The sequence below is a fragment of the Miniopterus schreibersii genome (genome assembly GCF_964146895.1).
Source record: "Miniopterus schreibersii genome assembly, chromosome: 12".
NCBI lineage: Eukaryota > Metazoa > Chordata > Mammalia > Chiroptera > Miniopteridae > Miniopterus > Miniopterus schreibersii.
Genome location: NC_138112.1, coordinates 35,218,858 through 35,270,109, shown reverse-complemented (window position 1 = coordinate 35,270,109; position 51,252 = coordinate 35,218,858). Strand labels below are relative to the sequence as shown.

At 43.3% G+C, this 51,252-nt stretch overlaps 2 protein-coding genes across 9 annotated transcripts; both read right to left on the bottom strand.

The window, feature by feature from the left end:
• Nucleotides 1-25,637: 25,637 nt before the first annotated feature.
• On the bottom strand, nucleotides 25,638-37,424 carry KCNE3 (potassium voltage-gated channel subfamily E regulatory subunit 3). 8 transcript variants are annotated; one of them, XR_013999996.1, is made up of 6 exons: nucleotides 36,947-37,424; nucleotides 35,012-35,131; nucleotides 33,024-33,104; nucleotides 31,183-31,244; nucleotides 30,564-30,712; nucleotides 25,638-27,582 (listed from the first exon to the last, which is right to left on the bottom strand). XR_013999996.1 is itself a non-coding variant. In XM_081153616.1 (6 exons), the coding sequence occupies exon 6, from the start codon at nucleotides 27,541-27,543 to the stop codon at nucleotides 27,244-27,246; it is 300 nt and encodes a 99-aa protein (XP_081009742.1). In that variant the 5' UTR covers nucleotides 27,544-27,582; nucleotides 30,564-30,712; nucleotides 31,183-31,244; nucleotides 33,019-33,104; nucleotides 35,012-35,131; nucleotides 36,583-36,712; the 3' UTR covers nucleotides 25,638-27,243. The 8 variants fall into 8 exon arrangements, 6 of the variants coding, with proteins under 6 accessions (XP_081009742.1, XP_081009741.1, XP_081009740.1 ...); XM_081153616.1 differs by lacking the exon at nucleotides 36,947-37,424 and adding an exon at nucleotides 36,583-36,712 and having other exon boundaries at nucleotides 33,019-33,104; XM_081153615.1 differs by lacking the exon at nucleotides 36,947-37,424 and adding an exon at nucleotides 36,583-36,712.
• Nucleotides 37,425-48,434: 11,010 nt separating this feature from the next.
• On the bottom strand, nucleotides 48,435-49,922 carry LIPT2 (lipoyl(octanoyl) transferase 2). Its single transcript, XM_081154324.1, has 2 exons — nucleotides 49,364-49,922; nucleotides 48,435-48,922 (listed from the first exon to the last, which is right to left on the bottom strand). Exons 1-2 carry the CDS (start codon nucleotides 49,827-49,829, stop codon nucleotides 48,693-48,695), a joined length of 696 nt encoding a protein of 231 aa, XP_081010450.1. The 5' UTR covers nucleotides 49,830-49,922; the 3' UTR covers nucleotides 48,435-48,692.
• Between the last annotated feature and the right edge of the window lie 1,330 nt (nucleotides 49,923-51,252).

Genomic DNA, 51,252 nt, shown 5'->3' with positions numbered 1-51,252 from the left:
CGCGGGGCTGTCCCCGCACAGCCTTACGGGACTTGTAGTTCTTTTCTTTCCCCGAGGTGTGCGGGGACCGCCGCAAGGACTACGATTCCCGGCAGATCCTCACCCTCCCTTTCCTCAAAGGAAAAAGCTACCTTGAGGCTGTTCTGTACGGGCATTCCCCGTACCTGTGACGCTAGGGCGTGTGGCCCTGGACTTAAATTAAATTAAAAAAGAACTGATTAAGTAAGGGGACAGCTGATATCCACTTAGTGCTTTACAGTTAATGAGTTGCGTTCTTTCGCTTCAACTCTCCTATGAGGTAGGTGGGCGTGATCATCCCCCTTTCACACAAAGAGGAAACCGCCTTTCTGAGAGTGAACCGACTTTCTCAGAAGCGATGTCCGTAAGTGATGGAATCGGGGTTCTAACCTGGTTTCAGTTCTCCTCAGCTGGCGGTTCATTTTGCTCTGCTGCTACAGAGGACTAGAAGGTAGGGAGAACAAGTGACTGAAAAATCAAGAAGTGAAGGAGGGAAGATGGGTCAGCATTTAGCCGTAAGGAACAATGCATAAGCGTCATGAGAGAGATACCAAGAGCAATGGGAATTGGAATACAGAGGAAGAAGAAAGATTATTGAGATAATTTTAAGTGTCCTATTTTGGCCTCTTCCCTTCTATGGAATGTTCATCTTTCAAGTCAACAGCCTGAGGCCTGGGAGATGCTGAGAAGTGCTTACCTGCTACTCATTTGTTTCTGAGTTTCTTGGTTCAGCCTTTTCACAGTGGCTCTATAATTTTGACCAAGTATCTTACAACTCTTTCCCTAGTCAGCTTTTTTTTTTTTTTTTAAGGATGGTGTAATAATATTTACACCATGGCTACAGTAACTTAATAAGTGGTTTTAGAGTGCTTTGAGGTTCCTAGATAAAAGACAAAGTATTTCTTTCCTTTAAAGCACCATTTACCATAATCCAAACTACCAGGATACAAAAGGATCATAGTGTCAGTTCCTGGAAAATAACATGCCATAGTTTGGAGTTAGAGTTTTTGCTCAGCAGCTGTTTCCTTTAATGGAATCAGCAGGTTCTTTTAATTACACAAGACCTGGGAAACAACCATGTATCCTGGAGAAAGATTCACCATTCACCATCATCACTATTATTGCCCATGACAAGCATTAATTGAACATTTACTCTATGCTAAGTATTATTCGAGGAGCTGAGGCTACAAGGAAGTATATAACATAATAATTTAAAAAAATAAAGTCTCTCTAGGTAGTCAGGATCTATGCAAGAAAAGGTAGCCCATGATAAACAGCAAATGCTTGCTGCAGACAACTGTTAAAGAATTTGGAGCTAAGGTGGTCAATAAAAGCAACAAGCAGCAGGAGAGAGCAGCACTGGGCTTTGAGGAACAAAAATTAGTAAGTGGTGCCCTAGCCGGTTTGGTTCAGTGGTTAGAGCTTCGGCCTATGGATTGAAGGGTCCCTGGGCCAGTTCCATCCTAAGGGCACACACCTCAATTGCAGGCTCAATTCCTCCCGTAGTTGGGGCTCATGAAGGAGGCAACCAATGTGTCTCTCTCACATCGATGTTTTTTTCCTCTCTTTTCCACTCTCTCTGAAAAGCAATGGAGAAAATAAGTAAAAATGAACACTGGGAGTTTAGGGGAGGATCTCAATAGAATATTCATCAGTTGTTAAAAAAGTAAGTTGAGAAAATGGTAGAGGACATTTTAAACCCATGGACTGTTGGTTCTCAAATCTTGCTATGAGTTTGTTTAAAAAGTATATTTCTGGACACTGCCTCAAAGATTGAATCAGCACATCAGTATAGGGCCTAGATACCTACATATTTGACATACCTATTGATCGTGACATAGGGGACCCTAATCTTTTTACTCATAATGTGATACGAGCAGTGTATTGGTATCCTCTGGGAGCTTATTAAGAAATACAAAATTTCAGGCCCCATCTCAATTCTACTGAATTAGAATCTACATTTTAACAAGATCCAATAATGATTCGTGCTTATGAAATACGATAAGCAGTGTTTTTGTAAGACAATTCTTAATTCAGTTTTGAGAAACATCACTTTAATAACAACTTTCAAGAGATGGAATTATATGGGGCAAGTATAAAGCACAAGAGAAATACAAGTTTTAATTCAATAACAGAGTCAACCAGCCCTCACTTTTAAAAATGTGTATTGTATTGATTTATTTTTTAAAGTATGTTTTTATTGACTTTAGAGAGAGAGAAAGGCAAGAGGGAGAAAGAAAGAGGGAGAAGCATCAGTCGGTTGCCTCCCACATGCACCTGCAACCTGGGTATGTGCCCTGACCAGGAATCGAACTGGCAACCTTTCAGTTCATGGGATGACGCTTAACCAACTAAGCCACACTGGCCAGGGCCAGCCCTAACTTTTATTAGCAAGATCATGACAGACACGAATTGGTTACCAGAAACCTTGCCCAATGTCTTCAGCTTATTGCTTAGGAATTGAAGGGTAACCAAGGAGACCCAGAATTCATCAAATCCACAAATAGTGTTTAAGTGTGTCCAGAAGGGGGAGTATAATAGTTTTCCCAGTCAGGGAAAGCTCAGCTTTCATTTTTGTTGGAATTTGCCCAGGGTGTCCTGTATTTTTATTTGCTCAATCTGGCAACCTAACTCGTTATGAAAGAGAATCTCTCGGTCCTAATATTTTAGGATCATGATGTACCTTATCCTGAAATGGTTCAGAAAAATGCGGTGTACATACACGTATATACATAAATATGTTATATAAATATACATACAAACATATATAAATAGCAAATTACAAGTGGGAAATATTAATAATAGATTAATCTGGATAAGGACAGGTGGATATTGTTTATATTATTTTAATTTTTGCAGCTTCATTTGAAATTATTTCCAAATAAAAACATTTAAAAGAAAAACCTCAAGTGTATAAAAAATAGCCATTTATTGTTTTAAAAAACCTAAGAGCCTCAAAGTTCTCATTCTGTCAGGGTAGCAAGAAATTAAATTTTCATCAACATCAGGAACTCCCTTCTCTACCCAGGGTTTATATGGTACTAGGGAAACAGAAAGAGGTTCTAGTTCCTTAAGATTTCTGCTAACATGTCTATTATTCAGGGTCAGAGTGGTGTCTGGAAGTCTGACAGCTTTCTCCTTGCATGCAATTCATAAGGTGCGGCCAGGAAACAATTAAGGCTGTGAACCCCAAAGCCTCTGTCTAGGTTTACCACATGGCCATCCCTCTAAAATCTTGCCAGTTTCTTGAAGTGCTTCTGCTGAGCAGAGATCAGGGTCTCTCTCTTGCATCACCCCCCTATTTAAAACTAGAAATTTTGAAGAAATTTGTCATTCTGTGTGATTGCTCTGAAAAGAGAACTATTTTTTCTTTTTGTTCATCACAAGGATGCTTGTCATAAACTATAGTGAACTCTGTATTAAAAAAAAAGAGGGCCTGGCCAGAGTGGCTCTGTTGAGCCTCACCCTGTGCACTGAAAGGTTGCTGGTTCCATTCCTAGTCAGGGCACATACCCAGTTTGAGGGTTCCATCCCCAGTCTGGGCATTTACGGAGAGCAGCTGATAGATGTTTCTCTCTTCCTCTCTCTTTCTCCCTCCCTTCCTCTCTCTAAGCTTGTCCTTGGGTGAGGACTGAGAGAGAGAGAGAGAGAGAGAGAGAGAGAGAGAGAGAGAGAGAAGAAAAGGGAGGAGAGGAGGGGAGGGGAGAGGAGAGGAGGGGGAAAGAGAAAAGAAAGAAAAGTGTGATCAAGCACTTAAAGGGGGGGGAGAGGGGAGGAAGGAAGTACAAAAAAAAAAAAAAGAGGAAGGGAAGTAAGTACTAACTTGCAAACAATTTTCTACTTTTAGCCTTCTTACATAAAACTTCTGATGAGGCAATGGGATACAACAAGTAATAAAAAGTGGTTATCTTTGTGTAAGGGGGAAAGGATGCAGAGCCCACCTGGCATTAGTGAAGCAAGGCAAAGAACCTAGGGTGCAAAACCTAAAGAGGCACTCCCTTTCAAGTTTGTAGACGTGCAGGATTGGCACCTGAGAGTGACTACCTCAAATTTTTTAAAGTTTTATTGAGAGGTAATTCACATACCAAACAATTCACACATCATGTATACAATTGATTTTTTTGGTTATACATATTCACAGATACATACAAACATCACCACGATCAATTTTAGAACTTTTTCATCAACTCAGAAAAAACCTTCTGCCCTTTAGTTATCAGCCCCTTATTGCCCTATTTCCCATTTCAAGGCCTAAGCAACCACTAATTTACTTTCTACCTATATAGACTTCCCTGGTCATGATAATATTCTTGTTTTAATATGTTGCTGCATTTGGCTTGTTAGTGTTTTGTTGGGATTAATTTGTCCATATTTATAATAGATATTAGTCTGTAAGTTTTCTTGTGATGTATTTTTCTGGTTTTGGTATCAGAATAATGCTAGCCTCATAAAATGAGTTGAGTAGTGCTCTATCCTCTCCTAGTTTTTGGAAGAGTTTGTGAATAATTGGCATTAATTCTTCCTTAAATTTTTAATAGAATTTAGTGATGAAGCCATCTGGTTCTGAGCTTTGTGGGTAGTTTTCTGATTATTAACTCAATCTCTTCACTTGTTATAAGTCTATTCATTTGTCTTTTTCTTCTTGAGTAAATTTAGTAGTTTGTGTCTTTGTAAGAATTTGCCCATTTTATTAAGCTTATCTAATTTTCTAGCATACGATTATTTACAGTATTCCTTTATAATCCTTTTTCTCCTGTAAGGTCAGTAATAATGTCATTTCCTTCATTTCTGATTTTAGTAATGTGAGTGTTTTTTATCAGTCTAGCTATAAGTTTGTCAGTTTTGTTATTCGTGCCCTGGCCATGTGGCTAGGTGATTGGAAGGTTGTCCAGTACACCAAAAGTTTGCGGGTTCAATTCCTGGTTAGGGCATATACCTAGGTTGCAGGTTCCATCCTGTGGTTGGGGCACTTATGGGAGGTAACCAATCGATGTTTCTCTCTCACATCAATGTTTCTCTCTCTCCCCCTTCCTCTCTCTCTAAAATCAATAAAAACATATCCTTTGGTAAGGATTAAAAAAAATTTTGTTGTTCTTTTCAAAGAACAAACTTTTTGTTTCATTAATTTTCTCTATTTCTTTCCTATTCTTTATTTCATTAATTTCCACTCTGATTTTTATTATTTCTCTTCTTTCAGTTTCCTAATTCTCTTTTCAACAGAATCTAATCTAAATTGGACCTTGAGTTTGTGTGTGTGTGCATGTATTCCAAGAAAACTTTATTTACAACAGCAGGAAGCAGACCAGATTTGGCCTGTGGGTCACAGTTTGCCCACTCCTTATCCAGAGTAATGGTTCCCAAACCCTGGATGAACAGCATTTTCAGGAATTGACGCCAGATCCTCACCCCCTGAGATTCTAATTCAACTGATCTGGATTGGAGCATGGTAATTAGTGTTTCTTGCTTGTTTGTGTTTTTGTTTTAAGCTCTCCTAGGTGTTTCCAATGCGCAGCTAAGGCTGGCCGAGAGCCATCTCTTCAGAGCAGGGATTTTACCATTGGGGTTTGTTTGTTTGTTTTTGGTTTAAAACAGCAGAAACTTATTACCTTAGAGTTTGGAGGCCACAAGTCCAAGTCAAAGTGTCAGTAGGGCCATGCTGATGGTTTAAGGGAAGATTCCTTTCCTCCCATTTTCAGCTTCTGGTAGCTCTAAGCATTCCTTAGCTTATGGCTGAATAACTCAAATCTTGGGTTCCAAGATATCTGTTATCACCTGGGATTTTCTGTGTTACTAAATTTTTTTGTCACTTAATTTTCATTCCTGGTTAATATTCTATTAACTGATCCCTGGCCAAGTGGCTCAGTTGGTTGGAGCATTATCCCATACACCAAAATGGGTCTTCACATGGCCTCCTCCTCCAACTCAGGGACAGCCAAATGGAAGAGATGCATAGGCCAAAGTACAGGTATAGGGTGTGGCTTCCATAACTACTCAGGGTGTGTCACCCTCCTAGTACCTGGTTGTGTTCACAAACCCAGAAGCTCCACTTTTGGGGATTTAATTTCAGTTATTCTATTTTTTATTTTTAGAATTGTTTTAGATTCTTTTGCAAGTTTTCTATAGCACTTTTTATGGTTTCCTACTCTCTAGATTCTAAATGCACCAAATAAAAGACAGATTTTCAAAGCAGGTCAAAAAACAGGACCCAACTATATGTTGTCTACAAGAAATCCACTTTGAATAAAGACACATGTAGATTAAAAAGAAATAGTTGTAAAGGGGGACATCTGTAATAGTGTCAACAGTAAATTGGAAAAAGAAAATAAATAGTTGGAGAAAGATATACCATGCTAACGCTAGTCAAAAGAAAGCATGAGTAGCTGTATTAATTTCAGAAAACAGATTTCAGAGCAAGGAAAGTTATCAGATTTGAAGAGGGACATTACCAGATGATAAAAAGGTCAATTATCCAAAAAGACATAATCCTTATCAGACTGTCAGAATAAGTGAGGCAAAACCTGATAGAACTGCAAGGAGAAATAGATGAATCTGCTATTATAGCTGGAGAGTTCAATTCTCCTCTATTAGAAATGGACATATTCAGCAGGCAGAAAGTCTGTAAGGACATAGTTAAATTTAGCAATACCATCAATAAACTGGATGTAATTGACATCTATAGACTACATATAACAATAGCAAAATCCACATTTTTCTCAAGCTCATATGGAACATTGACGAAGGTAGACTACATCCTGTGTCATAAAACACAGACATGTAAAAGAACATCTGCTTTCAGACCACAGTGGAATTAAACTAGAAATCAATAACAGAAAGATAATCTGAAAATCCCCAAATACTTGGAGATTAAACAACATACTTCCAAATAATACATGGGTCAAAGAAGAAAACTCAGGAGAATTTTTAAATATTTTGAACTAAAAGCAAATGAAAACACAACTTATCAAAATTTGTAGGATGCAGTGAAAGCAGTCCTTAGAGAGAAATTTATAGTATTGAATATACATATTAAAAAAGAAGATCTAAAACCAGTAATCTAAATTTCCATTGTAGGAAACTAGAAAAGAAGAGCAAATTAAATCCAATGTAATCAGAATCAAAATTTTAAAAAAATTACAGCAGGAATCAATGTAATTGAAAATAGGAAACAATAGGGAAAAAAATCAACAAATCCAAAAGCTGTGTGTTTTTTTTAAAGATTGAGTTGATAAGCCACTAGCCAAGCTAACTAAGAGAAAAAAAAGAGAGAAAAATTACTAATATCAGAAGTGAATAAGAGGATATAACTACAGATTCTGTGGACATTAAAAGTATAATAAAGAATACTATGAAGAACTCTATGCCTGCACATTTGATAACCTAGATTAAATGGACCAATTCCTTGAAAGACAAAATCTGCCAAAACTTACACAAGAAAAAAGAGACAATCTGAATAGCCCTATATCTATTAAAGAAATTGAATAAACAATTAAAACCTTCCAAAACATGCATTGTTTGTTTTACTTATTATTTTTATAAAAATATTTTTATAATCTGTTATCATCTGGGATTTTCTATGTTACTAAATTTTTTTGTCACTTAATTTTCATTCCTGGTTAATATTCTATTAACTGATCCCTGGCCAAGTGGCTCAGTTGGTTGGAGCATTATCCCATACACCAAAAAGGTTGTGATTTCTATTCCCAGTCAGGGCACATACCTAGGTTGCCAGTTCGATCCCCTGTCGGAGATTGAAGTTGGAATGCAATCCAATTTATCCCTTGACACAACTCATGTCAGGAGACCCTCTCCACACAGCCCTTTGGGCTTCCAATTCCAGTAAGTGCTACTTCCCCTCATCCCTTCAGACTTCAGAGGTAGCATCTCCCAACCAGGCTGTTTCTAGCCCTGGGGCACTCTATTATCCTCTGTGGTATTGCCATCATTATCTTTAAACATACTCTCTTTATTAAACTCTCCTCAGATTACTCAATCTGAAAGGCCTGTCTTGCCTGTCAGCATGCTCAATGATACACCGAGGTAGCAGATGATCATTTACTTGCCACCTAGTGGAAAAGGCATGTCTACAGTAGCAGAGAACGAGAGAGAAGGAGAGTGCAAGATTCAGAGGGAAAGTCCTGCTGCCACGGAGATAGGAATTCCAGTCCTGGAAGCACTCGGCTTCTGCAGCTCTTCTTTCCATTCCTCCAGCTACCTTAGTATATTCCACGGCAAACAGGCAAGCAACAGGAAGACCGTTCGTGTCTAGACCAATTTGAGTTGAGGTTTCTGTTATTAACCATAAAGTATACTAAGGTAGCTCATGGCTTAGTTAACCACAAAGTCCAGAGATAGGTTGTGCTTCAGAATTAGTTGATTTAGTAGTTGAACAATGTTATCAAAGACCCTATTTGCTGTCCACAGTGTCAGCTTCATCCTAAGGCTGGTTTTCTACATAGTTGTAAAATGGCTGCTGTGTCCATTCTCCTCACTGATGGGAGACAGTTGCTTCCAGATACTTTTCCAGAAAAATTTAGGAGATTCTTTCCTGGAAACGCTCAGCACACCTCTCCTTGCTTCTCATTGGTCCACTTAGTGTCACATGCCCATTCTTAAACCAGTAACTCTGGCTGGAGGTGGGATTGTGCTGATCAGTGTAAATATGAGCATAAGCCCTTTTCCTTGAAGCAGCAGGATGGATCAGTTTCTCCAAAAGCACGTGGGCTCCGCACGTGGGAAGGAGATGGAAAGTGGATTATGGACAACAAATAGGAGAGGTACCAAGAGAAAAGGGAGTAGATATTGGGGAGATAACCACAATATCCTCTGTACTTCCCAGCTGTATAAGCCAAAAGTTTATTTCCTGTTTAAACTATTTTTTTTTTTTAATGTCTTTTTTGATTTAAGAGAGAGGAAGGGAGAGAGAGAGAGAGATAGAAACATCAGTGATGAGAGTCATTCATCGGCTGCCTCTTGCACATCCCCCACCAAGGGTCCAGCTGGCAACCCCAGCGTGTGTCCCCACCAGGAATCAAACCTCAGTCTCCTGGATCATAGGTAGATGCTCAACTGCTGAGCCACCCTGGCTGGGCTCCTGTTTAAACTATTTTAAGTTTTTTTCTTGTCTTGAAAGAGCCCTGATTAATACAATTAGGAATATCATGGTTACTAGTCCTACCTCTGCCATTTCCTAGTTGTGTGACTTTGGACATGTCACACAAGCCATCTAAGCCTTAGCTTCTGCTTCTGTAAAAATTAAGATGAATAACATGTGCTTGACAAGTTTGCTGGGAGCTCAAATGAAATGAGAGATATGAAAGCACTTTGTAACCCATAAAGGGCTATGCAAATGTGAGGGTTCTTTATTAGCGGTAGCTTTGTTCTTGCGATACCCTGGAGATCATGGTGCTCTCTCTAGTGAGCAAATTAAATGCTCCCACCTGACTCAGAAATGCTAAATTGCTAACAACCCCCCTAAGGTTTATCATCTTCCCTTTCCATGAGAGACTTCTCCCTGAGCTGCTAAGAGCCAGAATTGGATTAAATTAGAGGGTTTTCTCCACTGTCCTGGAAGAGAACCCAGGTGTACGGGCCATTCTAGTCAATCCGAACGGACTTATTAAGCACTTTCTGCTGTCTCCTACTGTGTTAGATATAAATATAACCATAACAAACAATTAGTGTGAATTATCACAGAGAGAGCAGCCCCTATGCAGCTGGGAATTAGTCAACCAGCAAACATTTATTGTGCTATCTTCCAGGCATTGAGTTCTTATCAGTGTAAGGACTCTATGAGTTGATGGTGATAAGGAGGAAAGCACCGAAGGAAATAATGATATGGTTAGGAATTGGCGAGGTGGGTTTTGTTAAGTAGACTGTAGAAAGCTTAGGTCACCTATGGATCTGTGCTTTCCACTCCAATCCCCTGAAGATGAGAACTCTACGTTGAGAAAACAGTTATTGGGTTCAGTTTAATAAAAATAACTCTAGTAGTCAGAATAATCATGGAGATATGGAGAAAGATGCTTTCTCCCTGCAGTGGTACAAGCTGTTCAAGTTAACTATCCTGAATAATCTCAGAGTCTAATGCTGTAGTCTAATGCTGTAAAACATTTCTCACCAGGAAAATGTTTTCAAAATACATCTCTATCTCACTTGCCCTCCCATAGTAGACTACCTCAATGAGTAAGGAAAAGGAAGAATCAGGCCTGTGTATTTTGATAAAAAGTTATTGCCTCCACCTTTGAGACCCACTATCCTAAGATAATGAGCTTTGAGTACCCAGGGGGCCTCATGCTCTTCACCCAGTGTTTTCTCCCATTGTACCAGAGAAGCTCAATAGATAAGTAACTTGTTTGTCCAGAACCACAGAGTCAGCACATAAGCCTAGAGCCTGTGCTTCTAAATCCAATTTTCTTTTTCACTGTTTGAAGCTGCTCCATGCTTGTTACTGACATAAACCTCAACAGGGAGTGTTTGGGAAATATGTATTGTCCTTCTCTTATGCTTAGTGCACTATGATAAAAGTACAGGATACATTAAATTTTATATATATATATATATATATATATATATATGCATATATTTATACATGTGTATCTATACATATCAAGATCCTTGGTTTTTTTAGTGTTTTTCATCTAGTTAGGAAGACAGAACATGTCCTTAAAAAGATTTAAAAATAAAGGAGCATGTGCTTAATGCCAAATGACTGATTTAGACCAGTGAAGCATTGAAAGTAATTTGTTGCTAATAATGAAGCAAATTTTGCAAATGATTTACCTTTATAAAATAAATTAGAACAGATTATAAGGATAATAAAGGCATTCTTATTCATATTTCAGAATGCCTTCTTAAGTTGGGGAGAGAGGGGTAGAATTATATGCAGCTAGCCAAAAATTACAAATTGTGCATAACAATAACTCATTTCACAGGAAGCTGGTCTAGCCTTATGGAGGATGAGAGGCCACATAGAAGGTGCCTCAGCAAAACCAGACATGTAAGTGAGGTTATGGTGAACCTTCTAGCTCCTCAGACATGACAGCTCAGTGCAGCCCCACAAGTGAGTTCATTTGAAGCTAGCATAGGAACTTCCCAGATGCTCCACATGATCATGAGAAATTGCTATTGATCCAACTGCTAAGTTATGGAGTGGTTTGTTACATGTACAGCCATAGATAACTAAAACAGCCAAGCTTTGATTTTTAGGTCATCTTTGTTCCAAAGCTGGTATCCTATAAAATAATCTATAAGACTCCTTTGAATTTTTAATAGAAATATATTCCAGATGCACGGAGTTCAAAAAGTCCAAGGTGTGTTTGGCTAATAGGAAGAGGCCAATCTAGGTAAGGTGGAAGGTTGTAGAAGAAGTAGGAGAAAGCAGAGTGTGATAGCACAGTGATTAAGAGCAAGAGCTGGGTTTGAATCCTAGCTCCACCACTTGAGTGTTGTGATTTTGGTCAAATCATATAACCTTTGTATCTTGGTTTTCCTATCATTAAAAGGTAATAAAAATAGACCCTTCCTCCTAGGGTTGTTGCAAGAATTAAATGAGACAATGTGTGAAAAAACTTAAAACAGAGACTGACTCAATATATGTACACCAACTAGAATGAGGAAGAGACCAGGGGCAGAGAGTCCAACCTGCCCTTGAGGTGGGGGTACTGTCACAAAGGCAGTGCTTGAGTCTGGTGATGATATTTGCCTATGGCAGGGCGCTTCTAACATTTAAGTCTTGGAAACTTTTGTGGATGAACTGCTGAATTATTTTATTTTTTTGCATCTCCATGTCAGAAGCAGAGAAAGTTTTTATTATAGTGATAGCTGGTATAATGAGTCTTTTTAACATAATATGTCCTTAACATCTACATAATATGTTCAACTATAAAGTATTCACATCTTTTTTGTCATTTGATCACTACTGTGCATATAATTAGGAATCATGGAATCAGAGTTCTAATCATTCATTCAATAAACATTTATGCAACATCTGCTATGTGTTGGGTCCTAGAGGAAATATAGTACAGGGAAACAGGAGTAGTTTCTGTGCTCAGAGAAGTTACAGTAGAGTTGGGAATAGAGACAAAGTGAACAGGCAGTTACTATCCAGGGTGATTACTGTTTTGCTGGGGAAAATATGTGTGCTTATAAGAGGTATTCCTCACCCAGACTGGGGAGACGGACCAAATAAAATACATTTCATTTCTTGAAATAGAGTGGTCTAAATGGATATCTAAGAGATAAATAGGAATTAGCCAAGATTATGCCTGAAATTTTGCCACAAGTCAAGACTAGTTGAAGTTAAGGAGCAGTAAAGAGAATACTGCATAATGCAGGTTGTGTGTGTGTGTGTGTGTGTGTGTGTGTGTCTCCAGTATCAGAATTTTATTCCTGATAGCTGAGGAAAAGACAACAGCTAGTTGACTGTAACCTAGAGGTGACTAAACAGTAATACAGTAAAACTGACCTAAATAAGTTATCTCAATAGGTGACCCAGAGAGACAAAAGAAGGGAAGAAGGTGAGATTAAGAGATATCTCATCTTTCAGGTCATAAATGTGCGGAAAAACAAAGGGTGGTACAATGGGAAAAACAAGTGTCAGATGAAATGGAGTCTGATCTTGGTTTGGCCATTAACTTTTCGTATGTGATATTGGATAAGAAATATTCCCTCTCTGATACTGCTTTCTCCATCTATAAACTGTGTAGGTTAGTCTATTTGAAAGGAAACAAGAAATGAACGGAACAGAAAGTGAAAGTGGTCAGACTAGCCGATAGAAGTCCATATCAGTAACATTGTTATCTGAGGCACAACCTGGCCAATGCACAGAGGATTTTAGGGTTTGATGCTCAAAGGGGAAGTCAGTAGTTACCACTTCTAGAAAGGGAACTTACCTTTCTACTTCTCTGATTACTTACTAAAGGTTTTCAGAGGAAAGTGGACTGTGATTTTTATTTGGTTGCCTGTCCCTCTCCCTGCTCTTGTCACCCTTCTGCTCTCCTCCTTCTGTTATAGGGAACTCAGAGAGGTATTGGGCTGGCTCTGAATGTGTTTCTTATTTGTTCAACAAATATCATTGAGCCTGTGCTAGGGCCAAGTACCATTCTCAGGACTAGGGTACAGTATTGAACAAGACACAGTTTCTGCCCTCACAAAGCTAATAATCTAGTGTGAATATAGACTAGTAAATTGACAATTAGAATAAATTATGGTATATGTGATGGTAGGAAGAGGACAGGGTCCTTCTAAAACAGATAAAATAGGATCAAACCTGGTCTGTGTCTGGAAAGGCTTTTTGTGAATTAAAAAAGTGCTTTTTACTCAAAATACTTAACTGCAAACTGCTGAAAAATTGTCATAAGAATATGTAAATCTTTAATGTCTTTGCTGCGATTGGCATATCCTAGGTATGTGCAGTGTGCAACCTGCATAACTGTGTGTGGCACCCTGCTTCCCAGAAGAAATAATATTAAAGCTAAGATCCAAAGGGTGATGGTGAGTTAGCAGACTCCCTACCCAAAGGCCCCAGTCTACTGCCCAACATGCCATTAATTATTTAGGCAGCACATTCCTCCTGTGGCTGCTCTTGTGTCTTCATGGATGCTGCACGCTTTCACTTCAGCCTGGTCTCCCAGGGAGCCCAGAGCACTCTTTCTCTTTGGGTCATTTAATCTCCCTAGACTTGTTTGTCTACTAGAGACTAAGATAAGGGTTTGTGTTTCAGGACCTTAACCCCTAGTGGTGCTTTATTCAAAAAGGAAGAACCCCCAAGAGAAAACCCGATCCTCTCTGGGAGGGGCTAGCCTGTGAGGCACAGTAAACAAAGCCTGGGGATTGTCGAGTCTTCTCCTATTCGCTGCTAATTATGCCATTCCTTTGACTGCAGTTTTTTTATTTTTGTTTTTTTAACTGGGGTGTTCTTAACTCAAATAGGAGAAATAAATTAGAAGGGAGCATGGAACCCTATTGTTCTTAGAATCCTAAAATATTAGCCCTGGGAAAATCCCATGGTACACTTTCCCCTCCCAGGATTTTTATCTAGGCGAAAGTAAACAGCAAATGCAGATTTACAGGCGAGTAGAAATGGCTTGTGTTTACTGGAGAAAACTGGAGGAGAGTTTAGTAAAGGACAGAGACAGTTCCATCTTCTTTGCTTTGATAACGTTTAAAGATTTTCTTCATGCCAATTACTGGACATTACAAGGAGGAAGGAGTTCATGTGTAGATGGAATGTATATGAATCTCAGGTCTTTTAGAACCCCCTGACAGTTGGAACTATTTTCCTTCTTGGATCATCTGCACCTCTATATAAAGATAGAACAGAGTCACATTTCGATGCCCTGGATTTCTTGATCATGAAATGAGTTCCACTTTAGAGATACAACATATTCCCACACTCTAGTAGTGTCTATGTTAGGTTGTGTTGTGTTGTGTTATGTTGCTATGTTATACTTTGTGTGTTCCATGACATTATTTTATAGTATTCCTGTGCTCACTGGAAATTTTTTTCATCCTACACTCCATCTCTATCATGCCTCTTTGCAGGTTCTAACAAGATTATTTTAAGAAAGCTGCTAGAATCTTAGACTGTTCAAATGGAAGAACTTTAAAAGAGTGTCTGTTCTAGCTCTGAAGATTGATTACAGCCAAGGAGCACAGGCCCAGAGGGGCACTGAGTGACAAAGGTCAGCCAGGGAGTTAGAGGCCAAGCTTAGGTATCATGCCCAGTGTTCTCTCCACCACTGACACTATCTCTTTTGCCAGGTGATTAGGTTGGGATAAATTTTGGCATAGTTCTGGAAACCCTGCTGTCTTTTCTCCCTAGCTACAAATCCTTCTTTCCCAGTTCTTTCCTTTCCCTTCTTTCTCCCTCTCAAATTTTGACTCTGATCCAGGAGCCACAACAGGTGTTGGGCCTGCTTCTCAGCAAACACTGAAGTTTGGCTGGCAGGGTCCTTGGGGGTGGAGCATGCCCTTGTGCCACCCATTTGGCTGGCAGATCAGTTTCAAGGTCTCTCTGTTTACCTCAAAGGCCAATTCTTCTAAAAGGCTTCTTCCTCCTTGTAATGTCCAGTGATTGGCATGAAGAAAATCTTTAATAGTTTCCTCTGAGCTCTCTAACTAGGGAGGAAATTTTTATTAGATTCACCTTGAGCTCCCTAAGGATTGTTCTCTTTTGTACTAAGCTTGACACAGTATTAATATACCACAGAGGCTATTAAAACATGCCCGTTGTTGACAATAGTGGTAATAAAAACTCACCCGATTATCTGAAACCTTCTCAGACTCAGTCATTCCATTGAAGAAGGTGGGGCTACTGTAGTACCAAGTGCAGTACCATTTATAGGCTCCACAAGCCTTTGTAATAAATATGCACAATAGGCCTCAATTTGAGCTTAAATTATGTCCATTCTTTGAATTTACACAGGTGTGTGCATAACCAGTGTGGCAGGCATGGGGAGTGCACTGCTCAGATCTCCTGCACAAAGAGCGTGCTGGTGGAAGTGGAATTAGCTGACTGCCTCTAGCACCTTCAGAACCTACTGCAGCGTTTACATCACAGTCATGCTCTTCCTGTCCTTCCCCCTGTCAGTGACTGAGTGCTGCAGACATGCTAGAGCCAAGTCATTCCTGCCCAACATGGGGCTCTTCTAATGGGCATTCTTTGCTCTGCTGCTCCCCGTGAGCTCGGCTGAGACTTTCTCAGAGACTTCATTGAAGGGCAAGAGATTTACCTGTGAAGGATAAAGAGGCGAGGGAACAGGAGAAGGTGGGAGAGCCTCCGAGTGCAGTGCAGTTCTCACACCTGTGAAAGAAGAGGGGGAAGGAAGGAGGACTCCAGAAGAGTTAGTGTCACCTGCTGTCTCAACAACACAGTGTGTGAGAACCACTCTCTGGGCCTCCCAGAAATTAAGAGGAACATTTCTCAAGGAGCTAGGGTCCTTTATTAATGAGGCAAGAGCTTGCAAAACCATATACAAATTTAAATCACAGACTATCAGATCTGAAAGGAATTACAGAGATCATCCAGCCTACTAGTTCTCAAATTATATTCCATAGAGATTCTCAAGGGCCTGGGGGAGGAGTGCTGCAATTGAAATATAAGTGTCTGGTAGTTTTAATAAGGGAGAGGTTAATTTAATGCAGGAGGGTTTTCAGTAAAAGTAAAGGGATGAGCAGATGAATTGACTGGTTTAGGCCAAATGGCTGATAAGTGGAGGAGCTAAGATGAGAATCATGATTTCTTGGCTTCTTGTGTGCCTCTGTATGTATGGGACTTTAGCTGCTGCTTTTGTAATGTGGTGGCTGTAAGCAAGTTATTCAGAATGGAAAGAATTTGAGGGTCATAAACATGTTTTGTCTCTATATTTCTGCTCCTGGGAGAGTGCAGTTTGTATCTCCTTTTTGGATGCAACTGGGTGACTCTGAACAAGTATGTTTTTCCTGTAGTCTGGTTTTTATTATTTTCTACCCTCAGGCTAGCAAGTCAGCCGGGGCAGAGATTCCAACAGAAAGGCCTAATGGAAGGAATATGTTTGCTTCTAATTTAGAATAAGAACAACCACACCCCACAGATCAAGACCCATGGAAACTTCCACTGCCCTGCAGCAGTGTATAGAGCAGCATTTCTGAGTGAGTTCTAAGAGATACTTAATATGCTCCTGAGAAAGGATTCCATATCAATACTTTGGGGGATGTTCCATGTTCTCTCCTTGTCTTGGGGGTTCATTTTGCACATAGGAAAGTCTCTGAAAAGTTCTGCAAAAGATGTCTATTTAATATTAATCCAGTGCTTTGCAAATATCCTTGTGTGTGGAAACTTTTATTCGTAGAATATCTATTATCATTGTACAGAACACACTTGGGAAATGTGTGAGGTAAAGACTACTAACTGGGTTGTGGTCCTGGCTCTGCCAACTAACTTGCATTTTTCTCTCTTTGGACTTCATTTTTCTTGTATGCAAAAGAGGGTTAAAATCAATGACCTAGAGAGACTACAATTTTTTGCATACTTACATTGCACCAGGTACTGATGCCATCAGAGCCCCTTATTTATTTATTTATTTATTTATTTATTTATTTATTTATCTATTTATTTATTTATTTAAACATATCTTTATTGATTTCAGAGAGAGGAAAGGAGGGGGAGAGAGAGAGATAGAAACATCAATGATGAGAGAGTCATTGATCGGCTGCCTAGCCTGCAACCCGGGCATGTGCCCTGACCGGGACTCAAACCCTGATCTCCTGGGTCCTAGGTCAATGCTCAACCCCTGAGCCATGCCCAGCCGGGCAGGGCCCCATATTTAAAAGGGCTCCATACTTGGTTTAATCCTATGCTGTCACCATCTTGAAATTTTTAAAAATCTTTAAACAAGGAGCCCTGCGTTTTCATTTTGTACTGGACCCTGCAAATTATGTAGCTGGTTTTGTGTAGATAGATAAATAGATAGATGATAGGTAGATGGATGGGTACTATTTCTAATATTATCTATAATCTTCACATCAGTCTAATGATAATGTATGTACATTATTATTTGTGATATACAGTATGGAAGCTGAGAATAAAAGAGGTTAGATAAATTGTTCGAGGTCCCATAGGTAGTGAACAGCAGAGCCAGTATTGTAATTCAGTCCATTTGGCTCTAAAGTTTTTGCTCTTTTCCACTAGAGCAGCTTCTAGTACAAACATTCTATGATTCTAAGTTTCTTTTGTTCTTCAAACTACTACTAGATCTATCTCACTGTTCAATAAATGTATTAATCCCCATTCACTGCCTGAGTGAATATTTGGCTAAATGAATTAGTGAGTGATGACTAGATGTCAGTGAATGAATGGCTATAGAACTTAGACATGGAGTTTGACAAACCTGGTTCTGACATTTACTAGCCATGTGACCTGGGGTGACCCACTTGACCTCTCTGTCTTGTCTACCTCATAGGTGTGTTGTGAGGATTACATGAAATAATACATTGCTTAGCACATGATAATCCCTCAAAACATTGTTATTGTTCTTTTATTTACGTGGCCAGGTTAGATTTGCTATTGTGATATCAGAGCTTCAAGTACTAGAACCATTTGATTTGTTCATTAGCAAGGGCAAGAACATTAGATTTCTTTACATTTTTTCTAAATCAAATCAAGTTTAATTTAACTATACCCCCATGTGCCAGGTTGGTGGGATATCCAATTTCAGAGCTTTTTGTAGGGATGCAGAAACCCCAGGGTGTACCCCAATCTAGAAAATCTGGGGAACTGTCTTCAGTCCATTATGTTGTGGCTCATTGTCCAAGGAGGTATGTTCCAGTCAGATGTATCTGTCCCAGTTGCTTAAGGCATTTACTGCTTCCATTCTATTAAAGCTCCCAATTCCTATAAAGCTCCCAAAGCCATGGCTTGGTGTTCATTCCCTAGGTGTCCTGTAGTCATCACTGCCGGAGATACTGGGAGAGAGCCACGCGCAGGTTCCCACCTCCCTGCCATCCTCCTGGTTTCTCAGACTTCAACTCTGCTCCCTGTTAGTCTTCAGAGTTTTACCCTCTCAGATAATCCAGCTCTGTCCCATCAAGAAGGTATGTGTTGACTATTACTCTATTACTGATAGCCTATTCTTTATGAAAGACTTTTAAGGAATAACCTTTTTTTCCTGTTTTATAAATTCCCATTGCTATAAGGGAGTATTTCAACTATATGGTATTTTATCTTTTAGCTAAACATTTTTAGTTTTTCATTTGTTGGAATTCTACTTACTTGCATTTTTTGTCCATTTTACTTCAAGCCACTGCTTGAATAAGTAACACTTATAAATAAACCAAAATAATGTTTGCAAAATTCTGTACCTAAATTAAAGCCTCCAAATGTGTTTCACATGTCTTTCCATTTTAGTTACAGTTTTGTGAAATTTTTGTGTAATCTTCAAACAGTTAATGTACAATATTGTAAAAAATTGTGCATGGCTTTTACACAGCTTTCATAAATGTCAAATAAAGTGATACAGATTCAAAATAAAGTAAGTTGCTCATAAAAGCAAAACAGGAAATGAAATTCAGAAACTTATAGAATGTGAATGTTTCTATTTACATATTAGATCAGGCACAAAGTAGATTTGAAATAAACTATTTTGTTGCTCAAAAAAAAAAAAAAAAAAAGTGTTGAAAACAGAGACCTCTAAATGTTTTCCCCCTGACGTAAAAACTAACAAAAGACTGTCTTTCCAAAAAGTATGGAGAAAAAATTTTAAAGTCTTTTTACCAAGTACATAGCGGAAAAAAATTAATTAATTTAATTTATTCCGTTATTTAGTGTTCTCAAACTGTTTCATCTTCTGTGACGACTCCCGTGACCCCTTTCTCCCTTGGCCACCATCGTTCCTAACTAAGCCTGCATGTTTTATCTTTACTGCAAACTAGGGAAGTGAAAGGGCGTGCAGAAAGTGACAAGACTGGACAGATTCTATTACTGATTCTCTCCATTTTGGGTGAGAATCATCAGAACCAACTGCTTGGATTCCACATTTCTGATCTTTAGAACCTGTTGGGAACAAAGAGAGCAGTTGATGATGAAAAACCTCAGTCTTTGGAAGCCTTGATTTATGAAAATACATTTATTTATGTGTAATGGCACCAAGGGCTTGGTGACGGTGTTGGAACAGAATAGGTCACTGATGTCCCTGGAATAGGTAAAGAAGAAGGAAGGGTTGGGCCAACAACTCCCCACCCCTAGTGCAGACAGTTATTCTGGTGTCTGCCAGGTCAAGGGCAAAATTAGAATTCTGCTCTGAAGGAGCAGCAGAGTTGTGGATCTGTAATGCTGGGCCCTCTAGTGGCCATTTCTTATTCAATGACCATAACTGGCTGTTTTCTGCATGGCCAGTCTCTGTCATTGCCTTGTCTTTTGGTTTTGCTGGAACTACTAACTGCCTCCATCTATATTCTATCATCCTGTTTCTCTGTCATCCCATTCTTCTGTCATCACTGACACCAACTTTGGAACAGGCTCAGTGCTAGGGCACAGCTCTTGAGGGAGAAATTTATTCCCTTGGAAACAGACTGAGATGGAGAGTTGCATGCAGGTTTTTGGGAGAGTGCTCTTGGGAGATACACCAGTAATGAAGTGAGGAAGTAGAAGTGGGCAGAAGGAGACGCTAATTCACAATGTGGTTGTAACTGAAGCCTCAGCTGATCGTATGGGGAGTTCTGGATCTGAGATGGCCACTCAGAGTTATCCCAAATTGAGGCCATGAAACCAGACCTTTGTATCTCTGCATTAGTCTCATTGTGAGCTGTCCTCTGGAGGGACCATAACCTTGGGTGAAATAGTTCCCTGTGGTCCAGGGCAATGTGCAGTGAGGGATGCAGCTGTGAGCTGCCAGCAGCTCATGTTTCTGGCAGCTGGGTAATGGATGCAACTGCCCCAAGTATCTGTGCAGAACACCACTGTGTTCACTCCTAGGAGTTTGCAACCACTTTGTGGGCTCCCAGAATGCTTTTTTATATCTATCTTTTGTTAGTTTCTCCTTCTTGCAGGGAGGAAAAGTCCAGAAATGGAAGTCAGGAGGCAGATTCTAGCTGACTCCAACTGTGTGGGACCTTAAGTATATCACCTAAATTATCCTGGCCTCAGAGTTAACTAGAGAGTTCAATAACAATCCTTCACTCCTTATATTTTACAAAATGCTCTTGCATCCACTTTTAATCGAGTCCACTGGACCAAACTCTCTAAATCAAATGAGATAATGGAGATGGAAATACTTCAAAGGGTTGGAAGCACAGTACACATGTGAGAGATTATGTTGCACAATACTTATAATAACGTTGATTCATTCCACTGATATTAATTAAGCATCCACTTTGTGCCAAGCCTTATCCTGCTGGATGAGGGCATAGAGATGCATTAGACATGGTCCCTGCCTGCACCCTTGCACTGTTTCTAGGAAGGGGAAAAGATATGCCAAAAGAATACAATGTGATAAAAAATTATAAAATTATAAACAGGGTAGTAAGTTTAGTAAAAGAAGCCTCCTTCACTTAGAGAGGGGCTCAAGTGGGTGGGGGGCAATGTAAAGCTTCATAGAAATTGAAATTTAAAAAAATATATATATCTTTATTGATTTCAGAGAGAGGAAATGAGAGGGAGAGAAAGATAGAAACATCAATGATGAGAGAGTCATTGATCGGCTGCCTCCTGCACCCTCCCGACTGGGGATTGAGCCTGCAACCCAGGCATGTGCTCTGACCGGGAATCGAACCCTAATGGCCTGGATCCTAGGTCCATGCTCAACTGCTGAGCCACGCCTGGCTGGGCAGAAATTGAAAAACTGAAGTGGGTGTGGTGATCCTTGCTCCATGAAGGAAGGGACTGTGCCTATCTTGTTTTCTTCCGTATTCTTAGAACCAAACCCATTGCCGGACATCTAGGAACTTCATAAATACCTGTTGAATGAATGAATAAACAATGGATCAAGAGCAGAACTGTAACCCTACAGCTATCCCACGGAGCCCTTTTGAGACTGATTTAAATAATCTCCTCTCCCCAACTGAGGGGGATGCACCAATGATTCACATTAGATCCTTTCTAGGGATTAAACCTTCCCGATCTCCCAGCAAATTTAGTGGCTGGCTTCTTTGTTCCCATTGTGGAGAGTCAGCATTGTAGGGACTCAGGGGCCCTCACACAAGAGTTGTGCCAATTAGTTTATTATCCCCATAAGCATTGTGACAATGCCATCTTTTATTTTTATTTTTATTTATTTATGTATTTTTTAAGGCACTTGGCTGGGGGTTGAAGGAGCTGGGCAAGGATGGATCCTGCCTACTCTACTTGACCCCTGAAGGGGATCAGAGAGGCTAGCCACAGGGTCTGCCGGGAGAAAGGATCAGATGTGCTCAGAGCTCTGCTGGGGAGAACACGGGCTTAGAATCCAGGCAAATTTGTGCTAAAAATCTAGACAGCTCCACGTATTCAGTGAATGTTAAACAAGCTATTTCGCTTCTGAGCTTCTGTTTCTTCATCTATAAAATGGGGATAAAAATAATTACCTCAGGAGTTTTTAAAAGGGTAAAATAAGGTAACATGCAGATTCCCAGCACAGTGCCTGGCAGAGATTCATTGCTCATCAAATATTAGTTTTTCTTCCTTCTTTCTTTCTTGCTTACTAACTTCTGACTCTCCTGCTCCCAGGAGCTCATTCTCTGTCACAGTTAAACCCTGCCACAGATGGGGTTCTCTGATTTCATGCAGGCAGATCACGTTCTTGGTTTCTCAGAGGCACCTGAAAGAGGAGTCTTTTTCCTATACAAGTTTGGCTGAAAGCCTTGCTTTGTCTGTTTCCCCTATGCTTAGACCAATGTCTTAGACATTACCATTCCAGTGAGAGGAGAGACCAGTGCCAGAAAAAACTGAGCGAAATTCACACTCCCAGGACAGGTTTAGTTATTCCCACAAGGCACCCCTCCCCCCCAAAAAACAAACACCACACCACACATGATCAAATCAGAGTAGCAGCACTTCTTCCTTGGCAGGCTGTACATTTTTTTTTTTATCATGACCAGTCTTGGAGGAAGGGTGAGAATGGCAGGGTGAAGACTACTAGCTGTCTACCAAAATCCATTAGTTCCTTCCATAGTAATAGAGATTTGGCTGGACAATGACTGCCCTGATAGGAGCCTTGTTTGCCGGCGCCCCTCGGAGCCAGTTGTGGCCACGTTACTGAGCCCTCGTCAGTGAATGTGAACAGAAAGCTTGTATGCAGCCCATGCCTTGCTTGTTTAAGAATAAATCTCTGGCCCTGAACTTCTTTCTCTGTCCTCACTAATCAGAAATGCTTACACCATAGTAAACTGGGAAGCTACATATTGAGGATGGTAATCATTCTGGGTCCCTGAATAACTGAATAGAGCAGAGCCATCCATGTACTTAGAACACCCACCACCTTGGACCATACTACATTGTACATCCTAATGAAATCCTACCAGTTCTTCATATCCTTCGTCAAGTGTCCAGGAAACATCCATGAATACTTCCCTTCCTCTTCTAGACCATAACATTTAATATCTGTTCCCCACATTTTCGGGTACTTGACTATACTGTTTTCCAACTCAGTTCTATTTGGTGTTATCCTGTTTTGTTCTTTTTTTGGTGTGTGCTAGAAGGAGCTTCCAAGATGTGACACTCTGCTTCTGCTCCTGTCCCCAAAAGCACAGCTGTAGTGTGTGCTGACAGTCCCATGCAGACTCCTTCCCCAGCTGCTGCAAGTGTTGGCTGCCATCAGCTCAGAGATGCCCCTTCTTCAAAGACTTGGCCTCAGCCAAGGGTGAGCCTCCGAGGTTAATTACCCCCTCTGGCGGCCAGCAGCCAATGATGATGACTGATGTGAGGTAGAAGAGGATAGTCACAGAAGGTGGGGCCAGTTCTGTAATGGAAATTGAGCTTTAGCACCTTCCTGAAGAACCAAGCTGTTGTTAATCTCCAATCAAGACAATTTCCTTGCTTAGCTTTCTCCCACTACTCTAGCCTGCAATAGCTCCAGGTTCCACCCTTCTCCAGAGAATCGCCCTCCGCTGATGGAACCTCCTTACAACCCTCCTCTTGTCCCTGCTCCCCACATGGATGTCCCTCAACTGATGATTGACTGATATGCGGGCATAAAAGGCCTTCCCCCTTAACTCAGGGGGCTGTAATCTTGTCATGTGGTTTATGCCCCAGCCATGTATAACAATTCCCTGTGGATCAGGCCAGGGCTAGACATGACCTGAGTCACATCTTGTTTGGCTTTTTCCCTTTCCTTTCTGCTTCACTCTCAACCTTGCAGGTTCTCCCTGAAAAATGCTCCCTCAATAAGTGCCTATCTCAGTCTCCACTTCCAACTTCGGTCTACTGGTGTCACTACTCTGCCATCACTTCCCCAAATCACTTTCCCATTCACTACTGGGGACTGTTCAGATCCGTGCTCTGGGCTGGGTTTGCCAACGTGCCGAAACTGGGTTGAAGGTGCTGAAGGAGCTAGATGAAGAACAAGTGGGTTCTATTGAAGTAATTGGAAGGAATCTACTAAATGGGGTTGTTACGAAGGTTTTAAAAGTTAAGTGAGTTAATGTTTGTAAAATGTTTAGACCACTGCCTAATTTGTAGAAAATGCTCTTAACTATTGGACAGAGGTTTCTTTGATCTTTTTTCTTTACTTACGTATTCCATGTGTGCCTAAATGAGTGCTTGGCACATAGTAGGCATTCAATAAGTATCTGTTGAATGAGCAATTACTGAAGTTTGGCTTTGAGGACTCAGGCGATATTCTGGATCTGGCCAGCAGAGGGCAGACCCAGTGCAGACAAAAGAGCCTGTGGAGGAAGTGGGGTGGCGCTCAGGACAACTAGGGTGTAGTAGAGGGTGGGAGGGCTGAGGAGAGTAACTGTATCACAGAATATTAGAGTGTTTAAATTATACCACCTTAAAATCATAGAATTTTATTTAGTCCAACCCTGGATGTGTGAGATATACTGACAAGTGAATTCAGACAAGTAAGTAGTTTCATGCCCAGAGATCCTTGGAGTTGCCCTGCTATCTGCAGCATCTCTTTTGACTACCCCTTACTCCTCTCAATACATCCTCTTTTGTGCTTATGCTAATATATATTGGGTTTCTGCAACTTGCAAGCAAAATAATTTGTATTATTTTATTATTAAGCCCTGTGAGTATAAGGACTCTGTGAAGGGGAGCCTCCTCCCAGGATGGGGACACTTAAATCCAGAGTGGCCACACTGGGCCGGCTTTCTCTCTTCAGGCGGCTGGCCTTGCCCCATTTCTGTCTCCAAGCTTCCCTTGTCTTGTTCCCTTCACTCTGCCCATATAGATCTGTCCTATCTTTCAAAGCCCAGTTCAAATTCTACCTTTCTCTGACTCCTGGATCTACTCAATCTCATTTCTCAAAACTCTTTAAGCATCCATTGCCTGCCCATTTATTCTTACACTTGACTGCATTCCACATTTTATTTGGGATTTGGGTCTGGGTGGTCTTTAAAGTCCCAACCAGCTATAGACTTCTGAGTCTGTTGTCTTCCCATATGTCACATCTTATTATTTTTTGTAATACCCAAAGATATTTTTTCCATTGATTTTGAGAGAGTAGAAGGGAGGGAAGGAGGAAGAAAGACAGAGACAGAGAGAGATCGATGAAGAGAGACACATTAATTGGTTGCCCCCCAGCAAGCACCCCGATAGGGGCGGGGACGAACCTGCAATCTAGGTATGTGCTCTTGACTGGGAATAGAACCGGCAACCCTATGGTGTGTGCACAGGCCGATGCTCTAACCGCTGAGCAACACCAGCTAGGGCCATATGTCACATCTTAAAACAGGTCTCCACCTTCTCCCCCAAGAAGAGATAAGCAAAGGCTTGACCACATATGGACTCAGCACATATTTGCAGGGAGTGAACATAATTGCTCATGGGAACAAACATGTTCTGTGATTCTCCATGCAAGAAACATATAGGCATTAACATATATGCATAGCCCATGGACACAGACAACAATGTGGTGCCAGGGGCAGTGAGCCGTAGCTGGGTGGAAGGGGGTGCAGGAGGGCAAAGGAGGGGAAATGAGGGACATCTGTAATAGTGTCAACAATTAAAAAAAAACACATAAGCGTTTATTTTTAATTTTTCAAAGTAGCTCCCCACCCCCCTTACTATATAAGTAACATACTTATGGTCAAATAAATCAAATAGTACATAAAATTTTAAAGTAGAAAAGGAACATCACCCATAATCTTTCTCCTCAAAGAAAACTGATACCAAAGTATCGTTTCAGAGTTTTTGCTATACATGAAAGTGTATGCTTCAGTAGGGCCTTTTGGAGACCCCCATGGAGATTTCTTAAATAGAAATCAAACCAAACAGTGGGAGGTTCCAGCCTGGGATTTGCAGCTTATAAAGTACTCACCTGCCACATTGCACATATTAGATTGAACCGTATGAAACTACTGATATTCAGCTGTTTTTGACCCACAAACACAGCAGTTTTATATGGTTCTACCTACCGTACATGAAGCCTAGAATGTCAGAACTGGTGAAGCTCTTAGACTTTCAAGTCTAACCATTTCACTGTGCTAAAGAGGGAAAGGGGTCAGATAGAGACATGTTCAGCCAGGGTCACATACCACATTAGTGGTAGAAGCAGGACTGGTTCTCTTTCCACTGAACCAGGTACTGGCCTTGCACACTCTGCTTCTTTTAATATAACCTTCCAAGTGTGCTAATAATCTTATAGATGCAGATTTCAACTTGGTATTAGAAAATTTCTCACAAAACTCCCAATGGAAGAGGCCGCATTGGAGGTGGTGAAACCTCATGACTGTGGTTGTGGCTGGGAAGGGCACTGGGACAACTGCGACGTGGCTGGAGAGTCACATGAACCATGGAGTTAATGAGGTCATTCAGAGCCCTGCACATGCATGGCTCCTTCTTAAGGTCTTAGGAAGGGCCCTAGGAATGCATTAACATGGTAATATGTTTTTGTAGTATTTGCATAAGTAGGATATTTTTGAATTTTTTTCCTTAAGGAGGGCTCCCAGAATTGTGTGACTTTTAGGCCTGGGTCCACTCCTACGTGGCACAGTTTTGAAAAGCACTGGGCAAGGAGACCAGAGTTCTTGAGTTCCAGTCGTGGCACTGCTCTGGCCCAAAGTGACAGAATGGGACTGGCCCTGCTTCCCTCACAGGGGGGACAAAATCACAAATGTTAAATGAGTTGGAAAACATAAAATGTGAACAGTTGTAAATCAGTAACATTATACCTATCTGTGACCTGGGATAATCACTGCTGCTTCTCATGGTCATTGAAGATAACACACACACAAATGTGTCCTCTGTACATTTTTCTGTTTCATTTCCCTCTGCTACAACTTCCTTTTTTCCTTCCTTAAGTCCCTAGTCCCCACCCTTGATACTCCAGCCACTGGACCGGTCATTGGTTATTATCTTTTGCTACTTCTATATAATTGTTCATGGTTCCCACTGTCTATCAAGTCCATCTTTGCTGGAAAAAACTTCTTTTCCACAAGGCCTAGGTTGGCCCCTCTCCTCCCAGCCCAGTGCCAACATCCCTTAGCACTGTTCCTTTTTGATCTTGCAGATAGGAACACTGAAGCCCGATGTGATCCACGGCTGAGTTCTGGAAGCCCAGAAGACTGTCCTCAGGTGTCTTGATCTTGAGCCATCCTGGGTTCCCAGCATCAGATCATAGACACACGGTTCTTGATGTACACGTGGTAGGGGTCACTGCGCTTGTCCACTTTGCGGGAGCGGGTGTATCCCAGGATGAGGCTGCCCACAGTGGCAGCAAATAGAAACATGACAAAGAGAATATACATGTAGGAGTTGTCATCACGGCCAGGCATGCTGGCCCGCCGCTCCTCAGTCAGGTTGTCTGGCCCTGGCCGGCAGAGCAAGTTGCTGTGAAGAGTGGCATTTAGAGCCTTCAGAACAGCATGCAGACTCTGATACCAGGTCTCAGTCCCATTGGTGATCTCCATAGCAACAGGGATTCAGGTGGGGAAGAGCTGGAGGTCACTCTGGTGGCAACAGAAAAGAGGAAGGATGGCTTCTATTACCTGCAGCTTGACTGATCTCCTCACTTCAGACCCAGCTAAAATCCCGACATCACAGTTCATTTTACTTCCTACTCGTCTGTCTTCTCCACTAGACTGCAAGCTCAATGAAGGCAGGGACTATGTTTTACTCATTGCTATATATAATACTCATGACAGCACTCAACAGATGCTCAGTAAGTACCTGTGGAATAAAGCCTTCCTTGGCCATTGTAACTCATGTTGATCTGTCCCTTTTTTGGATTCTGTAAGTCACTGAGCTTTAGGCTAGAAGGAACATTAAGGATTATTTAATCTAACTCCTTCTATTTTACATACAGGGAAAAGGGGTCCAGAGAGAATAAGTGGCTTGACCATGATCCCAGAGAATATTTAGAGGTAGAGTTGAGATAGAGTCCTGCTTTTTTGATGGCCAGCTCAGAGTTTCTTGACTCTCATGCCAGCTCTTGGAAGGACTGTGTGGCATTATTGGAAGATATTTCTCAGGACTCTCCTTCAGCACAGTTCTTTATTCCTAGCTATTTAGGATTTTGCTGGAAAGGATTCTGTAGGCAATTCTGTTGGAAAGGAGTTGGCTGGCGAAGCAGAGAGAGGCTGATAGCCACTGTAGGCACTGGAGAAAAGAACATGGTTCGGCCTGAGAGTGGGGAGTGACAGGGACACTCAGTCTGATTTGGGGTTTTACCTGTCCCAGAGAGGGAAGACACAGCACCTCAACTATCCTGCCATCTGACACAATCACTGTGTACCTGGCATATGATAGGTAATTATAAATGTTCCTTTTCCTCCTTCTCGGAGATCCTTAGTCTATAATATAGAAAAACATCTGAAGACAGCCTTGTATACTAGTCTCTAAAAAACCATATGTCATTCCCTTTAAACAAGGCTCCACACCCACTTCCTTCTGGAAACCTTCACTGAGTGTTCCCCACCCCTTAACCATACTTCACAAGCTTTATCGTCACAGCCTTCCCTTTGCCCAGCACTTACATATAAGGCAATGAGTGGCTGTTTCTTGTTATTGATAAGGCTTTTACAGCAGACCACATACTCCTGGTCAGCAGGGCTGTGTCTCTCCCCCAAATCTAGGGGGCTACCCTGAGATTGGCTAGGAATTCTCCTTCCCTGGTGATCTACCCTTAGACTGGCTGGGTGTTCTCCTTTCCTTAATAGTCTCTAGTAAAGATGGCCACGTTAGGGACTTCTCCATAGTCCAAGCACTCAGAGTTCACTGACTGGTTCCAAAGCCCTCTTTTATCTAGGTAGGGCTGTCAACCAACCAAAGTTAACAAACTTGATTGTCAACCATAAAGTTTCTTTCCCAGAAAAGATGACCGTTAATTTTGACCATGACAGATATTCATGAACAACCCTAAGAATGCAGAAGTTCGGGGAAGAATCTAAATAATATAGCAATCACCCAGGACTGACCCACATTTCCAGCAAGGCCTTTGGGGCCTCATGCTATATAGCACTTGGGCTACCTTATCTGGATATAGGAGGGGCTTGATGAGTTAAGATCCAGGAGGCATAGGTTCTCATCCATTACTCCACTTCTCAGGCAAGAAATCTGTGCCTTCTTCCCTCATATGGGCCAATGGAAATCAGGAACAGCACGATGAAATTACTGGCTCAACTAATCATTCAAACCAGTCATCATTTACAGAGGCCCACTCTTGGGTAGGCTCAGACCCAGTCCCTGTACTTGCAGGCATATTGCCAGCTCTTCTATAATACAGGGGACAAGCCAGGGTCTACTGGGGTGTAAAGGAAGAAGGGATGAATTTTTATCAGGGCTCAGAGGTTTTCATAGTGGTGGAGGCATTTCAGTGGACCTTGAAGGGTTTTAGGAAGTAGAAAAGGCAAGAAAAAGAAACAGATAAACAAAGGCATGGCAACAAGAAAGCACATAAAATGTTTAACAGAATGGAAAGTAGCATAAAGAGGTCAGAGTGTAAGATGTATGGAAAGCTATGATAGGATGTGGGATAGAGAAACTGGCCTGAACCAGATCATGGAGGGCCTTGAGTGCCACACTGCAGAGCTAGAACTTTATCCTGTAGTTGGGGAAGAGCCATGAAACAGTATTTAAAAGGGGGATACAAAGATCAGATCTGTGCTTGGAAAGGACACTCTGGCTGCTATGTGGACTGAATTAGGGGCAAGATTTAAGGCAGAAAGCCCAGTGACAAAGGTCTTGAAACAGTTCAGCTGAAAGACACTGAGTCCTGAGCTGGGGCCTAGGGAAAGGCAAGGTTGGGGCAGGGACAGATGTTCGGTGTGAGAGGCATTTAGGGGAGGGAATGGCTAATGCAAGGGTTAAGGGAGGAAGGGGCCTCAGCCAGTTTTACAGGTAGACAGATGGTGTAAGAGCCTGGAGGAGCCCAATTTGAGAGAAATAAATTTCTCACCCCGTTTGGGCTTCAGTTTCCTCATCAATCAAAAAAAGATTAACATAAGGGGTTGTTCAGTGGGTGTAGAGTTTTAGTTTTGCAAGAGGAAAAAGCTCTAGAAAACTATTGTACAACACTGTGAATATAGTTAACACTACTGAGCTGCACACTTAAAAATAGTTAACATGGTCAATTTTATGTTATGTGGATTTTTTTTTTTTTTACCACAATTAAATAAAATAAAAAAAGATTATCACTCCTGCCTTGCCTCCGTCCAGGCTTGCTTGAGCATATACTTTTATTATGGTAAAGAAGATTTTTCAAATATATATTAATGTAAACATGATTTTCCATTAAAATGAAAATCTGTCTTTCATTTTTGAGAAGTAAATATGTATACATAGGACATACAATGAAGGTGAAGTCTCCCTATCCCTAGTGGCCCAGGGCTCTTTCTCAGGGCAGTCACTGTTACCAGTTTCTTAGATATCCTTACAGGGGGGTTTTAACTGACAGCACAGAGGGAGGGCAACCCCAGTCTGGAAAACTCACCAAACAGCAGGCAATTCTCTGGCTCTGAGTCGGATTCAGGAATCTCCTTCTGGGCGCCCTAAAGCTCCTCAGCCCCTCAGTCTCTTCAGGACGTCTCTGGGCACATTTGGGGTTTCAGTATTCACTTCAGGAGTTGGGAAGGCTCAGCACTGAAAAGCAGGAGATGGGGGGGCAGAAAAGGAAGGAACCAGACATAGAAAAAAACTTCAGAACCAGGGTGGATCACCCAAGGCTGCGCCCCAAGGGTTGTGCAATAGCCTTGCTGTGGGCTTTGACCCCCTCCTACTTCTCCTCCCCTTCCTGCAGCAGCTGGGTCAGGTCAGCCTAGGGTTACAGTTACAGGAACTGTACAGTGGCCAAGGGATATCTGATTGCTGTCCCCCAACTCCGGGCCCACAATGTTTCAAACGGGTGACTTCATGAGGAACCTCAGTTTAACATGTGGGCTCCTGCTCAGGGACCAGCCTAAAACATTCCCTTTTTCAAGGGTACTAGTGTCTTAGTGGGAGCTTCTGAAAGGCTGAAAGGGCCCAAGAGCCGAGGAATGATGTAAGTGGCAGAATGGCAGTTGGCAGCTGGGTTGATATTTTACATAGGAACAAATGATATTCACAATCACCTATTTGAATAGACTGGGTATAAACATGGTCACAGCATCAGCACTTCCTGTGGCATGGCTCACTGTGAAAATTAAAGAAGAAAAATATTCAGTGCCTGGTACTAGACATTCTACAGACACAGCGATGGTTTTATTTTTGTAGAACAGAGGCTGGCAGGGCGTTCAGAGTCCATCCATTGTAACCTCCCTCATTCTATAGTGAAGGAAATGGGAACCCAAAGAGCTGTCTTGATTCAGCTGTTATGTGTGTGACTTTGGGCATGTGACTTCCCTTTTCTGGGCCCCAGCTTCTGTCTGCATCTACAAATCGAAGGGGTTTTCCTGTAAGGTTCTGGTCAGCTCTGATATCCCACAAGGGTACGAATCACAAAACCACACTGTGAGCTTATGGAACATTGGATAAGCTGGTGGGATGGGCATTTTGGGGGCTTTCTAGAGCCTCTCAAATCACAAGATAGATAAGGCTGAGGACTTTTTCCTCACAAGTTAAAATTCCGAGCCCTGGGCCTGAGTTACACTTAATATTCTAGCCTAGATAAACTGAGAACAGAACTGCTGACTTGCTCATTTTTCCTCTTAACAGTTTACCTGCCAGGTGATTTGGCCTGGGGAGGAGACAGAATCTGTACAGAAAGTGGGGGTAGGGGGACAGTGTGGGGACGGAGTAGGCTTTGAGGTGAGATTCAGTGCAAAGACCTCTCTGAGTAGACCTGGATGCTTGTGGTCTGATGAAAGAAGAAAAGAAGCCATAGTTACTTATCTTTAGGTGCTGGATTGGAGTGGGAGAGAGGGCCTGGGTGCAAGGACATCCTGTCCTGTTGGCTCAGGAGAGGTAGAAAGTTGATAAAGGGACAGGTTGGTTCTCTATGACCTGCCTCTGGGTCCCAAGTTGGGGATCTGTTGCAGTTGGCAACATCTGGAATTTTGTTCCTCATTCTGTGTTCCTTGGCTTCCCTCTTTTAAGATAATCACTGATTATAAAGTTAATTATAATGACGAAGGAGGCATAGCTCTTGCCCTACAGAGGCCTTGACTTGAAACAGGAGAAAGACCAGTTAGGAAGGAACTGCTGAAGCTGAGAGATTTTAAAGATCACTTAGCCCTGGCTGCTGTTGCTCAGTGGTTAAAGTGTCAGCCTACGCACTGAAGGGTTGAGGGTTCGCTTCCCAGTCAAGGGCATGTGCCTAGGTTGCAGGTTTGATCCCTGGCCCCTGTCAGGGCTTGTGCAGGAAGCAACCAATCGATGTGTCTCTCTCACATCAATGTTTTTCTCTCTTTCTCTCCCTCCCTCCCTTCCACTCTCTGTAAAAAAAAAAAAATCAACGGAAAAAAGTATCTTTGGGTGAAGATTAACAACAACAAGAAAGATCATTTAGCATCTAGATTCTAGGCCAACCCCTCTATTTTTTGGATGGGGAAACTGAAGCTCAGGAAGGGAAAGTGACCTGTTCAAAATGACAAGGCAGAGCTCGGATGACAACCCAGGTCTTTGGGAGTGCTGTTTGGGTGCTTTTTTCACTATTAATGGCAACATTCCTTGACATCTCAGCTGCATATACACCAAACACAGCCCCCTTGAGTCCTGGGCATCATCTGCTCTAATTCCATGACTACTGATTCTCACCCATCTTAATCAAGGATCCAGTAAGGGGGCAAAGTGGTAAGTTTTGGAGGAGTTAACCTTCCTTTACAATCTCCTCTCCCATGGCCCTTTCTGTTCCAGACCTACTCTTGGTCCCCTGAACAAGCCAGGCACACACTCTTCCTCCACAGTCTGTTGCTGTAATTTCCTTCACATTAACAGGTTCTCCCTACGTGTTCTTTACTTGAACTCACCTTACCTCTAACTTGGGGGTTGAGGCAGACAGCTGTGATCTGAAGAATGAACTGGGTATCTTAGTGGCATTTTCTTTCAGGTTTTTCTGGGGAAGAGTGAGAATCAAAAAGCCGCCATTGGTTTTTTGGTTTACCCATTGCTCTGTTTCAGCTACTCTTACACATGAGTGTCTTAAGTACCTGGAAATGTGGTAGAGAGAGGCAGAGTGGGGGGAGTCAGATCAAGCATGTAGGGAATAGAGATAACTCCTGGGATGTATAATTTTGTCACTTGTCCCTCTGGAGGTCTTGTCACCACCATGGACTGGGAAGCCAATGGATGGGAGAAGAGTTGCAGGAATGGATCTAATCATATAGTTGGAAGGAGATGCAGGAATAGAATCTGAGCTAGAAAGAATCTTAAAAATCATGTCATTGGTGCAACCCCCTCATTCAACCAGTAGGGAAAATAGAGGTCCTCCCCAGAGAGGAAATCATTTGCTCAAGGTCTCATAGCCCAGAAGGGATAGAGTTGGGACCAGAAACAGGTATCCAGTCCACAGATCTTTCCACTCTAAGTTCTCTGTTGCCTGTAGGATAGTCTAACCTTCTCTGATTATCATTCAAGCTTCTTTTGATGTGACCCTGCCTCCAGTCCCATCTCACCACAACTTTCCCCAGTGTACTGTAGCCCATGATACTGAGCTATGGGCCAGTCTCAAAATATTCCCTGCACTTGCATACCTCTTACCTTTGCTCATGCTGTTTTCTTAGGCAGGAATGCCCTTCCTCTTTTTATCTGCACGATGAATGACACCTTTCAAGACGTAGCTCCAATGTCATCTCTGTAGACCCTCTCCTGAGACACCCCTTCCCCACACCCTAGCTAGTCACTCCTTCTTGTCTGTTCCTAAAGTGTTTTGCATAAAACCCTATTAGAACACTATGCTGTACTGAAATTATATGTGTGTGTATCTATATAAATCTATATCTATCTATCTATCTATCTATCATCTATCTATCTATACACAAACATATATATATATATATATACACACACACACACACATATATGCACTGTGTGGTGTGAGAGCAGGGACCTGTCATACATTTCTTTTATTTTTTTAATCTTAAATTTTATAGACTTTAGAGAGAGGAAGGGAGAAAGAGAGAGAGCAACATAGATCATCTGCTTCCTGCATGCATCCCGACTGGGGATCAAACAGGAAACCCAGGTATGTGCTCTGACCGGGAATTGAACTGCCACCTTTCAGTGAATGGGACAATGCTCTAACCAACTGAGCCACACCAGCCAGGGCTGTCACACATTTCTTTATTCCCTGGGCCTGAGCACATAGCAGGCATTGAAGAATAAATTAATCAATGCCTCTTCTTATTAGACCATCCCCCTTTAGTACACACATACACATTCATGCAAACAGCTTACATGACTTAAAAAATAACTTCAAGGGCAGGCCGAAACAGATTCCATTTTATCTGGAAAAGGGGAGGCTCAAAGGAAAGAAATCATCTCAGTCCGGTGGGGAAGTGAGTCAGGGCTTTGGAAACCGAGACCTGAACCCCGTTCAATCCAAAGGGCAAATATTCTTGGCCCCAAAACACCGGCAGTGGCTTTGCAACCCTCTTTCCTGTGTACCTATCTAGGGTGTGGCCACACACACCCACCCACTGCACAAAAGCAACTCCCAGTCACTCAGCCTGTGATCTAGCCTTTCAAATGTTCCTTTCATGGTCCTAATCTTGGCTGTATGCTTGGCTATGTGACCTTGAGCACTGCAAGTTCTCTGAAACTCATCTATGAGATGGGGATAATTACCCCTGATTACTTCACATGGGAACCGGGGGAGGCATTAGAAGAGAAGGCGTTTCAGAGATTGCAAAGTATTATATAAACAAAAGAGATAAGCCTGGTCACCTTGTTTCCTTACCCACCCATCCACTCCAATATTACCAAGAACAGCCACCCCTGTGCCCCCTCTCCCCACCCTCCTACCTTCAGAAGAACCCAGAGGTTCATAGTTTTCTTCTTGATTCTTTAGCAGCCGTCCTTGTTTTTCATCCTCTATGATCAGTCCTGTCGTCTCTTTCTGTTTAGAGGTACCATTTTATAGTCCTGCCGTTGATGGAGAACACACGAGAGTGGGAATCAAGAGACCTGCCCCTATTTTGCCACTTGTCTCCCCATGTATCTTGGTAAAGTCTTCTCCACTCTGGGCCTGATTTCCCCCATCAGTAAGGTCTTGCCTTTCTCTTAGTAGGTATTTTGAGCATCTACCCATTCAGCTTTGTGAACAGAATTTTTTGTTGTTGTTTTTGCTAATTCACTGGAGTATTTCTTCAGAGAGAGACAGAGAGAGAGAGAGGGAGAAACACCGATGTGAGAGAGACACATCGGTTAGTTGCCTCCTGTGCACACCCATACCCAGCTGGAGATGAACCTGCAGCCCAGGTATGTGCCCTGGACTGAGAATGGACCCCGTGACCCTTTGGTGCACTTGCCGGCACTCTAACCACGGTACACACTGGCAAGGGCGATAGAAATGTGTTTTGAGACTTGTGGAGTGAGCAAGGATGAAGGAAGTTGCTGGTTATCACCTCAAGGAGTCAAGAAAATGTGAGAGCAGTTTCCATGGCTCCAGCATTGGGTCTCTTCCATTTGGAGAGACAGAGCAGCTGGGTGCTGGGAGGAACTTATGCATTTACTATGCGCCTTTGTAGGTGAGGTGGGGAAAGTCCTGGGCTAGGAGCGAGGAGACTTGGGTTCTTTCTGTTTCCTGGTGTGACCCTGGGCAAGTTCTCTCCCCCTGGGCCTCAGTTTCCACATATAAAAATTGGCGAGGAGTAGGTTGGGGGGACAGAAGGAGACACTCTCCGTGGGCCGTCGCACAAGGTCTGAACTCATCTGCTTTCTAGAAAAGAGACTCCCAAGTCCAGACCCCTTTCCCCTCCTGTCGCATGGATTGCCTGGGCAACAGGGCCCAGAGGCCCATTTTATGGGGGGTGATCCAGGAAAAGAAGCACAAGGCACAGAGGGGGTGGGCGACTGGCACAGGTTTACAACCTGTAAACTGGAACAGTCTCCTGACTCCCAGCCTAGACCTATGTTATTAGCCGCAGAAGACGCATTGGCGAGTCCCCGGGCTTTTCCCTGGACTGGGGTGCATATAGGGAAGCGGGGGTGCATATGCCAGAGACCAACGGGCACGCCAACTCTGCAGAGCTAGCGGCTCGGGCCGAGCGAGCAGACGCGCTGGGTCCCCGCGGGCCGTTGCGCGCGGGCGCTTGCTGCTGGCCCGCAGGTGTTCGCCTGCACGTCTGTGGATGTGGAAGCAGCTTTCGTGCCGCCTTCCACAAGCCCCTCGTTTTCCAGGCGGGGCGGCCGGGAGCCCAGCGCGGTGCTCCCACGTGCGGCGCCGGGAACCCCGCTGCTCCGTCCCCGGGAGGATCAGCTGCGTGTCTGCGCCGCCCCCCTCCTCGCCGCCGCGGCCCCAAGGAAGACGAGAAGAAGCCTCACGTCTACTCCCCCCGCCAGCTCAGCCTCCCCGGCCCTGCGGGTGCCCTTACCTGCTGCACCGCAAGGCTCCGAGGGGCCTGCCCGTGGGGCACCGTGCCCCGTGCTGGACGGCGCGCAGCCCTGCACCCTTCGCTCCGCCGCCCCGCTGACCCTCGGAGTGCGGCCCGCGCCCAGCCCCGCCCGGAGCGCGGCCCCCTCAGCTCCGCCGGCAGACCCGCGCTCCGCTCCCCTTTTCCTTCCCTAGGGCGTCCCCTCCCCCGGCCCCGGCTCCGCCCGCGCCCCAGCACGCCCCCTTCTCCCTGGGCCGCCTTGGGGCGCCTCCGCCCAGCGGCACAGCCTCTCCCGGCTGGGGGCTCCCACCCTTCTGTCCCCTGCAGCGCCCGCTTCCTGGACCGGAGACCAAGAGCCTCTTACTTGGCTTCAGCTTGTCCAGCCTGAGGCCAGTCTTCAGAAGAGGAGACGAGCGTTGGGTGCTGGTGAAATCAGGCTTTGCTCCTAGCGGCTGCGTGGTGGTGGGCTAGTCACTGCTCCTCACCGGGCCTTGTTGTCTTCCTTGCGATAAAATAGGTACAGTCCTGCATGCATCTTTCACAGGGTGATGGTTAGGGTCAGATGAGATCTTAGAATCCAAAGTATTAAAGCCAAACGGTCACTGGAGAAATCTGATTCTAACACCAGTTTGGGGAAGGGAATGGCCCAGGCTCACCAAGGAAGTTAGTGGCAGAGCTTAGAATCCACGACACCATTCTCTCTCCTTCACCCCAACTGATGTCTCCTCCCTCCAAGTCTCAACCGTTCTTCCATGTCCAGACAACTAGTGTCCAGCCACACACCTCACTAGTCCCTGTCCCAGAACACCCTTCATTTTCTGGCCACCAGGCTCACTGAAACTACTGCCTCCTTGCTGGTAACTCTGCAGGCTTCAGAAAAGAGAAGCAGCCAGGGACAGCTGGGAAATGGCCAGAGGGCTAAGGGCAGGGGAGTGGACGGTGGCTGGGAACAGTCTCTCTGGGACTCTGTGGGGAATCCTTATCAGATCCTCCTTTATCAGCCTGTGGCCTTGGAATAATTAATAACAAACAGGCCAGCTCTTATGCCTTGCAAACAAAGATCTGTTCCAGGACATCCGAGGCACATACCCTCAATCACAGAATCGCAGATTACACCTAGAAAGTGCTATCATTTTAGAAAGACCTACCACATGGAGGGAATGTTGTACAAAACTGATAATCTTCATCAAAACATGTTACTTCCGTGTTATTTCTGTGGGTGTGTATTTTGACCCAGCTACAACTTTTTCTCACTCTGGAAATCACCCCTCAGGGAAGTCATCCTGAGCCTGGGCAAGGTCTCTAATTTAATTCTGCCTCAAACTCACCTTGGAGCTCATTTTAGGAAAGTAGACTTTGGGGTTCCACTCCAGAGGCTCTGATTCAGGAGATCTGGAATGCAGCCCAGAAATTAGCATTTAAAAAAAAATTTTTTTTTAAAAGATGCCCGAACGGTTCTGATGCAAGTGGTTCTTGAGAACAGCCTTGAGGAAACAGCCCTGGCTTAGTTAGAGCTACTTCCCACATCCTGTTCAGGGCCTTCAATTTACTCTATAGGACTGTTTATTACAGTTATCAAAAATAACTGTTTGTCCATCTCGTCTACTAGGTTGTGAATTCTTTGAAGATAGGGATTATCTCTTGTTCTAATAAAATTTTAGAATCATAGTCTTAGACTCACACATCTTAGAGTTGTAGATTATTTAGTGGTAGAACCTAGGTTGGAAGGACTCTTGGAGTTATCTAGTCAAATCCTTTCCTTAAGCATCACCTATATTTCATTTTGACACTAAATTGTCCAGTTTCTTTTGCACACCTCTAGCAGCAACAAGAAACTCGTTGCCTCTGAGGCAGCTGAGGCTCTGATTGTTAGGATGTTCTCACATTTTGACAAAAACTGCCTCTTACTGACTTCTGCCTTTCGGTTCTTGTGCCTGTTGGAGACAAAGCATATGCCTAATCTTTGTTCACTTTTCCAGTTCTTCAGAAACTTAAGGTTTCCTCCTCCACTTCCCCTTCTCTGGAGTGAGGGTGGTGCAGGAACCCTGTTACGGAAGGCAGCTGGCCAAGGGGCCATTGGAAAGTGGTAGCTTCTGTTGTTATTAGCTGAGAAAAGGAAGGGTAAAATAGAACTCCTGGCATGGCTCAGCAGTTGAGCATTGACCTAGGATCCAGGAGATCTCGGTTCAATTCCTGGTCAGGGCACATGCCCAGGTTCCCAGGTTGCAGGCTCGATCCCCAGTAGGGGGTGTACAGGAGGCAGCTGATCAATGACTCTCTCATCATTGATGTTCCTCTCCCTGCCTCTCTCTGAAATCAATAAAGACATATTAAAAAAAAAAAATTTCTGTCCTGGGGAGATCATTGTCTGAGAAGAACCTTCAGGGAACTCTCTCATCCAGATAAACTCAGGACAAGAGCCTGACTTTAGGATAAGGAGGGAGGTGAGGGGGCTGCTAACTGAAGGGGTCAGGGAAAGAGTCACCTAGAGATACAACCTCTAGAAGCCACCTAGAGATACAACCTCTAGAAGCCTTTGCTTTAGTGCCGCCTTCTTGGTGCAGCCTTCCCCAACCAGCATGTTTACAAATGCGAATCCCTCCCTTTTCTGTCCTCCTTGCCTTGTTATTCAGTAACACCCAACATCATTTTATATATTTAACTTCTTTAAAAATCTTTTGCTGTTGTTGCTCTTGCTGCATCCCTCAGCTGAAGCTCACAGCTCCTGTCTGTCTGTCCAATCTCAGTGTCCTCGGCTCTCCCCAGTTCTGGATTCCTATAGCCACCCTCTGTTCTCTCCCTTTGAGGTCTGGGGAGGTAAAAATGCCCAATGTTTCTAGCCCCAGGGCACTTCACCACCTCTTCTGGTTGCCCTATTTCCTGCCCACTCTTTGAATGGAGACTCCTCAAATTACTGCCATGAGATGGCCATCTGCTTCCTATTAGACCTGGCTGGTACAGAGGCTCACTCTCCTATAGCCCCTTGCTCTTCCCTTGACCACCACACTTACCATTCTGTATTATAATTGTCTATTCTATCTGTTGACTCCACACCTAGAACATAAGCTCCTTGAGGGCCTTAAGCCAACACAAAGGAAACCTTACTGAGAATCTGTCGAGTGAATGAATGTCATGAAAGAAAAGATCACTAGGTATTACATTATCAGGGAAAGCTTCCAAGAAGAGATAGACCTGAGAAAGCCCGAAAGGATAACAGAATGCCTTTTCAGCCTCTAGACCAGACCTCTCCTCTGAACACTAGACTCCTATATCTAACTACATACCTGACATCTCTGTTGGGATAATATGTTGGGGCTGAAAGTCTTGACTTCTTTCCCTGGCTCTCCTCAGTCTTTTCTCAGTAAGTGGAACCATCATCCATCCAGTTCTCTGTTTTCTTCATAGAACCCAACCCAGGCATCTGCTTCTCTGTGTACTAGTTTGGAGTCTGCCTTTCCCAATAGACTGTAAGCACTGCGAGAACACAGACCAGGTGTGTCTTTTTACCACAAAATAACCAGGATGTAACCCAATGTCTGTCTGGTAGGTGGGGGAGAAGGATTGGGAGGTAGGGTGAACATGGATGGTGTCTGTCAATAGTCTCAGACACTTGGGTCAATACAGCATGAGTCACAGAGGAAGTTTAACGATCACATCCAGTTATTTTATTCCATTACTCATCAGGAGCCCTAGTCTGTGCTTCCGTGATCTTGTCTCCTCTCGGTCGGTCAGTTGTGACCCTCAGGATGCTTTGTCTTATTCTGTGCTTCACCCTTCTCCTGCCTCTGCAGGCAGCACAGAACAGTGAAAAGAACACTGGAGGAGGTGGGCTGAGGGTGGGACGGTGTGGTGTCAGGAGACAAGATCTTGGTGACCTCTTCTCCCCACCTCACCTTCACATGTGATGTAACCTGGAAGCAAGGTTGCACAGTGGTCCAGAACATGGCCTCTGGGGTCCGACAGAGCTGTGTTTGAATCCTAGCTTTGCCACATATTTGCTGTGAGAGCTTAACTTCTCTGAGTCTTAGTTTCTTTATCTGTAAAATGGGTCTAAAAATACCTGTGCTTTATGGTTGTGTGGATTACAGTAAGATATTATATGTAAAGTGCTTCACCTGGTAACTGGCACATAGCTAGTGCTCCATGAAGAATAACTATTAATGAGGGCATGTGTGTTCCTGGTTGTGTAAATATGGAAATTTATGAATCTTATGGTTTGAATAGTAAGGGCTATGGGAATGCAGAAGAAAGTGTGGTCAGTGAGGACTAGGGTTTGCAAAGGAGGTGGGTGTTATCAGTCAGTAATCTTAGTTGCAACAGACAGAAAACCCAACTTAAACTGACTTAAGCCTGGCTGGGCGTGGCTCAGTGTTTGAGCATCGACCTAGGATCCAGGCAATTGGGGTTCGATTCCCGGTCAGGGCACATGCCCGGGTTGTGTGCAGGAGGCAGCCAATCAATGACTGTCTCATCATTGGTGTTTCTATCTCTCTCTCTCCCTCTCCTTTCCTCTCTCGGAAATCAATAAAGATCTATTTAAAAAATAAATAAATAAACTGACTTAAGTAGAAAAGAGAATTTATTGGCTCATATAATTACAAAATCCAAAGGTACTGGCTTCAGGCATGGCTGGATCCAGGAGCTCAGATGATGTCTTCAGGAAGCTATTTCTTTGCATCTTTGGGCTTTGCTTTTCAGACTATTGCTCCATTATCAGGCAGGATTCCACTTTGTGGTAACACGATGGTTGAGTTCTATGTATGCACTCTTCTGTTAGTAAAACCAGTAGAAAGAGCTTCTTTCCCCCACAACCCTCCCAGCAGAAGTCCTGGTCAGATTCTTATTGTCTTAAAACAGTCCCAGTGCCCATTCCTGCACCAATCATAGAAGTCAGGAAAAAAGATGGCAGGGATGACATCTCTATTCAAACTACATAAACTTGGGTCAGAGAAATGGGTGAAGATGGTCAAAAGGTACAAACTTCCAGTTAAAAAAACAAGTCATGGGGATAGAATGTACAACCTAGTGACTAGATGACTATAATTAATAATACTGTATTACATAGTTGAAAGTTGCTAAGAGAGATCTTAAAAGTTCTCATCACAAAGGGGAAAAAAAAACTTTTTGTAACTGTGTATGGTGACCGATGTTAATTAGATTTATTGTGGTGATCGCTTTGCAATATATACAAATATTGAATCATTATGTTGTACACCTGAAACTAATATAATGTGTTATATGTCAATTATACCTCAATTAAAAAAACAAACAAACTTGAAGTGGGTGGTGGGGGTGGGTGGAATTTGGATGCTATTATCAGAAATAGGGTGAATAGCTATACAGGCTGAAACAAGTGTCCTCTATGTTGGGCCTTGGAAAACATGATTTGAGCAGACTGAGAAGAGAAAGGAAGACACCCCAGAAAATCTCTGCCATGCAAAAGGGAGAAGAGGACAATAAATATGCTGTGAGCATGGCTTACACCTTTGAGGCAGTCCTAGACAAAAGACTGGGGACCAAGTGGGCTTGGGAATGGGGGAGTCACAGGACCAAGATCTCTGCTCACTAGGAGTGTGGAATAGGCTGCCTCCAGCAGGAATGGGCTTCTTGTCATTGAAGGTGTGCAAGCAGAGCTTCTTTGTCAGAATGACTATCAGAGAAGCCTTCTAGATGGGCTCTGAGATCCCTTGCATTCCCCAAATCTGGAATTCTATAGCCAGGAAATCAGTTCTCCCCCTCCCCGCCCCATCCTGATCCCCACGCCTCTCTCTCTTCTAAACTCCTCTCTAAGGGGAAAGGCATATCCTTCTCACTGATATGTTTATGGCTGTTTGAGACATTCTGGATTCTAATTCTGGCTTCTACAGCAAATGTGGGATCTTTGATGGAACCACTTATCCTCTCTGGAAGTGGAAAGGCCAGGGAAATATTTGCAAAGGACCTAAAGCACCTGCTATAGTCTGGAGCAAGGCGGGTACTTCAGTTCTCTGAACAACTTCACACCTTGGAGACTAGCATGCTTCTCCCTCTTCCTGGAATATGCTTGTCTACCCCCAAGTTCCATTGGAGATTGCAGGCATCTGATGCCTTGGCCTGCCCAGAATCCCTTCTTTTGGGAACAGAACCTCTCTCTTCCTTTTGGGGAACCACCTCTCCCTCCATTGCTCTCAGCCCATTTAGTTTAAGTACAGCTGAGCCCCACCTGCTGGTTCCAGGCGGGCACATGATTGGCTCAATAGCAACACTAATGCTACAGGTCATATTGAAATTTTTGCACTCAGCCTGCCAGATCTATGGAAGTATTCCAGCTAGTTAAGTCAAAAAGAAATCATAGCCTGGCTGGTGTGGCTCAGCAGTTGAGCATCAACCTAGGATTTAGGAGATGGTGGTTCGATTCCCGGTCAGGGCACATGCGTGGGTTGCGGGCTCGATCCCCAGTGGGGGGTGTGCAGGAGGCAGCCGATCAATGACTCTCTCATCATTGATGTTTCTCTCTATCTCTCTCCCTCTCCCTTCCTCTCTCTGAAATCAATAGAGATATTTTTAAAAGAAAAAAAAAAAAGAAATTATAGAGTCAGAGTACCACCTTTTATGAACCCTTAATAAAATAATCGAGGGAATAGTCATTGCAAAAAAGAGAAAAAAATAGATGTAAGTGCCTCTTGAGGAAAGCATCACCTACAAAGCAGACTTACCCAAAAACTCATACCTGGATCAGACCAAGCATTAGATTCTACCTTTCAATCTGTAGAAAATATAGGAGAAAAAGATTTCAAAAACGATGGAGAGGGAACCTACAGATGAAAAGAGACTATGAGGCATTTATAAGACATATGAACCAAATGCAGTGTGCAGACCTTGTTTGGATCCTGATTTAAACAAACCAACTGTGAAAAAATAAACAATTGGAGGAATATGAATATTAGCTCAATATTTGTCGATATTGAATATACATTTTTTCCTGTGTGATAATGATATTGTGGTTATGTTTTTAAAAATAGTCCATATCTTGCTCAGGCCAGGTGGCTCAGTTGGTTGAAACATTGTCCTTTACACCAAAAGGTTGTGGGTTCAATTCCCAGTCAGGGCACATACCTCAGTTGTGGGTTTGAACCCGGGTCAGGCCATGTAAGAGAGGTAACCAATCAATGTTTCTCTTTTTCTCTTCTCTCTCTAAAATAATAATAAAAAACATATCCTTGTGTGAGGAATGAAAATAAAAAATAAAAATAAATAATCTTTATCTTTTGGGAATACATATTGAAATGTTTATGAATGAAATAACACGGTATATGTGATTTGCTTCACAGTAATCCAGAGAAGAAGCAGGAAGTGGGAGAGTTGATGTTGTTTTAACTGCATGATTTGGTATACCAGGGGTTCATTGTTGTATGGTTAAAATATAACAAAAAACTTTAAAAATGAAAACAAAACTAAGATGCTAGAATATTAAAATTCAGGCATCTCCCCTGTAGATTGCTGATGGGAGAATAAGTTGGTATAACTTTTATGGAAGGCAATATGACAATGCCTAAATAAAAATGCACATGTCCTTTGACTCAGAAAATCACTTCTAGAAATGCAAACTCTGTACTCACCATGTGTCATATAATACACACACACATACACATCTCCCTATATATGGATTCTCATTGCAGCCTTGTTTGTAAAAGGAAGAGATTAGTAATAACCTAAATGTCCTCAGTAGGGTACTAGCTAAATAAGTCAGGGTAAATCCACTGAATGGAATACTCCATCGTCATTTTTAAAGATGAGGATGCCCTTTATGTACTGATCTGAAACAATCTCCAAAATGCAGGCCTCCAGGAAAGGGAAACAGGTTTACGGGAGAAAGGGATAGGAACAAGACTTATATTTCAATGCTACCATTTTGTATCTTCTTAATTTTATTCCCTGTACATGCATTACCTATATTTTTGAAAAAAACAATCTAAGTTTTAAAAGAAATAACAAAATTAAGATAGTAAAAAAAATATAAAGGCTAGGTAGCAATATGGGAAAATATCCATAATATTGTTTGGTTTAAAGAGTATACAAAATTTTATCCAGATAATAATTAAAAGTACATAAAATATATCTGTTTATGATCAACTAATAGAGACACACACAAGCAAAAAGAGATGTGTTGTTAGGTGAGAGTGTTTTTTAAAAAACTTTATAGGTGTTATAATATGGTACGATAATATGTATGGTAAATTACAATTTGGTAAAAAGAAAAATCAGATTTAAATCACAAAAATCTAATTTCCTTAGGGTTTCCAGAGAGAGGGTTTTTCCACAAAGCGAGGTGCACCTGGTCACACTGCCAGCGCTGGGTCTGTTAGGTTTCCTGCTAGCCTCGCCAGAGGAACAAGATGCTGGACCGGTCACTGCAGTTGGTCACATCCTCACACTCAGCACCCATTCACCCCGACTCCTAGACAGTCTGTTTATTTTTGGAGAAAAGGCTTTGCACAAACAAGAAGAGGCTTTCTGGAGGTGGGAAAGCCAAGGTCTTAAATATCCTCCTTCATATGCTCAGCTTCCTTCCTTGAGTAAGGACCCCAGTGGGAAACCGGAGGTGGCTCTTTCCAGGCAGGAAGGAGAGTCAGCCAAACCCTGGCCTTCTGCTCTGCATCCTCCCAGCTCTGCCAACCCATGGTCCACTTGCTCTTGGAGGCATGTCTCCTCCTGGACACCTGTCCCACTCATCCTTCAGAGGCAGCTGTGGATGAGTGGAGAGACCAGACTGGGAGTCAGGGACTGACTCTGCCCCTAAGTGCATGACCTTACACAAGTCACTTAGCTTCCCTGAGCCTCAGTTTTCTCATCCATAAAATAATCTACCTATCTTGACATGCTGCCAGAGAGTAAATGAGATCATCATGGTGTCTCATTCTAGGCCCCACACTATTTTTCTGCCTACTGCTTCTCAGTCTCCTTAGCCTGCACCTTACATTTATCAGTCCTCTGCCCTCCTCTTCTCTCTCCTTGGGCTCCCAGACCTAACCCATCACTCACACACCCATGCTCCAGATCCACACACCCAACTGGCCCTCTCCATTTGCAACTCCCACAAGCATCTCAGACATATCTAAAATTGAACTCTTCTTCCTCTCCAAACATGGTCCTCATCCAGTGTTCTCCATTCCAGCAATACTTCTAGCATCCACCCAATTGCTCAAGCCAGGAACCTGGGGATATTTCTTGTCTCTAACACTCATGAATAACAGCAACAGCTGTCTTCCATCATGTGGCCTGGGAAACAGAGAAAGCTTATGGAAGTAAGAAAAACGGAAGTAAACACACTGAGAAGCCTGGCAGAGAATAGGAGAAAAAAAGCCTACCAGGGTTCATAAAGGGCTACGTGCTCTGATTCTGTTCATGAGCCTTTGCTTAAGTCAGTTTGAGTTGGGTTTCTATACTTGCAAATACAAGAGTCCTAACCAACAAAAAGCATTGTCTGTCAGAATAGGCTAGGTTATGCTGTGGTAATGACCAACCCTCACATTTTGGTGGCTTAATTCCACCCCATGTCCATCAGCAGCAGGAAGCTCTGCTCATTGCAGTCCCTCAGAAAGTAGCCACCAATCTTGAATGTTGTTGGTCACTGTTTCAGAGGTAAAGAGAAACTATAAGGGGTCTGATATCAGCAATACACTGTTCAAGCTCAGAGGCCACGTTACCTCTGTTCGTAACTCATTGACCAAAACAAGTTACCTGGCCCTACCCAACCATGAGGGGGCCACAAAGTACAATTCTGCAGTGTACCTGAAATATTTGGTGAATTACCTTAATAACTACCATACATTTCCTGCTGCCTATTCTGTGCCAAGTTCCGAGCCAAATGAAACTGAGACTCAGGAAGGTCAGATAACTCAGCCACCACACCATGCAGAATGATTCTCAGTGGTCAAGGGGGGCGGGGGACAGCCTGCTCCTGAGTGAGGGAATTATTTAAGATGGCTGACAGATTACTAAAAAGAAATGCTGAGTAAATGTTTGTTTCTTTTCCAGTTTCTGGAGGCATTCAAGAACAGGCTGTGTGGTCACTTATTAGGGTTGCTGAAGAGGTAGCCAAGTACCAGATGGGTAGCAGCACTGTGCACAGCCTTCCAACCATGAGAATCTAACTCCACTTTTCCTAGAATAATTATTCCCCTTCTTGGCACTAACACTGCAAGGTAATTAATTACTCCCCACCTCTGCACTCCTACAAACCACTGTTGGCTCCATGGGTGGGAAACTAAGACCTAGAAAGGATATGGGCCAATTATGGGTGGACAAACCACCCATCAGCTAATACTGAGTGTCCATGGCATGCAAAATTATAATGAGGTTCACATTATATTGTCCTGAGCTCTTAAGACAGTGCTTATAGCAGGAAAAGAGCATGAGAAAGTATAGTCCTGGCTTTGTCATTAATTTACTGTGCAGCTTTGAACAAGTTTCTTCCAAAGTCTTGGTTTTGTCTTTATACAATGAGACAGGAATATACCTCTAAAGTCCCTTTTGTCTTTAATAACTGATATAAATTATGTACAGAGTCAAAAATCAAACATCGGATGTGGGAAGATTCACTTTTCTTCTTAGAAGCCAGTGAGGCCACAGAACCCTGGGAAATCAAAAAGGACTTTAGATATGATATTGTCTAAAGTTACATTTTTCAACATGGCACTCACTAGCCACATGTGGCTACTGAACATTTGTAGTACGTAATGAGGTGTGCTATAAGTGTAAAACACACACTGAATATCTGGATTTAGTATAGAAAAAATAATAGACAATATTTTGGGTCCACTGGGTTAATTAAAATGTTATTAAAATGAATGTCAACTGTTTCTTTTTACTTTTTTAATGCAGCTACTAGAAAATGTAAAATTATAATAAAGCCCGCATTATATTTCCATTGGAGAGTGCTTGTGTAAGGGAAAACTGAAGCCCAGAGTGGGTAAATGACTTGCTCATAGAGTCAGGACTAGAACCAGGGTTACCTGAATTCTCATTCAAGTTTCTTTTCACCCTAACTGCCTGTGGTAGCCAGTCTCCAAGATGGTCCCTAATGATCCTCACCTCCCATCAACCTTGTGTAGTCCCTTCCACACTGAGTAGGGCTCACTTATTAGGAGACTGGAGAAATGACTGCAATTTCCAACACTGGGTCATAAAAGACATTGTGGCTTCTACCTTGTCTCTCTGGCATCACTTGCTCTGGGGGAAGCTAGTTGTTGGGTCATAAGAATATTCAAGTAGCCTTTATGGAGTGGCCCACATGAATAACTGAGGCTTTCTATCAACAAGCAGCACCAACCAAGCATGTGAGTGAACCATCTTGAAAGCTGTTTCTTTAGCCCCAGTCAAACCTTCAGATGACAGCTGTCCCAGATGACATCTTGACTACAACTCATGAGAGACCTTGACCCAGAACCACCCAGCGAAGCTTCTCCCAAATTCCTGACCCACAGACTATATATGAGATAATGTTTACTGTTTATGTTTTGGGGTGATTTGTTATGCAGCAATAGATAACTAATACACAGAAAAACTTACTTCTGTCTTTGGGAAATGTTCTTATCTTCCCCCAACCTCTGGCCTAGTTTAGGTTACCTAACTAAAAAAAGCGATCAGGCTTAGGGAATCTAATTCAGGAAGACAGGATCCTATTCTGTTCTTTAAAGAGGCTTTCCCTCTATTGCAGAAAGCACCACATCACATCACCTTCACCTGGGCCATCCAGAGACATGATTCCTACAAAATCAAAGGAACTGGAAGCTCAGAATTGCCCAATTAAATACAGTATTGAGGAAGTAATAAATAATTGAGAAATGATACTCTAAGCTTAGAAAGTGATATCAATAGTAGTGGTAATGCATTTTATTTAAAAAGCATGTATTACTTTTCACATTTTCATTTCTATATCTGAGGTAGGTGGGAAGATATAAATAAATCAGGTTACACATGAAGACAATGGCTAAGAGCTCTTGGCCCATAGTCTCATGGTGAGTGAATGATAGGCCCAAATCTAGAATCTGGGTTTCAGTGACTCCAAGTCAGGCTTGGTACTTTCCAAGGTAGGACCAGGATCCTGGCTGTGATAACATGAATGCCTTTCAGTTGGTACTGTCGTCAGAGACCAAGGTGCACTTGTAGGTCTCCTTAAAGGCCTCAAGGAAAGGTGGTATTACTTCATCCACAGTGATGTGCCTCTGGAGCTCCTTACTCAGGGAAGTGACGCCTGTGCCGACCAGCCCGCAGGGCACAATGTACTCAAACCACGTGAGGTCTGTGGAACAGTTCAGAGCCTGCCCGTGGGATGTGATGTGTCTTCCATAGCGGACTCCTGCAAGACAAGCCAAAGAGTGTTAAAATCAATACCCTCCCTCCCCAGGTTTCAGGATCCCCCTGTGTGTTGAGGGAACTGGATTGGATCACTGATTTTCCAGCTGCTTCTGGAGCACCCAAGGGGTTGTGCAAAGATCCGAGAGGGGGACAAAGTGAGGGGAGTGGTACGTGGCCCCACAAGAGCTGCACTTACTATGGAGATTACAGAAAATGTCTTCAACAGAGACTGTTGCTTCAAAAAATTAAAAAAGGGTGAGAACTGAACTACTAAGTGCCTTACGGTCCTGACACTGCGAAGTAACCTGGCGATTCACTTCTCGAGTCTCTGCATTTGTAAGGTTGTACAAGATGACTTCTCAGGGCCCTTCTGGCTCTGAAGAGAAGACCCTTAAGCGCTCCATGGGCCCCGCCCCGCCAGGCCCCGCCCCGCGGCGCTCACCGATGGCGCAGATCTTCCGCTCGCCCAGCCAGACGCCGGTGTAGGGCGGTGGCCGCGCGCGGGCGCCCCGCAGGCCCAGGCTCTCGCACAGGCGCACGGCGCACGCCTCCAGCGCCGCCACGTGGGTGCGCAGGCGCAGGCCCAGGCGCCGCAGGTCGAGCACCGGGTGGCAGAGCAGCTGGCCCGGGCCGTGAAAGGTGGCCAGGCCGCCGCGGCCTGTGGCGTGCACCTCGGCGCCCAAGGCCCGCAGCCGCGCCGTCTCCTCGGGCGTCAGGCCGCCGCGCAGCCCGGCCGTGTACACGGGCCCCGCGGGCTCGCAGAGCAGGAGCGCACCCGCCTCAGGGGTCGACCGGGCCTCGGCGCCCGGCTCCGCCTGCAGCAGCCGCAGCCAGCGCTCCTGCAGCGCCAGTAGCTCGGCGTACGGCACCCGACCCAGCCACACGAGCCTGACTGCGGCCTGTCGCATGGTGCCCGCCCCGGCGCCCGCGCGGCCCCGCCCCCTGCCTGGCCGGGGGCGTGGCCTCAGGGGGCGGGGCCTAGGGAGCGAGTCTGGAGCCGCAGCTCCAAATTGCTTTTTCCTGGCTCCTCAAAGACTGTGATCCCAAGACCCAATATAAGGTGTGTCTCTGCCATTCATTCATTTCAGAAACCAGTATTTAGGGTCTGCCTGATACAGTGGTGCACAGTGTACGGGGGGGAAAAAGATCTCTCCTGGGAAGCATACATTCTTACAGCGGGCAATAAGCAAGCATTAAAGCATGAAACAAAAATAAAATAGGGTAATGTGGCATTCCTGAGGAAGAGTCTCAAAAGGAGGTTACCGTGCAGGAGGTTTATTGGGGGTCGGGGGTGGGGTGGAAAGGGGGAGATACTTTCTTTTTTTAAAAAAATATATCTTTATTGATTTCAGAGCGAGGAAAGGAGAGGGAGAGAGAGAGAAACACCAATGATGAGAGAGTCATTGATTGAGCCCGCAACCCGGGCATGTGCCTTGACCGGGAATCGAACACAGATTGCCTGGATCCTAGATCGATGCTCAACCACTGAGCCACACCAGGCCAGGCTGGGGGAGATACTTTCAACACCATCCCCTTGAAGAGCAGGATAGAAGCAGGATTAGGCAGAGGCCTCAGCCAATCCCAAAGAATGCTCTGAGCCTGGGCTGACCTTTCAGAGTTATTCCAAATTAAAGAAGGGGGCCAGAAATTTATACTCTTGTATTGACCAGTGATAGATAGAGGCTATATCTGGAGAGGTGCTGTAACTTAGGAAGGCTGCTTCCTTCGGTGGAGGACAATTCCCAGAGAGGAATTATGAACCATGAGCAGTTTCCTCCCAGAAACTGGGGGAATGACTAGTTAGGTCCTGAGGGTGGATCTGAACCACAGTATTCATTATGTTGTTTGTATTGCAGCTCTGTTGTTTGGTGCATATCTGTTAGTTCCCAACAAGACTGTCTTCACTTCACATGGCACCTGAACTTTGGGGGTCCCTGACCACCTGGAACTTCTGTCCACTGGCTACAAATTCTTGGGTTCCCACAACCCCTTGGGTTCAGTAATTTGCTAGGACAACTCACAGAGCTCAGGAAAGCACTGTATTTTCTATTTCAGTTTTATCATAAAGGATGCAGATTAGGACCAGTTAAGTGAAGAGACACACAGGTGGGGTCTGAGAGGGTTCTGAATGTAGAGTTTCCTGGACCTCTTCCAATAGAATCAGAGTGTTTCACCCTCCTGGCACATCGGCTATGTTCTCCAACCAGGATGTTCTACTGAACTTTGGTATCCAGAGTTTTTATTAGGGTTTCATCACATAGACATGATTGATCAGATCATTGGCCATATGATTGAAATCAATCTCTAGGCTTCCTCTCCTCCTTTCCCTGG

Bases quoted from the DNA above. Each gene is read 5' to 3' on its own strand.
- KCNE3 (XM_081153614.1), bottom strand. From the start codon at position 27,543: ATGGAGATCACCAATGGGACTGAGACCTGGTATCAGAGTCTGCATGCT.
- LIPT2 (XM_081154324.1), bottom strand. From the start codon at position 49,829: ATGCGACAGGCCGCAGTCAGGCTCGTGTGGCTGGGTCGGGTGCCGTAC. The intron at 48,923-49,363 runs GTGAGCGCCGCG...CTTGTCTTGCAG, and splicing joins GCGGAAGATCTGCGCCATCG to GAGTCCGCTATGGAAGACAC.